The 72,089-nt window shown below is 42.3% G+C and overlaps 2 protein-coding genes and 3 long non-coding RNA genes across 5 annotated transcripts in view; 3 read left to right on the top strand and 2 right to left on the bottom strand.

Moving 5' to 3' along the window:
• The window catches only part of LOC121654671, a 3,730-nt gene extending 808 nt beyond the window's left edge, over positions 1-2,922 (bottom strand). Inside the window, exons 1-4 of the mRNA XM_042008907.1 lie at positions 2,843-2,922; positions 2,283-2,430; positions 1,824-1,895; positions 1-1,712 (exon numbers count right to left, since the gene is read on the bottom strand). The exon at positions 1-1,712 is cut by the window's left edge and continues 808 nt beyond it. Of these exons, the coding sequence (XP_041864841.1) occupies positions 1,321-1,712; positions 1,824-1,895; positions 2,283-2,430; positions 2,843-2,875 (645 nt within the window). The 5' untranslated portion in view covers positions 2,876-2,922 and the 3' untranslated portion in view covers positions 1-1,320. The remainder of the gene's footprint in view (positions 1,713-1,823; positions 1,896-2,282; positions 2,431-2,842) is intronic.
• Positions 2,923-7,458: 4,536 nt separating this feature from the next.
• Positions 7,459-8,811, top strand: LOC121655747. Its single transcript, XR_006013288.1, has 2 exons — positions 7,459-7,701; positions 8,214-8,811. It is a non-coding gene; the product is annotated as an uncharacterized LOC121655747 (long non-coding RNA).
• Positions 8,812-32,634: 23,823 nt separating this feature from the next.
• On the top strand, positions 32,635-39,622 carry LOC121648781. The gene is made up of 2 exons (XM_041999157.1): positions 32,635-34,072; positions 38,786-39,622. The coding sequence occupies exons 1-2, from the start codon at positions 33,515-33,517 to the stop codon at positions 39,620-39,622; spliced, it is 1,395 nt and encodes a 464-aa protein (XP_041855091.1). The 5' UTR covers positions 32,635-33,514.
• A 3,460-nt stretch (positions 39,623-43,082) lies between these two features.
• On the bottom strand, positions 43,083-50,454 carry LOC121655359. The gene is made up of 3 exons (XR_006013176.1): positions 50,404-50,454; positions 50,146-50,304; positions 43,083-43,521 (listed from the first exon to the last, which is right to left on the bottom strand). It is a non-coding gene; the product is annotated as an uncharacterized LOC121655359 (long non-coding RNA).
• Positions 50,455-69,664: 19,210 nt separating this feature from the next.
• Positions 69,665-70,684, top strand: LOC121655703. Its single transcript, XR_006013274.1, has 4 exons — positions 69,665-69,894; positions 70,014-70,124; positions 70,255-70,531; positions 70,641-70,684. It is a non-coding gene; the product is annotated as an uncharacterized LOC121655703 (long non-coding RNA).
• Positions 70,685-72,089: the final 1,405 nt, after the last annotated feature.

Raw genomic sequence — 72,089 nt, forward strand, 5'->3', positions numbered from 1 at the left:
AGAATGTGGGACTACTGGGATTCAGGGCTTGTATCCCATACATTAGAGCACAAGTTTCTTTAGAAAAGCGTCGGTTTACCTCAGACAGAAGAACCTCAATAACTGGAATAAATGATCCTGAACGAAATCACTCCTTATCTGTACCCTGTCCTCTCTGAGTGATTGGAGTAAATATATAATCATTCAGCTTTGTGCTTGGTGTGACTTTGCGAGCTGGAGTTGAAACACTGACTGAACACTGTTCTTTCAAGGACGTAGCCTCTTCCCACATTTCATCAAAGAGTGCACCATTTACCTTAAAGCTCTGTAATGTGTCAACAGGAGCATCTACAAATGATACTGCAGTCCCTAAATTTAGTTCAGTGGACTGCAGAGATTCTAATAAATAATAGACTTCACCAAACATGTGAGTATATGTTACAAGAAGGGTAACAAATTTCTCATCTTTTTGAGCCAGCAAACCCCTCGCATCAACACAACGGTCACCACCTCCCTCTAAAGAAAGTTCCTTGAGAAGACGAGTGATTGCTGGTAGTCTGTCTTGAACCTTACAAGCTTTATATCTGCAAGCCCACCGTGTTTCTATCAGCCTCTGTAGCTCTCTAGGGGGCCCCTGATACATCTCCTTCTGGATTTCCAGCCATCTTTGGTGTACATGTGATCCGGAGACAAATACATAAAGCCTTTGTAAAAGGGAAAAGAAACAGGATGCTTCACTGATGGACTTCACACAATCTACTAATACCAAATTTAAACAATGTGCATTACAATGAAAATAAAAAGCTAGAGGTGCCTCAGCCTTAATGCGAGCTTGCACACCTGTGTTCTTTCCACTCATAACAGAAGCACCATCATATGCTTGTCCCACCAAGTGCTTCCTGTAGTCAAGGCCATGCTTCTGTAGCATTAGAATGACTTTTTCTGTGAGTGCTCTGCTGCTTCAAAATTTAGGAAACTTTCCTGCACTACCCCGTCATAATAGTATCTGATAACAAAAGACAACTGTTCCTTTTTGCTAAGGTCTTTTGTCTGATCAACCAAAATACTGAAGGCTTCGCTTTGTTTTACTTCACTTATTATTTCGGTTCGGACTATATCAGCTAAGCAATCAAGCATTTCGTTTTGTGTACGATGGCCCAGGTATGTTGCATTTCTGGTACTAGTCATCTTTTTTTTTATTTTGGGATCATGATTTGCTAGGTGTTCCATGATAGCAAGAAAATTCCCTTTATTGTGCCCTTCAGTTTCATTGTTTCCCCTCTGTGCTATGTTCTGTGTGGCTGTGAGAAGCAATGTGTCTGCTACGCTTTTTATATATTCTCAGTTTTCTTTCACCAGCTTCTCATAACCTGTGTTCATTGAGGCTGGGAGAGAGCACTCACTTTCACGTGTCTTCTTGTACAATGCCCATGCAAACATTGCATTACAATCGGACTCAGATTTTGCATGGGTTGCAAATCCCCCATCCGTAAACATAGCTTTTTTCCAGTTATTAAGCCCCTCTGATGTGAATACAGTATCACCTGAGCTGGGAAGACTAAAATGCCGACAGGCATAGCAGTAGGAAGAGTTCGTAGCTTGTGAGTACTCCAACCACTTATGAGTGGAGAACCACTTATAGTTGAAGCCCCGTCTCCTGTCGTTATACAAGGTCTGAGGGTAAACCTTTAAATAGGCCTGTTTTGGTCCATCTGCTCGTGACTTGGATATGTCTAGAACAACAGAGAAAAGCAGTCATTATTATAAAAATATGATGACAAGGCGTTCCTCTAGAACAGATCTTCTAAATATCAATTCTAACATCAGGAAAACATCATCCTCACCTGCTGGTCCATGAGCAGGTCCACTACCTGGAGGCCTGGGCTGGTCAGGATCCAGCTGTTCTGAGCCCTCTACTGTAAAAGATATGTGTCATCAAATGACTTCAATTGATCATCATATGCAAATAAACAGAGCCTTCTGTTACTATAAGATGATTTAGTCTGAGTGTTTCTACAGCCCCCAGATTACACATCAGGATATCATTTTTACCCTGTTACTATTCATCCCCAGAGGAGAAATTCCTGTCAACACGGCACTACACTCAACATTATGCTATAGCCAAAGCTGGAGTAATAAAATAAATACCAGTTATGGAAGAAGCACAAGGACGGTGATATTATACTCCAAGAAAAGGTCTAGGATTTGATCAACTCTGTGATATTGTTCTGAGAAATAAATCTAGTACAAATGACGTCCTTAGAAGTCAGGGAAACATTTGCGGTTGACTTGACTTGAGTTACCTTCAGCTGTAGCCACAATGTCATTCTCTGTCTCTGATTCTGTTTCTTTCTCTGGCTGCCTAGCATTTGCCCTGTGCTGCTCTTCTGTAATCATCTGTCTCTTTGAAAAGAAGGAGGCAATGTCTTTTGAAGACTTTCTCTTCATTGTCTGCAAAATGGCATAACTTTAGCACACAGTGACTAATTAAATCATGACGCTATTATAGCAAATTCTGTGTAATGTTAGCTGCCTGGGCAATGGTATTCAGCCAGCTAACATTAGCTAGCATTAAAGACAAGTTCACAAGGTTGTTAGAAATTTTCTCTATCTAACGTAGATAGATTAGTAATGTTATTAACTAGCTAACCTGTGCAGACATTAACTTATGAATAGCTTGATTTGACGAACACTGGCTAACGTTAGCTTGGTAGCATTAGCCCATGTAACAGGAACCATTCATTCCAGGTCATTAACATCCACATATTGGCACTAGCCATCATCCCTATAATTATTTAAACCCCACCAACAATTGGCAGAAAACCATTAAACTGAAGTGATCGTGGTTTCATCATATACTTACTGACGAGCCTTTTGTAGAGTCGATTATGTCCATTCAGTGGAAAGTGGAAGTGTTCAGCGGCAACATCGCTTTGTTCTTCCCACTTCGGTGTCCTCGCTCTAAGGACCTTACAATAGGACCCTACATGTGAGGTGCCCTGTGTGCACCTGATTAAAATACGTATTATCTTTTTTATTCAGCTTTGAAATATTTTTCAAAACTCAACATTCAAATCTAAACAAAGCATGCTGTACCGTGGTAATAGTAAAAAAAAATATATATATATTTTCAGGGGTGGCCAGGGTTTTGTTCAGGGTGGCACTGGCCACCCCTGGCCACCACTTGGGGGCGTCCTTGGCCTAGATATTCGTGTTCTTCCACGGTGCAGGTGAGGGTTTTGTTAGGAGGAAAGGAGACAAGGGGCCATGTTCATGACGGGAGAGCGTGAGCGGCACATGCTGCCATGGACCTATACCCGCGCTGGCCACCAGGTGGCGCCATCGCTCCACCTGGATTAGTCCAGCCAGCGAGACGCTCCTTAATAGTAATGCTGACATTACGTGGGGACCAGTTAGCTGCTTGGGGTTCTTCAGGCAGGGGGATGTTTATCCTCAGATCTGCTGGTTTATATGTTACTGTTTAGTGCAGGTCTGCTTGAGGGTATTGTGTGTGTCATGCTTGTGTAACACAGCCTGTAATATTGAGTCCAGTTACTGACTGATGTCTGCTTGTTGTTGCAGGACTGGTATGACACTGCTGAGCTGAACTACTGTAAATAAACGGAGCTGGACCCACAGTTCAAGATAAAGATACTCCATCCGCCTCCTCCCTGTATTCTGACCCATACACCATCTTGTTTACCGTAAAGCACCTAAACCAACTGGTTTGCTCATCTATCTACATAACAACCCCTAAACTGAATCCCAGCACCCCTAACATTTCTAGTTTTTTTTAACAAACTAGAAATGTGTAAAAACCATACTGTGCTTGGTTGAAACATAATATTTTAACAAGAAAAATATTATTCTTGTTTTCTCTAAAATGGAGTGATCCCGCCTGCCTTCCCCACCTCGGGCTCTGAGCTCTCTGCACAGAGCGATGCTGCCTTCCTGAGTGTCTGCTGTAGTGGTGGAAGAACCTGGCTTAAACCAGGAGATGTGGCACAATTCTTAACTTCTACCACTCAATACCAACACATTCTTATCATCAGCAGTCCTCATGTTTGCTGCATTTAAGCTTAGGTTACTCTTTATGTTGGTAGGTAGGAGTTAGCCAACGTTTTTCTAGCTAAGAAACGTTAGCAGTGGTCAGTACCACTGTCCTCTGTTTGAACTGGAATGAGAGAAGCTGGCCGTTATGTAAGTGCATGTGTTCATATTAAAGCCAAGATGCTACTGACCAGCTAACTGACTGGATGCACATTAACATTATAACCCTGGTTTTGTGTGTGTGTGTGTGTGTGTGTGTGTGTAGACTTATCATGGACATAAAATGTTCCATCCATCCATCCATTATCTTGACCGCTTATTCCATTACGGGTCGCGGGTGAGCTGGAGCCTATCCCAGCATTTTAACAGGTGAGAGGCAGGGTACACCCTGTACAGGTCACCAGTCTGTCGCAGGGCCAACACAGATAGACAAACAACCATTCACACACACACTCTCTCCTAGGGAGAATTTAGAATAACCAATTAACCTATCACGCATGTCTTTGGATGGTGGGAGGAAGCCGGAGAACCCGGAGAGAACCCATGCATACACGGGGAGAACATGCAAACTCCACACAGAAAGGCCACCACCCTCAAGGTTCGAACATAAAATGTTGTTTTTGTAAAACAGAGCCAGGTTCAGGTAAGAGTGTGAGATCAAATGGTGTGTCTATCAAGAATAAGTAATAAGTTGTTGTAAGTTGGATCAGTGTATCAGTGTTTTTATCTCTTATTAGATATAAAACACATCGTTCACATGTACATCCATACTGTGTGTGCATGTTGAGGAGCTGCTGTATCAGAATGAGTCGTCTTCCTCCAGAAATTACAGTTACACCTAGAAAAAGCTGTTATTAGCACAACAGCACGTGTGAATGCGTTCATGCTGAATGATTGGACTGAAATGCTGAAAGATGGTTGAAGATGGTTAAAAATAGTTGTTGAAGAACTATTTATGAAGCTGAAGTGAAAAGTTGAAGAATTTAAAGCTCAAACTGGAGTTAAAAGGTGCTGAAAGTGTGAAAGGTTGAACTGTAATGTGTTTAAGATTGCTGAAGATGGCTGAAAAGGGCTGAAATATGGTTGCTGCAGAAGTATATATGAAACTTAAGTCGATAGTTGGAAGGATTTAAAGCTCAAACTGATGTTTAAATGTAGTTAAAATGGTGGACAATTTACCTGAAATTTGCTTAAGATTGTTAAACATGGCTGAAAATGGCTGAAATCTGCTTGTTGAAGTATCATCTGAAGTAATTATGAAGCTGAAGTGAATAGTTAAAGTATTTAAAGCTGAAACTGAATATTAAATGTACTGTACTGGTGGATTATAGAACAAATTATTGTAAAAGGCAGAAAGAGCTGAAACACAGTCCATCATGTAACTGAGCAGCAAAGAATATGATGAGAGGACAGACAGAGGAGGAGAGAGAGGAGGACATGTGGCCTGTTTTAATGAGAAGGACAAGGAGGAGACAGGAAAAAAGGATAGAGACATACCTGGACTCGTTACAAGGACAAAACCAGGTGAGAAGTCCATAATCTGGATCAATAAAACTGAATGAATTAGGTCAAAGGTCAGCTGGCTCCTAACAGCTGAGAGAGCTCAGTGAGTTGTCATGACGACGGCCCCGAACTCTGGTAACAGGCACACAGAGAGGAGACCTTTGTTTGTAAGACTGATAGCCAGCAGCTCAGCGACCATTATAACCAGCGAGGGTGAGGTGTTGCATCCTTGTCTGATCCCCTCCTGACTGGAAACCTCCAACATGTACCGGACTCCAAAGCTACACAGCTGTTGATGTCATTGTGTAGCATATCAATTAGATCAATACATTTATTTCCAAAGCCAAATTCTGTGAGCGTTTCTAAAATAAAAGGACGTTCAGCTGAATCAAAGCTTTCTAGAAGTCCAGGAATAGAAGGTAGCCACTTCCTGTAAACATGTCACTGTAGGCAGTGAAGCCCAGGACCAACCTGATGTTATTGTAAATTACTCTTCCACCAAGGAAGCCAGATTGTGTTTCACCGATGATCTGATTTATACCTGTCTGAAGTCTTGCTGCAAGTTTCCTGATAAGAGTTTCTACTCTGTGTTTAATAGTGTGATTGGTCTCAGGGTGTTGTTACAACCCAAATCCGAGGTGTGACTGGGTGCAACAAAGTTACGTCGGGACGAAGATGTAAAAGGTGAATGCAGCACATTTTATTTACACAAAACATGGAACATAGAATAAAACCTGGAACAAAGGAAAAACATGTGTTGGGGTTAGTGAAACTGCTGAAATAAATACACAAAGGAATTAACAAAACCCTATATAAAACCCACCGAGTGAAACCAAATGAAAATACAGAACTCGGTGTGAAAACCAAACCAAACAAAAGAGCAGCAGTTTCATAAACTAAGGTGACCGTCGTCACAAACAAAACCCTAACCTAGCCCAGCACAACTTAAAAACAAACAATAATGAAGGCAGAGTACACACTAGGAAGCGGCATAGCTAAAACTGAAACTGGGTGTAAAACAAAAGGGTAAGTCTAAACTACACGGTCTGTTCTACCGTCCCCCACTGGGAACACACAAACAGCCAGGACATGTCCTGCTGCACACTCGAACAGACCAACACCAAACAGACTACCAAAATAGCACAGCGGACACCCAGTAAACCATGCCACCAATTATCTGCCATACTCGGAGACGAGGCCACCTGCGCTAATCAGCCTCGCTCCTACAACACGAACACAGTGCACAAGGTGAGGGGAAGCGGCCTGCGCCATTCTAGCTTTCCCTCCCGACTGGCCTCGGCTGCAGCCTTTTTAGCCTCAGCTCTTTACAAACTGCAGCCTGATAGGTCCAGACATGGCCAATCAGAGGAGTGGACACGGAGGTGTGCCGGCTCCAGCCAATCCAGGCAGCGCTCTAAGATCAACAATCAGCGTCAAAATGAGCTGCAGCTGCCAGCAATCGGCAGTGGCCGTAACACACCCCCCCTTAAAGAGCATCTTTCAGGTTGAATTTTCCACAATATGACGTTTTGAAAAAGTCCGAGAGACACTGTGGCATAAATAAAAGCTTCTTAAAATTTCATTTTTTGTAATTGCACTTAATTCAGCTCGTCTGCGATCCAGTGCTTTAAAAAACATAACTTTTCCTGTCACGTGATACGTGACGTCATGTAAGGTAAACGAGCCCATACGCCAGCGGCTATCAGCTCAGTTTATCGTAGGCATCGGCTGTGTTTTTTACTCCAGACTTCTAATAGTAAAACTAAAGATTTCTGGAACATCACCATGGTGAATACTTGTGTTTGTGCATCCTGCACAAATTCAAGTCTCTCTGGACATCGTGTCCACAGTTTCCCTAACAAGAAGAGCCCCACCTTTCGCTCCTGGGTCAGGTTTGTCCAGGCTAGGCGCCAAGACTTCACTTCCAAGTCCGTTCATCCCAAAAACTCCGTCATTTGCAGCGCACACTTTGTGGAAACGGACTATATGCCTAGTGACCTAACTGCGTTTAAGATGGGGTACAAGACCATGAGGTCAGTGCGTTTAAGGTCTGATGCAGTTCCCACTGTTCATGCTACGGCTAGCATGCTAGCAGCAGCAGGTGCCCCATCACGTCTGCCTTCACCGGGGAAGCCGCGGGCCGCCCATCGGAAACGGGAGACGAGCAGAGTAAGTTTTTCTCTCTGTTTTTTTAACCTGTTTATAACCTTTTCTTATAAAATATGTCCCCTTTTTACTACTTATTATTGAGGACAGTTTCAACATATTTAATCCCGTTTGCAAAGGTGGATTCACTGTGCGTCCAGTAAAGAAGGAGCCATCATATGGTAAATAATTGAAGGCATCGCGCACATTTTCTTCAAATAATGGCCATCTATTTTCCCGCAGAATTATATAATCCATAAGATTCTGGACCATCTAATATGTGCCTGTGTATTTCAGAGTGTATTTTCTATCTCTATTCTCTCTTTGTAATTCCTGTATGACTGTGTAAATTAATTGAGCTTTATTTACTTCTAGCAACAAGTTTAAATAAGATGTTTTGCTTCTAATAATTAGAACTTATTAAATAAATCCAGGAAGATGATCATAACAGAAAGATGACATTGAGATGGAAGCAAAATATTTTATTTATTATTACAATTTACAGAATAGGAAGACATGTCTTGTATGTGTTACAGGTCAGGCCATCTGAAACCTTGGTAGACACCATGTTCATCAGGGAAAGCTAACCGGATTGCTGAGACAACACATGCTGGAAGAGGTTTCCTCACATGTCGTCCAAGCACTCCATGTGCCCAGCGTACCATCTGCCTGTAGGCAGTATACCTGAACTGTTCATTTTGGGTCAGATCAAGTGGACCATGTTCCTGCTTGAAAGCGCTGTAGGCCACCTGAAGCACCCAGGGGTTCAAACAGCATGCAGAGAACCCAGGATGCTGTCCCACACAAGTAATGCCTTCGGGTTGTGGATGGAGGTCTTCGACGAGGCTCCAAATTGCAGGAATCTCCCTGCAGCATATGCTCTCCTCCGCACTGCTCATGGGCTGACAGTGTCCACATAAACACCTGTAATTAGATAACATGCTGTTAAAGAATTTCTGTTGTTAAATGTAGATACAGTGTTGTAAATATATGTTCAACCATGTAAAGATTTTTATTTTTTTTACTTTTACATACAGGCTTTAAAAATTAAATGTTTATATTTCATCCGTAGTCATAGCTGCTTATAACATGCTGAAACATTTCATGTAATACATAAAGCTGAGATGCCCTTTTTTCTGTTGTCACTGGCCTTGCTGAATATAGGGGGAAGAGGGATTACCAATTGTGGGTGAGAGTTGTGGGCTCTGTTGTTTGGGGGATAAAGTGTTAAGACTGCAGTGCACATGGCATCATATGTGGAATGACCATTATTCAGAAGGGTTTACAATCCAGTTTTAAAAATAGTTTTTCTGTTTTAACAATATCTTTAAACCTCAGAATCAGGCTTTATTTATCATTGGGAAAAAAGTGCAAAATTATACACATCCTGAAAAAGCTGAGACCAAGTGTTGGATTAGAAAAAAAGGTAAGTTTAGCTAAAAAACAAAACAAAAAAAAAAACAAGCGATGGATCTGCTCAGCCAGTGCGCAGATCCATCCTTCGTCATGGAACCAGCATCCTGGCGCAACAAATTTTCTTCCAGTTTTTTTTTTTTTTTTTTTTTTTTTTTTAAAGCGTATTTAAATACCCCATTGAAATAGTCTGCTTCTAAGTTTAGAGAGTGCTGGTAAAACTAAGACATTACAGCACGTACATTCTATGAGGTATTTATGAGTTTAGAACAGCGTGGGCTTTTTTTGCGCACTACACGCACATCCAGTCTGACCAACTTCAGAAAAAAGATTATAACTCTGGTATTCCTTGATCAATCAACACAATTCAGAAAGTTGTTTATAGTCTAAAATGACTGTTTTGCACTGTTAATTAGGCTACCCGACGTGGATTAGATGATGGAGCCTTAGCGAGGCTACTTTGGGCACTAGCCTACGTATCATCAGATGATTTGATTAGAACAGCGCTTTTCTGTCTACAACTGTGTGAACGGGGTAGCCATTGCACAGCTTTTATAGGCATTATCTGCCACAGAACTATTTTATTTAACCAATGTTTTGTCACGAATCGCTAGTGACATAGTAGCAGCTTGAAGTTGTTTTTTTTTGTGGCGAAACGTGATTTTTAAAACAAACCTGTCAGGGCGGGGCAGGACAGGGATGTCTTCCTATCGGCTGCAGTAAGTAAAAGGCTTTAAAATCTATTTGCTATTGCAAACACTGTATTTTTTCACTGGTCTGCAGCATAACCAGGTATTACTTGCCCAATTCAGAAGGCTAATGTGGAAGAAAATTTACGAAACATTTGTATCACTTACCATGCTGTTTGATTAATCCTCCAGATGTTTTCAGCTGCCCATGACTGAATCTGCTGCCTGTTTCCCGTCAACAATCTCCTTTGCTGGTTGTCAGTGACTCTGTTTGTAGCTTCAGGTTCAAAACTGTATGGATCCGGTCCTTCACTTCTAAAAATAAAATTATCTTCTTCTTCCTCCATAATCTCACGCCCATTCCGTTCCGTTGTGTTAGCCATAACTGTTGTGTTAGCAATAACGTACATAACAGAGTCCCTTACGTGACGTCACTTCCGGCAAAACAGATTTTTACAGTCATTTGAGCAGTTTTTAATAGTCCATAACCGATTTCTTTATTTTCTTATTCACGGACTTCAACAAAAACTAAATAGATATTAACTATAAAATATGCATAATCCAAACCATTAATCATGCTCTTAACCTGCCAGTTGCTCTTTAAGTTTCAAACTCCTCTCAAGGATTTTGAAACAAAAAAAACACACAAAACAGCCAGCTCATTCCCCACACACAATCCAAAAGGCAGGCCATCACCCAGCCACCACCACACATAGAAAGAGAGGCCAGCTCGTTCCCACCACCAAACTAAGAGGGCATAAGACACACACGAATCCCCCTACACACAACAGAACGTGCAGAAACACAACTGCCTCACAAAATGGAAGGGAAACACAGCCACTACCACGTGAACAAAACACACAAAGCAGCCGTCCCTACACAAATAATGAACAAAACAAACCATCCGGCCACCATAAAACACCAAAAGGCCGATTGCGAGTCCACCTCCACATCTCAGAAAACGGGCACCAAGGACTAATATGCGGCTCCTCCCAGGAGGTGATCGAACGCTGCCAACCTGCAGCCACAAAGGGGAGAGGTGTCTGAACACAAGCAGCTCATTAACGGAGTCCACCACTTTCTTCACCCATTTCACGGGTGTCGACACACACAGAAAGCAGTGTGAAACGGAGGAGACCTGCAGGCACTCTTCCTGCGTCGCACTCCTGACAATCGGAAAGATTCCTTCCACATAATGGGTCGCCCCTAGGCCAGAGCACCCTTTCAAAAAGCTGCAAATCCAACGTTCAGCCAACACCATATTTTCTCCCACACACACTCTCCGTGGAGCCATATCAGCCTCCGGGCGCCAACCTCCAAATCACAGAGATTGAAACTCACCACTCGGCATGAGACCCGCCTGACGGCCTCCACAGGAGGCAGCCGGAAGGAGCCCTATCAAAATAATAGATTCTACCCACGTCCAAATCCGTGACAAAAATGTCTGACTTAGCCACAACGTAATAATAATCCCAGGAATCCTTCTAGGTGATATACAATACCTGAAAGAAGCTCCCGGACGAGCCCCCACTTGTTACGACCCAAAGTAGGGGTATGATTGGGCGTAACAAAAAAGAAAATGTTGGGACAGATGTAAAATTATAATCAGCTCATTTTATTGGCACAGCAGTGAAACGCCGAATAAAACCTGTAAAACAAATAACCAAGTGTTGGGGATAGAGAAACTGCTGAAATAAACACAAAGGAATGAACAAAACCCTGTATAAAACCCACCGAGTGAAACCAAAAGAATGTACAGAACTCGGTGTGAAAACCAAACAAAAGCAGCAGTTCCATAACTTAATGTGACCGTCGTCACAAACAAAATACTAAACTAGCCCAACACCAAACTAAACAAAAGATAACCACTGGCAGAACACAAGGGTATAGCAAAGGTTAAACTAAAACCGAGTGTAAAACAAAAGGTAAGTCCAGACTAAAACGGACTGATCTACCGTCCCCTACTGGGAACACACAAGCAGCCAGGATTTATCCTGCTGCACTCACTCGAACAGTCACACACCAAACAGACTACCACTTAGTGCAGCGGACACCCAGCAAACCATGCTACCAATTTCCTGCCAAACTCGGAGCCGAGGCCACCAGCGCTGGCCAGCCTCGCTCCTACAACCTGAACACACACAGTGAATAAAGTGAGGGGAAGCGGCCTGTGCCATTCCGGCTTCCCCTCCCGACTGAACTCTGCAGCAGCTTTTTCAATGTTTGCTTCTCCTAAGCTGCAGCCTGATTGACTGTTTGTTCAGCCAATCAGAGGGGAGGAGACTGGGGTGTGATGGAATCCAGCCAATCCAGACAGAGTTCTGACTCATGCAATCAGCGGCAGAATGAGCCGCAGCTGCCAGCAAACGGCAGTGGCCGTAACAGTGTCCAGTAGTCTTTGTCCTTACCATGTGTTGGGATTAGTGTTATAAGACCTTGTTTCATGCTTGGCAGTAATTCTTTTTTTTCTATGCATGTGTTACAGCTGCCACTCATTGCCTCCACCTGGGGCTCATCCTGCAGGTAAATGCCTGCCCTCTGTAGCCTGTTTGGAGTCGGCTGGTACTGTCACACCTTCGCCTTCACCCGCCTGATTGGATAACTGCTGGTCCAATCCCTGCTCCTGCTGCCTTCCACCAGGAAGTAAAAGACTGCTGCGACCGCTCAGTCAGTAGCAACTGTTTGCACAGACAGGCTGCCCTTGGCTTGTGAACTTGATTGTGACCGTGTGCTTAGTTGGTGGTTTTGAGAAGGAAGATTAGTATTTGTTTCCAACAGCGTTAAAACTGTTTGGCTTTTGTGTTCTTTGTTTTGCTGACTGACAGTCTTGTTTTTGTTATCTTTGTTTGGTGTTTGGTAATACGTAAAGCCCTTTTGGCTTCTCTTTCAGTTGTATTAGTTAAAGTTGTTAATTAGTTAGGTGTTAAAGTTAGAATGTGCTGGGCTAGGTTAGTTTTGTAATTGTAATTGTATGTAAAGTTTTATATCAGCATAGCTACTGAAACTGCTTCACTCTTCGTTAACTTAGATTAGTAGGCCAGTTTCCATCCTCCCGTTTGGTTATTTCTGGTTTTTGCTTTCAACTGGCTGATTTTGAGTTAGACCATAGCGGTTATTTTCTGTTTTTGCTTTGAGCAGCTTCGCTAACCCCAACACTTTTCATTTACCACCATTTGTTTGTTCTCCATTTCCACTTGTTCTAATAAGATCTGTTAGCTTACGTCATGAACATCTGTCTGCAGTTCTCTTCTTTTGTTACGCCTCTCATACCCCTGAACTGGGTCGTAACAGCATTCCTGTATTGTATGAAATATAAGGAGTCTAACGTCGTTCCAAGAGGATTTATATAAGTCTGCTGTAAGACCGTCACAACCAGGGGATTTGTTGGATGCCAGTTTCATAACAACTGCGTCTATAAAACAATGAGTTACACTTTCCGGTTCAGTTTTACAAAAGGTTTTCAGAGAAGCAGATGGAGGAGCAGGCGGAGGAGCAGGTGGAGGAGCAGACGGAGCAGGCAGAGTAGCAGACAGAGGAGCAGGCGGAGGAGCAGATTAAAAATAAGATGGAGGAGCAGACGGAGGAGTAGATGGAGGAACAGGTGAAGGAGCAGACGGAGGAGCAGGCGGAGGAGCAGATGAAAGATATGTGGAATACACGGAAAGAACACAGTTTACAAAGAGGTATGCTGTTCTGATAGACAGGTTACAATGATACTTGGTGTTTAATTTAGCTACAGTCATTTCCAAGTTTAACATTAAACGTTCAATCTCACGGTATTTTGGGAGAAGGTGCTGGATGCTAATAAGTCCATGCTACAACACGGGCTTAAACCACATTACAACTTCAGTTGTAAAAAGATTAGCAGGAAAAAACTGCATTGTAAGTATAGTTTCATACACTTTATCTTGGTTTTTAAGTTAATTTTCCCTCTAGATTTAGTCATACAAGAGTTGCATTTGAGCAGTGTGAAATGAATATGAAATATAAAACATAAACTGACTGCTAGTGGCTTCACAGTCGACTGTATGTCGAGTCGCCGACGCGATCTCTGCTCAGTCAGTGGAGCTGAACTGATGGTTCATTTGCAGTTTTATGCCAAACTGTCAGAATACCTGCCTTAATATTTTCATGGCTTTCCAGGATGGTTTTCAAACAGCTGAGAGTGATGTTAACAGAAGTTAGCATCGTCTGTGAGCAGCGTTAGTCAGTGTGAAAGCTGACTGCTGTCAGTGAAGTGTGCTTCCATGTCAATTTGCAGACAATGAAGAGAAAGTATGCCGTACCACACATTTCATCATATTTTCTAAGAAAGTAAGCTCAGAACAGAGTCAGTGGACAGCAGAGGGACTGCAGTTACAGCTTCCCAACAGCAGTGAGGAGGAGGATGACCATGCAGCTGAGGGAGGGGCAGCAAGACAGCATGACCGAGACTCAGACTCAGAACATGGCCACATCTCTACAAGGACCAAACATGAACAGGAAACAGATTATTTGCATTGCAGTGAGCTTCAGGGAGCAAGATCAGCCACAGAGAGCACTGAGCTAGAGCTAGGCCAGCCACTCTACCTGCACCTGGACCAACAGGTGAATTTATCTGTCCACAATCAAATAGAAAGTGAGAACAAAGGTAATTTCCTGTCCATTATAGAACTTTTAGCCAAACACGATAATTGTGTGAAAAGGAAAATGACAGGCCCACGAAATGCGACCTACCTTGGTCATGGAATTCAGAATGAAAAAACCGACTGCTTGGCAGAAATGATCCGCATCTCAATAAGAAGTGAGGTTTCCCAAACTGATGCTTTCAGTATTTTATTTGATGAAACTAAAGACATAAGCAAGAATGAACAGATGTCCTCTGTAACTATGTATTACTACAAAGGAAAGGTATGTGAATGTTCCCTAATATTTGAAGCTGCTGAGCGTCTTGATGCAGCAGCACTTTGCACAAAAAATAAAAAAAGTACTGCAAAAGTATGGCCTGGATTACAAAATCCACCTGGTAGGGCAAGCTTATGATGGTGCCTCAGTAATGAGTGGTAAAAACACTGGTGTGCAGACAGCATTAAAGCAGAGGCTCCATTAGCTTTCTACTTTCACTGCAATGCACATTGCTTGAACTTAGTATTAGTAGACACTGTAAAAAGCATCCCTGAAGCCGACCATTTCTTTCCTCTTCTGCATAAACTGTATGCATTTGTCTCAGGTTCATATGTGCACCAAAGGTGGCTAGAGGAACAGAGGGAGATGTTCCCAGGGATAGTCCCAAGAGAGCTGCAAAGGCTGACAGACACATGGTGGGCATGTAGGTATAAGCCTTGCAAGACAGCAGTCAGTAGTCGATTCTGTAGTTTATGTTTAGTTATGCCGAAGTTACTAGTAGACAAGTCAAAACGTTCAGTTGTTGGATCTTTCAACCCACACAATTCCTAACATCACCCCCCGGCATCAGAGCTTCTTCGAAGTGCCTGGTTGGATTTACTTTCTCAGGGAAATGTACCGACATCAGTGGGGAAAGTCCTTTTTGTTTGCAAGAAGCACTTTAAGGATAAGTGCTTATGCAGCCTCCACCAGTATTAAGATGGATTTGTAGAAAGACTGCGTCTGAATGATGGGTCAGTTCCTTCTCTCTATGGAAACGACGGACACAGCAAAGCAGTAAGCTCCAAATAACGCTAAAATTACGTCAAGCTTTTGTAACCGGGTGGTTTTACTCCAGGGTAATTATGGCGGTGTGTTTTCCGACCCTATGCGTGGTTGTGAAGGCATCATGGGCCGTACTTCTGCTTCCGTTTCTCCGCTTAGGCTCATCAGGGAGAGTATAAACAGGTTGTTTGTTGCTAGAGCCAGGTTGTCTGGTTTTATTGTTTGGGCCGTGGATTTTCTCCAAGCTTTGCTGGCGAAGACTGTGCTGCTGGTATTTCTGGAGTGGCGTTGGAGTAAAGCTACGTTGCTCGAGACGGAGATTGCCTTTGCTCCCTACTGTGCTCTCTTTAGTCTACAGTGCTCTTTAGTCTACTGTGCTCTCTTTAGTCTACAGTGCTCTCTTTAGTCTACAGTGCTCTTTAGTCCACAGTGCCCTCTTTAGTCTACAGTGCTCTCTTTAGTCTACAGTGCTCTCTTTAGTCTACAGTGCTCTCTTTAGTCTACAGTGCTCTCTCTAGTCTACAGTGCTCTTTAGTCCACAGTGCTCTCTTTAGTCTACAGTGCTCTTTAGTCTACAGTGCTCTCTTTAGTCTACAGTGCTCTCGTTAGTCTACAGTGCTCTCTTTAGTCTACAGTGCTCTTTAGTCCACAGTGCTCTCTTTAGTCTACAGTGCTCTCTCTAGTCTAGTGCTCTCTCTAGTCTACAGTGCTCTCTTTAGTCTACAGTGCTCTCTTTAGTCCACAGTGCTCTTTAGTCCACAGTGCTCTTTAGTCCACAGTGCTCTCTTTAGTCCACAGTGCTCTCTTTAGTCCACAGTGCTCTTTAGTCTACAGTGCTCTCTTTAGTCTACAGTGCTCTCTTTAGTCTACAGTGCTCTCTTTAGTCCACAGTGCTCTTTAGTCCACAGTGCTCTTTAGTCCACAGTGCTCTCTTTAGTCCACAGTGCTCTCTTTAGTCTACAGTGCTCTCTCTAGTCCAGTGCTCTCTCTAGTCTACAGTGCTCTCTTTAGTCTACAGTGCTCTCTTTAGTCTACAGTGCTCTCTTTAGTCTACAGTGCTCTCTTTAGTCCACAGTGCTCTTTAGTCCACAGTGCTCTCTTTAGTCTACAGTGCTCTCTTTAGTCCACAGTGCTCTTTAGTCCACAGTGCTCTCTTTAGTCTACAGTGCTCTCTTTAGTCTACAGTGCTCTCTTTAGTCTACAGTGCTCTCTTTAGTCCACAGTGCTCTTTAGTCCACAGTGCTCTCTTTAGTCTACAGTGCTCTTTAGTCTACAGTGCTCTCTTTAGTCTATGGTGCTCTTTAGTCTATGGTGCTCTTTAGTCTACAGTGCTCTCTTTAGGCTACAGTGCTCTCTTTAGTTCACAGTGCTCTCTTTAGTCTACAGTGTTCTCTTTAGTCTTCAGTGCTTTCTTTAGTCTTCAGTGCTCTCTTTAGTCTTCAGTGCTCTCTTTAGTCTACAGGGCTCTCTTTAGTCTACAGGGCTCTTTAGTCCACAGTGCTCTCTTTAGTCTACAGTGCTCTCTTTAGTCCACAGTGCTCTTTAGTCCACAGTGCTCTTTAGTCCACAGTGCTCTCTTTAGTCCACAGTGCTCTCTTTAGTCTACAGTGCTCTCTCTAGTCCAGTGCTCTCTCTAGTCTACAGTGCTCTCTTTAGTCTACAGTGCTCTCTTTAGTCTACAGTGCTCTCTTTAGTCCACAGTGCTCTTTAGTCCACAGTGCTCTCTTTAGTCTACAGTGCTCTCTTTAGTCCACAGTGCTCTTTAGTCCACAGTGCTCTCTTTAGTCTACAGTGCTCTCTTTAGTCTACAGTGCTCTCTTTAGTCTACAGTGCTCTCTTTAGTCCACAGTGCTCTTTAGTCCACAGTGCTCTCTTTAGTCTACAGTGCTCTTTAGTCTACAGTGCTCTCTTTAGTCTATGGTGCTCTTTAGTCTATGGTGCTCTTTAGTCTACAGTGCTCTCTTTAGGCTACAGTGCTCTCTTTAGTTCACAGTGCTCTCTTTAGTCTACAGTGTTCTCTTTAGTCTTCAGTGCTTTCTTTAGTCTTCAGTGCTCTCTTTAGTCTTCAGTGCTCTCTTTAGTCTACAGGGCTCTCTTTAGTCTACAGGGCTCTTTAGTCCACAGTGCTCTCTTTAGTCTACAGTGCTCTCTTTAGTCTACAGTGCTCTCTTTAGTCTACAGTGCTCTCTTTAGTCTTCAGTGCTTTCTTTCGTCTTCAGTGCTCTCTTTAGTCTACAGTGCTCTCTTTAGTCTTCAGTGCTCTCTTTAGTCTACAGTGCTCTCTTTAGTCTACAGTGCTCTCTTTAGTTCACAGTGCTCTCTTTATTCTACAGTGCTCTCTTTAGTCTACAGGGCTCTCTTTAGTCTACAGGGCTCTCTTTAGTCCACAGTGCTCTCTTTAGTCTATGGTGCTCTTTAGTCCACAGTGCTCTCTTTAGGCTACAGTGCTCTCTTTAGTCCACAATGCTCTCTTTAGTCTACAGTGCTCTCTTTAGTCTACAGTGCTCTCTTTAGTCTTCAGTGCTCTCTTTAGTCTATGGTGCTTCCAGTAGTTGATTTTGCGCACCTTAGTTTTGACTGTTCCATTAGCCTATGTCCTAACAGAGGGTCCACTCCCCTTTTGGTTAGTTAATAGTCTGCAAAACATGTTTTTCTTTTAAGGGTTTGGTAATTTGGGGATTTATGTTGTTTGGTTTGGTTTTTGGTTTTGGTTGCAGTGGATTTTGTGTTAACACCCAGATTACTCAACATGTTTTATTGTGTTGTGCTTTATACATTGTTTAATAAAAAGAGATTTTTTTTTTTCACTGTCTTGTTTCTATAAATTAATAGCCAGATCCGAACTGCGTACTCCTTAGTAGGGAGCCCTAGACCATTCTTTGGGAATTGGGTTGGTCTACCAGTGGGCTCCTGTGGTCCCGCCCTCAGTCACGATCCGGGCCACATCTCCCCGTGTTACACTTTTTTTCAGACATGAATTTTGTGTGTTGATATGATGTACCGGCCATTGTTTTGATAGTATTAGCATTTTGTGTTCTGCTAGTGCTGTGTGCTAACGTTTAGCTTCCTACATGAGGATATAACTGTACTGTGTGCTTTGAATAAAATAATTTGGCTTGTTTTTGTCATTATGTGTGGGGGAACATATGATTCAAATGCATTCAATGACATTCTTGACGCTCGCGTTAGCTAACTCCTTAACAATGTCGAGGCCTTGTTTATCTTATTCATATTGTGGTAGTGTGGAAAAAGTAGTGTTGGGGGTGGGGGAACAACAGCTGGTATGAAAAATACATGGAAGTGTATGGGGAACTTATCAGTGAGGGATGAACAGAAAGGGAGAGAGGAGGACTTGAACATGTAAGGCTGGACGGACACGTTTTCCATTGTTGACATCTCTAGTAAACTTGCCAATAAAAAAGTTTCTCTGCTGGTAGATAATCGTAGCTCTGCTATCAAACTGCATGGCCGAATGGGGTTGTGTGGAACTCTCTGAGACCTAGAGGGAGGCGGGGATGAAATGCCTCATTCACATTTAAAGAGACCAAAACACGCCTCAGAACAGGGGTTAACAAGGGGTGTGTGGAGCTAGAACAACCAGGATTTCAGACCAAAGCATTTCGGATCTGCTTTATATAGACCATAAATTAATGATTTACATGTGAAAAGGAAGGATTTAAAAGCATGATATGTCCACTTTAAGACAAGGAGGACCAGTGTGCCAGTCTAAAATTTTCACTGGCCCCACCTGGCCACCCCTATGAAAAGTTTCTGGTAGCACCACTGAATACAGCAAAAACAGGCAAACTTCAGGCATATAAAAAATACTGATTAATCATGATTAATTTGTAAGTTGTGATTAATCTGAAATTGAAAAATCATTTCACAGCCCTAATATACCATATATATATATATATATATATATATATAAATAATGCAGTTTAATTTTTTGCTTTTGTTCTCTTGCCATTTCAGGGCTTTTGATTTTTAAAATGAGGAAATTATTTTTAGTCTTTCCCCTGTAAAAAATGTTTTCCCTTAAAAACTAAATAAAGAGCCATAAGAAATAAATGCAACAGATTTGAACCGACTTTCTTAAATTGAATGATTATTGTTGTTTTGTAGGCAATAACTAATAGGCTCTGTTAGTTCCAGGTTCAATGTTTGCAATAAGTTCATTTTAAAAAAGTTTTAATAAACACTGAACCAGTCCGGCCCTCAAATTGTTTTATTTTTTTATTTTGGCCTGCGTTGTGTGTTTTTGAGTTTGAGTGGTGGTGGTCGGGGTATGAACACTACTCTGCTGACTCTTCTGTTTACAAGATGCTCAGTGGGATAAATATAAATATATTATTATATAAAATTTTCACTGGGCCCATCTGGTCACCCCTTTGAAAAGTTGCTGGGGTGCCACTGATGAGACTGAAGATGGGTTTAGGTTTAACTGTCATGTGACTGTTGCATGTTCTACTAGTTTAGCAGCAACCTGTGAACACATGGACTATGAAGAAAAAAGTTGTGTGTAAGAGACCTAAATCAGAGACACACAAACATCTGATATTCATACAAACAGCTTCCACAAGTTTGTTACTCATGAATAAAAACTCTTTAAACTTTTAGTTTGATGAATCCTGACCTGAGAGTTTCCAGTTTGCAGTCTGGACTCTTCAGTCCATCACACAGCTTCTTCAGTCCTGAGTCCTGCAGGTCATTATTACTCAGGTCCAGTTCTGTCAGACTGGAGGACTGGGAGCTGAGGACTGAGGACAGAGGTCCACAGCTTGTCTCTGAGAGACCACACGCACTCAGCCTGGAGAGAAAGTTACAGAGAAAATGTAAGATGTGAAAAGACTGAATCAGCACTCATGTTGAACGTCGACTCAAAGAACACCTGTAGAGAAAATCAGGTGTAACTCCACAGTGTTTTACCTGTTTCATAGTGTTCTTACTGTTTGTTGACTGTTTCATTTTACACATGTTTAAATGGTAAAAGAGGTGTTGGTAAAATAATTTCAGTTCAGAAGGACCAACCTGTGACCTCAGAGATGAGTATTAGTAGGGGTGGGCGATTAATCGAATTTTAATCGCAATTACGATCTGGGTTTTCAACGATCATAAAAATGAAAGGATCTGATTATTTTTTGTCCTTCACGGTTTCCTCTTGTGCTGTTTTCAGTTGCAAATCGAGCGCAGCTTGCATTGCAGCGCTCTGCTGCAGACTCCTCCCACAGCCCCGACTGCTTTAGTTTTATTCAGCGCGAGTTGCAAACACCTCGCCAGTTATGGGCTGGACACACGGGAGGCGACGTCGCTCCTTCTCCATCATTTTCTATGTGAACTTGCGCGATGAAGTGAAAATCGCTGCCCTCCTCCAGCCAAGCGACAGGCAACAGTCGTGCATGTAAAATGTTAAGCTCGTGCATGCAGACGTGCACACGGGGGCTTGCGATGCGACACAAGAAAATAGAAAAATGTTCTATTTTTGTAAGTCGCGACTAAATAATCCACCAGCTCCCAGAGTCACAGAGAGAAAAACGTTATAAACAAACAGAATTTTTTTCTCATTTAACACAGCAAACAATCCGGGATGTAAGAAACTCATCAACACTTTGGACAAACGGCATCACTGCCATCTCACCACGTTAGTGGACTGTCTCTTTCTTCCCTGTATGATGAGTCTAGTGAGGGTGTTGTGAAAGACGTGGTGACAGTCCAATGTTTCGCCACCACTGGCGGAACTGTGGTGAAGCAGTATAGAAATGTCTCGCTACCTTTTATTGATGCGGATTTCAAGGTGAAAACGAAATGAACCCCCCCCCCCCCCCCCCCCAACTCTCTCTTTCTCTAACCGTGTTAAATAATCGAGATCTCAATTTCAATCAAAATAATCTTGATAATCATTTTTCCCATAATCGAGCAGCCCTTAGTATTAGACACTGATTTATATATGTGCAGCCTCCAGTCAGAACAGATGAGGTATACAGCACCAGTCCAACACACTTCTTCTTATGCCACGCTTTATTGTTGCTGAGTCACATTCTACATATGGGACTGTGGGAGGAAGCCGGAGAAAACCCACACAGAGTTGGAGAACATGCAAACTCCACACAGGTTCCCCCCAGAACTTGTTAATAAATAAGAATTATAAAAATAAGAAAAATGACGTTTGTACACTAATGAATTATATCGGATTTTATTGAGTGTGTTTGTGGTCTCCTGGGAGCAGTACTGACTTCCAGTCTAACTGCTGCAGGATGATGCAGGCATCCTTTCTAGATAGAAATGACTTCCCAAAGTCATCTCCATCCTTTTAATGGAAAACTGACAAAGCAGTATTAAGAGCATAATCATCTCAATTTCCACCTACAAAAATAAATAAAGAAAAACAACAAGAAACTTAACTGGAACAGAAATTAAAACAACTAGAAACCATCATCGCTTCTAACCCAACTGAAGAGACAGCATTGTGCAAAGCAATAATGTCATTTTGAGACCATTTTCAACTAACATAATGACAATGCCATAATAATGCAAATACACCCTTTCAAAGATCAATAAACTTTAATTTCTAAAGAACATTTTACACTGGAACTGGAAGAAAATTTAAATAAAACAAAAACTATTTTTCATCAACAATAAATGAAAACCAAACACAACCAAAAACAATAAGTATGATAGAAAACAAAGTCTCTGTTCTGTAAACAAAACTGCCCTTCAAAAAATATATAAAAAATATTAAACATGGAGCTCAGACAGGGAAACCAGTAAAACTGCCAATTGGTACCATTGTATTAAAAAAAATTGAAAAAAGTAGACTGCCCATCGTTGCTGTTTGTGGAGCTGAAATATCTCCCTCATCACTGCGTGTCAGAATGATCTACGAGCAGTGGGTTAACCGCTGCTGCGACGCTGCGCTTTTTCACATACCAAAAGTAATGCTCTTGATGTGTATTTTCAGCGTGAGAAATCGGAGGATGAGCGTGAGAGCGTGAGAGGCCACTCAAACGCGCGAGTCTCACGGCCGATGCGTGATGGTTGGCAGCCCTGTAAAACAGACGCGGCGTACCACCTCGTACAGGTCTCTCCTGCAACATGCTGCTGTCGAGTGTGACAGGAGAGAGATCACTACGCAAGAAACCAGAGGTTCAGTCCAGATGCTCCATAGTGAAACTGTTGTCATACATGGTCTATGATAAAGTGAGATAGGAAAAAAAGCTAATGAAAATGATCGCAGCCAGCTAACTTGTGCTCATTTTTTCTTACCGTGCAATTAACTGACTTGTTGCTTATTGACAGGCGTAATTACATCCATGCCATATGGCACTGCACACCAGTTCAACAATTCTGGAAAGAAATCCCAGAATCTCTTTCTCACGTCATGAACTGTCGCATCTCTCTGGACCTCTCACTCTGCCAACTAAGCCCAGTTTCCACCAGTGGGTACGGGTTGGGACACATTTTTCCACATAAGAATACTGGGAAGGGTATCTAACAATCTAACAATCTAACCAACCTGACTAGAAATGTTGGCACTTGACACAGAAATCTTTTAAAATTTGGCCCCAAACAACAAACAGAACAAAGCCCAATAAGTCCATCAAAAAAGTCAAACATCCAAATTAGTCCATGTCCTCAGTCTGTCCGTGTGTGTTAGTCTTTCAATGTGTGATTGTGAAAGTGTTCATGTAACTGTTCATCTACCCGGGTAGTGTGATCTGGTTTCTTATCTGTATGATGCAATAGACGTGCTTTCTCCAGGTGTACGATGACGTCATCAACATCACACCCTCCACACATGTAAGCCGGCGTCCTGCTGCTGAGGCAAGATGGCGGCGTGACAGGGTGGTTTTTATCGATCTTTCAGCACCCAACTATTAATGTTGTTTTAATGCAGCAGATATACTTTTCCTGTGGAAAGTGACAAAGCAGTTGTTTGGTTTTCTATTTTGGTGTAATATCTGAACCAGTACCGAGCAAAATGCCTCAGTCTGTAGAAGAAACACGTCCTGCAAAGAGGCAGGAAGCTCCACTTGTTTGCTAAAGAGTAGGGCTGGGCAATTAATCGAATTTTAATCGTAATTACGATCTGGGTTTTCAACGATTATAAAAATGAAATGGTCCGATTATTTTTTGTCCATCAATTTGTGCTGTTTTCAAATCGAGCGCAGCTGTCATTGCAGAGCTTTGCTGCAGACTCCTCCCACAGCCCCGACCGCTTTAGTTTTATTCAGAACGAGTTGCAGACACCTGGACACACGGGAGGCGGCGTCGCTCCTTCTCCATCATTTTCTATGTGAACTTGCGCGAGGCAGTGAAAATCGCTGCCCTCCTCCAGCCAAGCGACAGTCGTGCATGTAAAATGTTGCGTTCGTGCACGCTGACGTGCACACGGGGGCTTGCGACACAACACAAAAAATAGAAAAATGTTCAATTTTTGTGAGTCGCAACTAAATAATCCACCAGCTCCCAGAGTCACAGAGAGACAAACGTTATAAACAAACAGAACTTTTTTCTCAATTAACACAGTGAACAATCCGGGATTTAAGAAACTCATCAACACGTTGGACAAACGGTATCTCTGCCATCTCAACACCATTTTAGTGGACTGTCTCTTTCTTCCCTGTATGATGAGTGTAGTGAGGGTGTTGTGAAAGACGTGGTGACAGTCCGATGTTTTGCCACCGCTACGGACCTGTGGTAAAGCTGCACCAGAGCCGTATAGAAATGTCGCGCTACATTTTATTGACGCAGATTTCAACGTGAAAACGAAATGTCTCCAGACTATTTTTTTCCAGATCACACCAGGCGGAACATAGCTGCTGGTCTGAGACAAACAATAGCTATGGGGACCTGGTGGAAAGAAACTAGTCTTGGCTAACTTGATAAACACCAGGAGTGATGCATTGGAGAAAATGGTGGACACCATCTGCTCTGAATCTAAACTCATAAATAAAAAGGTTGCTCACACTGAAAAACATGTGGAAAAAAGTGAGGAATCTGCTTTGAAATCCATGGCTCGTGGCAGACCTGGAAAGCTATGGTCGTTGGTGGAATTTGAGGCTATACGGCGCTCTGGAGACGGAAAAGGAAAATGTGTGTGAGGAGGTGGTTTGTATCTGCCAAAAAAACTTTCCATCCAGTAAAGAAAAGTTGTCTGATGACACTGATTTTACCCATCAGATGGTTAGAACCCGCCAGGATGACTCGAGGTCTCATGGCATTATCAGGTTCATCTCCCGACGTCTGAAGGAGGACTTCTGGAAAGCTGCTAAGAATAGCGGCTTTCTCCAATCTAAAGGCCTACGCTTCTCCCAGGACTTAACAAAGGAGGAAAGGGATAACCGACAGAAGCTGTGGCCAAAGATTAAGAAAGCTAGTGAAGAGGGAAAGGCTGCATACTTCGTGGGAGGTGGTGGTTTTATCAATGATTCAGAGATTCACCCATAATTACATCTATGAGATGGGTCCCTGTGTTCGGTCCCCTCTGCTCTCAGGTATTTTTTGAGATTTGATTCTGAACATCTGAGTCTGTTCTTTTTTGATCCACATAAAAGGCGCATTCCGACAGCGAAGTTCTAAGAACACAGTTCTAATAACTCTCCTAGTTCTAAGAACGGCTCTTCTCCAGGGCCAGCTAAAAACAAAACAACACGGCAAGCTAAAATGGAGAACGAAGAGATCGTAGTGTTGATGCTCTGCTTGATGGAGATGTTACTGATGGACAATACAACCAGGCGTCTCACGTCGAGGCTGGAAGGCTCCTGAAAGCCAGAAGATGAAGAATCCAGCGGCAGGAGATACGCCGCAGACAAAGGAGACGACGTGTAAGTTTAACTTATTAAACATGCGCCGATTGTATACGTGTCTTATGAGTAAACGTTTCAGACGGTTTTCTACTGTCTGTGTTGAGCAGATTACAATAAGTAAATATTTCAGACGGCGGGTTTATTGTAACTCATGTTCTGCGTTTCAGACGTTGCTGCAGCTCATTGAACTCCTCACCGTCCGGCTGGTCCGGAGCAAAGCTGATAACTAGTGGGAAAAGGTTGTTCTCAATTTTATCGATGAGCAGTAGATAGAGCATTTCTGTATGTCCAAGGAGACATTTCAATACATCTGTGGCCGCCTGAAGCTGCACTGGAGAGGATGGACACAACCACCTGCTGCAGATACTGAAGGAGATGGAGAACAGCCTGGATGCTTTACCTCCTGCCTTCCAGCTTATCACTACACACCTCTTCATAATAAGCATCATGTTCTGGAAGTTCGACAGACAGAACATACATTTATACATGATGTACACATTTAAAGAGAAAATGTTCCATAGAAAATGCATCATTGCATTTTTTTTTTCATATTTTTTTGTGTTATGTGTAAAATAAAGATCTCATCATCTGCTATTAAGCTTTGTGTGTTTTATGGAATCATCAGTAGAAAGGTGGAGGAGAAATCCGTCACTGAAGGGTTGGTTGTGACTGAGTTATGGTTTAGAATTATGAGGACGTAGTCACACAGATTTAGCGTATATGAAGGTAAAAATATAAAAAGGGTGGTGAAATGTTTACAGGTGTGTAATTTGTGTCAGATCTTGGTTAAACATGACAAACTTCGTTCTGTGATATGGAGCATATTATAAAGTTGATAAACTAATGTAATTTACATCCAAGGATAAGACTTAAAATGTAGCGGCCAAAGATGGATTATTTAATATTTCATAGCTGTGATAAGTTAATAACTACTCAATATTTTTATTAGCTAATACTTCATAGATGTGGCCAAAGCACATCTAACAGACACAAACAGAATACTTCAGACTCTTACTAAGTCATTTATTTTTTTTTATAGTGAATACAGCAGAGCAAAAATAACGTATACATGTGTGTGTATGCTCTGCATATCATACTGGCTTTTCCTGCCGCACGCAGGAGTCATTTGCTGCGGCGTTGACGGAGTAAACATGTCGGTGGTACAAGCTGTCCAATTTACTGTTTGTTCGGTTCGTCCCACTCCGGTTGTCGTGGTCCTTAATTTATTTGTAGTCTTGTGTGAGTTTTCTACGTGCGCTGCTTCGCATTATCCTGCGTTCTCTGACTGAGAGCTGATCGTCAGGAATATTTTTATATTTTGCTGCGAACCTTCAAAACCTCTCTGAAAATCCTCTGTGGCGTAGACGGTCAGAAGAGCTTCGACCTCCTCGTCGGTCCATTTATCGTTGTTTTTGTCCGTATGTGCAACCGTGTTTTTTAAATGTGGTGGGGACACAAAATGCGGAAATCTGGCAAAGGGCGTAGCTACCAGTCACGAAACACCTACGTCATGAGGGTTCCTATAGAACCTCGTTCAGACCCTGCCTCGGAGCAGGAGCTAAAATGGTTATAGGAACTGAGGGCTTTGGTCCCTAGTTCCTATATGTCGGAATGAGCGAAAAAACAGCCTGGTTCCTGAAAAGGTTATAGGAACTGCAAAAGGTTCCTACAGTCGGAAAGAGCCTATTATAAGAAGAAAAAAAGTTTATTTAGTTCCTCTTAGTGTTAAATAATTATATCAGGGTAACTTTACTGCTGCTGTTCTCGATGTTGCACTACTCGTTAAACTTTAAAGGTTTTATAAAACAAAACTTGGTACAGCTGGAACAGAGCGCTCATCCGGGGAAACTACTTTAAAAAACAGATTCTGTGGGGAGGCATTATTCACTGAAAATAACCTATTAGGCCACTTTATGTGTCAAACGATCCAATCTAATGAATAAATAATTAATGTCTACGGGTACAACACGGAGAAAGAAAATGGCGGTCTGTTTCTGTCCCTAGGGAAAACTTTGTTAAATTGTTTAGATAAATTTACAAATGCAACCCTGTTGTTAGGAGGTGATCTCAATGTTGGACCAGACAGTTCTTTCGACAAATAGCCTCCTCGTGCACCAAACAGAAGCAACACCAGCTTAACATTTATAGAGAGGTTCAACCTTCATGATATCTGGACAGGGCTCCAGACTGACTTTTCTTATGAGGAGCACAGTGGCCCCTAACTTAAATTTTTAAGAGTGGAAACAGAAAATTTCGGGGTGCACACTAAAGTTGACTTGCAAAGCAAACATTCACATTTCCTCTCATTTTCACTGTATTAGTGATAAATACTTGAACAACAAATTCAGAAATTACAATGTTTACAATTCACATTTTTCGTGCAGCAGTTGACATAAAAACCATCTTACACGAATACAAAACTAGTAGACATAGAACTTGTGACTATACTCCCTCCTCTCCCTTTAAAAGACACCCCTTTTGGGGGGATAACGTGCCTGTGTAGGCCAGCCTTTGTAATTTGGTCTCCTTGTACGCTGAGCTTGCCTCCTTGGCATCAAAGTCATCAGTGCCTGGTCCCTCCATACTTATTCTAATTAGGCCCCCAACTTTGTCCCCATCATCCCCCATAGGGCACGGTATGACTGCTCCATGTAGTTCCTGGAAATAAACAACTTCAGGGACTGATGCTCCTCTCCAGCCACTGTTCCAACTCCTCAGGAAGAACAGTAGCTATTGGCTGTCCTAAATGTCACTAGAAGTCGCTAATTAGCCTAATCAGCCTAGTACATATACAGTAGTTGTAATGGATGCTGCCATAAAGAGAGATGTCGTGGGAAAGAAAAAAATTAATAAAAAAAAAACCAACCTAAAAATATTTAGAACATAAAATAACAAAATAAAACTGACAATGTTTTCTTTATTTTTTAGTTCAGTTGTTTCTAAGTTTATTTTGTTTGTTAATTAGGAGTCTGGAACATGTCACAACACTTAACTTTTTAAATATTTTTGTCCACACTCTTCATTAATAGACATTACTGTGACGGTAAGCCAGCGCAGGATCCTTCAGCAGCAGTTTTGTACGTTTCATTTTCAGCCTGGCCATGAAACAGAGGTGAACGTCTGCTCTGAATACAGCTGCTGCTGCTGCGAGAAGACCAAGCCTCGTATGAGAGGGTCTGCACAGCACCGCTCCTCATTGAGAAGATAAACTACCTTCATTCACCTCAGTCTCCAAAAGTCTCCAATAATACCAGAAAAAAGTCGCTAGAGGGTCTGAAAACTCGCTAAATACAGCCACATAGTCGCTAAGTTGGCAACAATGAGGAATAATAAATTCCCCAATAACCCGCCTATTTTCACACATAAGCCAATCACAGTGGTCGTTCGTCCCCGCTCACACACACATTGGCTGTCGTCTTCTTCGTTGGTGTTCGTCTCCTTTTCTCGTATTGAAGTTAGTTTGAGTTGGCAAACCAGCAGCTGATTTGTTATTACTGTGAAATACTGGGCTGAAGAGGGGAGCAGAAGTTTGTTAGCGACTAAATAAATTCAGTTATAACTCCTACAAGAAAAAGACCGGTTAATGTACCAGTCACCATTGTAGAGTAGATGAAAAATTCACTCTCACTGTCTCACATTTTAGTCGCAAAATGCCACCATTTAGTCGCAGTCTGGAGCCCTGATGTATGTATATAATATATATATATAAACACATATATTTATATATATATACACACACATTATGTAATATATATATATATATATATATATATATATATTTATTAGGGCTGCAACTAATGACTATTCTGATGGTCGATTAGCCACCGACTATTAGAATGACTAGTCGACCAATCGGATTATGTATCTCATGATTATTATAAATGGATCTTATTTCACTTTCAGCTTTGAAATCTTGCATGAGGCTGTTAAGGATGTCCGACGTTCCTCCTCTTTAAATGTTTGAGCATTGCAGTCGTACTTCCGTGGTACACAAGGTCCGCTTTACAAATCTCACATGTATTTAATTTATTTTGTAAGTTTAACGTGAAGTTATCCCAGACTTTTAACGTTCTCCGCCACCGTTTTCCTCCCTGATCTGCCACCATATTTTTCCCCTGGCGGACTTTATTGTGCATGTGCAACTCTCAGCAGAGATAGGATTAGAAGACGATGTCTCACTCTGTAGTTTGTTTTTTTTTGTTTTTTTTGCCGACAATAGTCGACGGCTAAATTTGTTGTCGACTATTTTATTGTCGACAATGTCGATTAATCGTTGCAGCCCTAATATATATATATATATATATATATATATATATATATATATATATATATATACACACACGCACACATATATATTCTGACGTTTCTCTTCGTCCAAACACATGCAGATGGCAGAACAATGTGATTTTTGGACAGGAAACTGCTCCCAAAAGACAATGAGAAACTTGTACGTGATTAATATGACTGTAGAGATTTGTGGTGTTGCCTTGCGGTGCTGCAACCAGGGCAAAACACTCTTAAAATACTTCCACACCACTGCTGAATGTGAGCATTTTGGGTACAAGTTCAGTTCGGGTGAGGGGGGGACTCTCGCCACTGCCGCTTGGGTTTTCGTCGCTATGCACTTAAACCTCCTTCCCACCAACTTCCCTCCGCTTTCACTCTCGCTCACTCTTTCCAAAAGGCGGCTTCCTCCACTGAATCACGTGTTGTAACGGCGCTTTACCATTGGTTGAGGGAGGAGGCAACGGCAGTGCTGCGTTTGGGGGCGCTGGAAAAAATCCAGGAGGAAATTAGGAGGGTTGGTTAGTGATGCAGCTCATGATATAAAATGCTGTAGAATCTCTGTGTGTGGAAATTAGACCACATGTACGTGTGAATCGAGATCTCGACTTTTTAAATGATTTATTGTGCAGCCCTACTGTGGACATTTGCCCCACTCACCGTACAGACCACAAAGCCACAGTTATAAAGATGAACCTCTCCACCTCTAAGCCATGTACTACTCATTCAGCCTTCTGCTATATATTCTGCTATATATATATATATATATATATATATATATATATATATATATATTCTCATTCATTCATTCATTCTTTTGACCGCTTATTCCATATGGGTAGCGGGTGAGCTGGAGCCTGTCCCAGCATTTTAACAGGTAAGAGGCAGGGTACACTCTGGACAGGTCACCAGTCTGTCGCAGGGCCAACACAGATAGACAAACAATATATATATATATATATATATATATTTATGTATGTCTCTTCTATCCCTGACGACAGTTATGGATCTGATCATTTGCTGGAGGCTGCGGTTATACCGACTCAGTAGAGTTAGCAAACATAATTGTTAGCAGTTTTTAGCCAGATTTATGAACGTAGACAGCCTATAAGTGTTAGAAATGATTAATGCAATAGGTTCTGTATGTTCATTCATCAGTGATGAACATCTAGATTGTCCGTGGTGTAAACAAAACTGTCCTTGATCTGAAAACTGATTCGGAAACAACCAGCCCGTTTCCATGGTAACGCTGAGGAAGCTGCAATGGTTTACAAGATTGTACATCACTTAAAAAGAATCTGCAAAGTACCTATAAAGTTCACGTAAATAATGTTTGCTTTCATATGAACTGCCAATGTGTGTTCACTGTAGGTCACTGTGGCATCAAACCACCGAGCCAGCAGTGGCACTGAGGCATTTATTTAGCAGCACTGGCTGGGGCTAGGACGCTGCTGTGGAAGAAAAGGAGGAGACAAGAGAGAAATATTCCAATAAAAATTTTTGCTGCATCCCTGTTGTAGCTTCTTCCTTACTGCATTTCATGTTTTAAACCAGGATTTCTAGTTTAACCGGTTTCCTGTTGCCAGATGTGAACTGTACCAGTGGAAACACGATGAAAACAGATGTGTTTTAATCCAGTTGCGCAAGTGTTTTTGCACTTTATACTAACAGGCGTTGTTAAAAGTCTGTGGACTAACAGGGACTACGTTACCCAGAATTCCCCTGTCCTATTGTAGTTTAGCTCAATAATAGCGAGGTAAGTTTCGTTTTACAGTCCGACAGTCTCTACAGTACACGTGCAACATTAACCGAGCAAAGATCGCCATTCGGGCCCATCCTAAGTTACTCCTGTGTGTTTTTGAGTGCTGTGTGCGTTCCTACTCATGTGAGTACAGGTTTACAGGAGAAAAAAATGTATTTATTCTTTAGTCATAATAATCTGCATAGCCACACGTTCTTGCTACAATCCGCGGCTGCACTACATGTGTACTTATAAACCATTATTTAATGTGGTGTCAAGCATTGCCGTATGTTTGTAAAGGTATTTCAACTGTTATCTTTATTCGTTTGGTGTATTTAACCTGTGGTGGTTTTCCACGGCATTTCATTTGTGGCGTTAGAGCTCCCTCTAGGGTATTCAGTATTACTGCAGGTCAAATCCTTTGTATTGATGTGGTACTGCTTTTATTGAGGTGCCTACTTGTTTCTCTGTTCCAGATAACCACACACACACACACACCCACACACACCCCCACCTACTGAATCTTCTGCATTAAATGCAACTGAACCGTTCTACTGGAGTCCGTCTATCCTTCTGACCGAGGAAGAGTCAGCTGACGCACAATCCACAAATCAGCCAATATATATATAATAAATAACAAGTGGTCCTTCGAGCCGGATGTGTATTGGCTGAGTCAACCAGATGGCGGCTCCACAAGAACAAGCTTCTCAGGAGAAGAGTCCAAACCATAATCCCCGTCCACGCAGAAGCAGGAAGCTTCCAGGACATCTGGCGGAGTATGAGCATGACTTACCTGATCCAGAGGAGTCATCAGTCAGTAGCAGCTCAGAGGAATCAGATAAGGAGGAGAAAGGATGGGCAAAGATGAAGTCTGTCTGGGGCAAAGTACTGGAGACAATGAATGAGATGCAGATCACCATGAAGGAGACCAGTGGGGCACTAACTAAGCGTGTGGAGCAACTGGAGCGAGCATGTAAATCCTGCAGCCCTCTCCCTACACAAGGTGATGTTCTAGGTCAAGATAGAGCTGCTTCTCTCCCTGTGTTCCTCCAAAACCCTCAGCCACGCAGTTTAGGCATGAGCCGCATCCACACGACTGGTCAGCTAAATACATTAGCACCAACAGGTAGGATGAATATGATAACACCTACTAACATGTTCAGGCCAGTGGAATCTGCTGAGTCTTCATCATTACAACGTGAGACTCAAATTCTCCAGTCAGCACCACGGCCAGCTTTTCCCCCATTGAGCCCAACTATGCAGCCTGCGCCTCCACTTAGTGTGCAAGGTGGTTTGTCGTCTTCTGCGCCACAGTCGGGGTTTCAGTCACTACCTGTGTCAGAGCCTATGTTCCAGCCCACGGTGAGTGCTGCTTTACAGCCTGTAGAGCAGTCTATACCTCAGCCTGCGACTCAACCTGCTCCACAGCCACAAGCCCCTTCTGCTTACCAAGTTATCCAGCCAGCAGGGCCACCTGCTCCAGCTCCCCGAGTGAGTCATGTGATACAACCCACTCTGCAACCTGCCCAGCACGTAGCCTAATCAGTGCAGTTTGGGAGGCTTGAACCATCACAGGCTGAGCTTCTATACAGTTACAAGTACCAACCCCCACTACCTGCAAGCAGCTCTGACCAGGTACACTCTGCACCGGCAAAGTCCCATAACTCATCTGTCACCCCAGCTACATACCATCATCAGCCACCACAAGGAGCATCAGCACAGCAGACCTATATTCAACAATATTCAGATCTACCTCCTGCTGCTACCAGCTACTATCCTGTTCACTATCCAACAGCCTACGCCTGCCTACCTCAGTTTGTTGCAGGGCCCTCTGCAGCAGGAGAAGTTTCCCAGCCAAACCTGATGGAGATGATTGTAGCATCCTCATATGGCATTCCAAAGCCCAGACTGGTGACGTTCAAATCAGGGAGAGAGAGTGACTTTGCACTACTGAAGAAAGGACTAGACAGCCTACTTGGGCCACATGCTCATCTCACAGAGGAGTACAAATACCATATCTTGCTGGATCACTTAGAGCATCCCTGCGCGTTACAAGTGGCCAGGCGCTATATTCACGACCGCACCCCCTATACCAGTGCAATGCAAGATTGGAGCAGCGATATGGGCAGCCCAGGCAGTTAGTTCAAAGCGAGCTAAGCGCTATACTTAACTGCTCTTCTATTAAAGCAGGGGACCCTCAAGCCTTTGAGGATTTTTCCCTAGCAGTGTCTAGTCTGGTGGGCCTCCTCAGTACCATGGATGAAGCAGCTGTGGTTGAGCTCCAGTGTGGTTCCCACGTAGATAAGCTACTCACCAAGCTTCCTCCTGGCTACAGAGACAGTTTCATCGAGTACTGCATTACACGCGGTATAATTCGTACTGGCAGCAGTCGTACATACAACATGTTCGACTTCTCCGAATGGCTCGAGCGCAGGTCTCAGGTGATACAACTATCAAGGCAAGCTACACAGTCACTAACATCAGACCGACTACGATTAGGGAAAGACAACCCCAGATCCTCCACAGGGTCCAAGACCCAGAGCAAGTTCACATCCATTTATTATGGCTCAGACCCTGCACAAACACAGTCCAAGCTGGATACTAGGGAACAAGCTACTGGCCCTTCTTCCTCCTCTAAGAAGAAACAGAAGTTCAAGCCGTACTGCTCATACTGTGAAGGAACAGAGCACTACCTCGGTGGCTGTACAGATTTTAAGAAGTTAGACCTTAAAGCTGTAGCCACTTGGATTAAGGAGAAATCCAAATGCTGGCGCTGTGGCCGTAAACATACTCCTGAGCAGTGCACCCTAAAGGCAAGGCAAGGCAAGGCAGTTTACTTGTATAGCACATTTCATGTACAGGACAATTCAAAGTGCTTTACATAAAACAAAGACATTACAGATATTTAGAATAGTAAAAGGCATCAACACATAATCAACACATAATCACAATAAAATAATAAATTACATTAAAATGATTAAAAGCAAGATAAGTTAAAAAAAAAAAGTTACCGTGCAGATTTCATGCATAGGCGCATGAGAAAAGAAAAGTTTTTAACCTGGATTTAAAAATGTCTACATTTGGGGAAAGTTTAATCTCCACTGGCAGTTTGTTCCATTTGTTTGCAGCATAACAGCTAAATGCTGCTTCTCCATGTTTAGTCTGGACTCTGGCCTGGACTAGTTGACCAGAGTCTTTGGATCTAAGAGCTCTGCTAGGTTTATATTCTCTGAACATATCACAGATGTATTCTGGGCCTAAACCATTCTGGGATTTGTAAATGATCAGAAGGGTTTTAAAATCTATTCTGTGACTGACTGGAAGCCAGTGTAAAGATTTTAAAACTGGTGTGATGTGTTCAGATCTCTTAGTCCTGGTTAAAACTCTAGCAGCAGCGTTCTGGATGAGCTGCAGATGTTTAATGCTCTTTTTAGGAAGTCCTGTTAAAAGACCATTACAGTAATCCAGTCTACTGGAGATGAATGCATGGATGAGTTTCTCTTGGTCTTTCTGGGAGACTAAACTTTTAATTCTGTTGATGTTTCTGAGCTGGTAAAAAGCTGTCTTAGTGACAGCTTTGATATGGCTGCTGAAAGTCAGATCTGAGTCTATCAACACTCCCAGGTTACGAACTTGGTTGGTAATTTTAAGAGCCCGAGTCTCCAGGTGTTTGCCAATGCTGACCCTCTTCTCTTTGCTACCAAACAGAATAATCTCAGTTTTGTCTTCTTTTAATTGTAGGAAATTCTCCCTCATACAGGTGTTTATTTGCTCCAGACACTGACACATTAAGTCTATTGGATTGCAGTCATCTGGTGACAGAGACACATAAAGTTGTGTATCATCTGCATAACTTTGATAACTAATGCTATAGTTTTGTAATATTTTACCCAAAGGGAGCATATACAAGTTGAACAGAAGAGGTCCAAGGACTGACCCCTGGGGGACTCCACAAGTCATGGCCACTCGCTCGGATTCATAGCTGCCGATCGTAACAAAATAACTCCGGCCTTCTAAATAGGACCTGAACCAGTTAAGGACCGCTCCAGAAAGTCCAACCCAGTTTTCCAGCCTGTGCAACAGGATTCTGTGATCTACAGTATCAAACGCAGCACTGAGATCCAACAGAACCAGGACTGATACTTGACCAGAATCGGTATTCAACCTAATGTCATTTAACACTTTGACCAGAGCTGTTTCAGTGCTGTGATGAGGTCGGAAGCCGGACTGAAATTTATCAAGATTTCCACTTTCATTTAAAAAGTCATGAAGCTGGTGAAATACAACTTTTTCAATAATCTTGGAAATAAAAGAGAGGTTAGAGACAGGTCTATAGTTGTTCATTATAGAGGTGTCTAGAGTCCTTTTCTTTAGGAGTGGCTTAATAGCAGCTATCTTTAGTGACTTGGGAAAAATGCCTGATGCCAGTGAGCTGTTAACTATCAGTAGGAGATCACTTTCTATTGAGGTAAAAACTGTTTTTAAAAAGTCGGATGGTATCATGTCCAGAGTGCATGTTGTTGATTTCAAATGCCAAACTGTTTCTTGTAGGACTTTTAAATTCACCATTTTAAATTGTGACATGACATCAGAATTATTTCCGGGTTTTAGACACAGACTAATTTTCTTGTTTGACTGTGTGGAATTAATATTTTGCCTAATTGTTTTAATTTTTTGGCTAAAAAAGTTTGCAAATTGGTTGCATTTCTCAGTGGAAAGGAGCTCTGGGCTTATCTGTTTAGGAGGATTTGTAAGTTTTTCAATCATAGCAAACAGAGTGCGAGAATTGTTGACATTCCTGTTAATCATTTCAGATAAATGCAGCTCTCTGGCCTTGCACAACTCATTGTTATAGTTACGCAGGCTTTGTTTGTACAGCTCATAGTAAATTTGAAGTTTATTTTTCCGCCATTTCCGCTCAGTTTTTCTGCATTCTCTTTTTAGGCTGGTAACCACAGGGGTGTTTCTCCATGGTGTTTTCTGTTTGCTCAAGTTGCTCTTGATTCTTATCGGTGCAACAGCATCCATTACATTCAAGATTTTCAGATTGAAATTATCCAGGAGTCTATCAACTGACTCTGCACTGGTTGTTGGTAACATAGCTATGGCCTCCACAAACTTAGCACTTGTTCTTTCATTAATGTACCTCTTCCTAACGGAGAAGCAGGTTGGTTGAACATTCTGAGTGATCAGTAAATCAAACAAAATACAAAAATGGTCAGACAAGGCCAAGTCAGTGACCGCAACAGAAGAAATATCAACACCCTTTGAAATAACCAGGTCCAGAATGTGACCTCGAATGTGGGTCGGTTGTTTAACATGTTGCCACAAACCAAACATGTCCAATATGGAACAAAATTCCTTGACATTACCATCCGTCATGTTATCTATGTGAATGTTAAAATCCCCAGTTAAGATGAAATGGTTAAAATCGGTAGAGATAACCGACAATAATTCAGAAAATTCATCAATAAAATTTACACAGTGTCCTGGACGTCTGTAGATGATTAGAAATAGGATTTTAGGAATGCCACTTAAAATAAAACTAAGATATTCAAAAGAAGTAAAATCACCAAATGACATTTCTTTACACTGGAATGAATCTTTAAATAAGGCAGCTTCTCCTCCCCCTTTCCTCCCGTTTCGACATTTATTCATGAAACTAAAATGAGGGGGTGCTGTTTCATTAAGAACTGTAGCACTTGTGTCTTCTGTTAACCATGTTTCTGTCAGAAAAAGAAAATCTAAACTGTGAGAAATGATGAAGTCATTAACTAACAGTGACTTGTTGGACAGAGATCTAACATTTAGTACAGCTAGTTTTATGAAGTTTACACTGGTCTCTGTTGTATTCTGAGTTATACAAGGTACAGTTAACAGATTAGATCGATTCACCCCACAAGCTGACCGTGTTCGATTCCTTATTTTACTAACTAACACAGGAATCCTACTGGGTCCAGGCTTGATCTCAGAACAGCTGTCAGTAGTAGCAAAACTACAGCAAGGACCCTGAACGCATCATGGCATGTTATCTTTGTTGTGAATTCTGCTGCTCTGGGAACCTCCTCCCATGCCCTGCTCGGTCAGGACAGATGATCTAATAGGAGGATGAGGAGGGGGAGGGGGGGGAGCCCTGTATTTCTTGGTAGATGGTGGTCGCTGGGGTTCAGACCTGGATAGAGACATCCTTTTAAGACCTTGGGTGATGTGGAGAAGAGGGTCTGGTGAGGGGGGAGAGCTGGGAGTTGATCGCTTCTCTGCTGTGTCCTTCGCTCTTATCTGTACACTCATGTTTGGGTTTGCCGTCCCAACAGCATGACGCAAGTGTGCACCAAGTAATCTGCATCCAGTTAGATTTGGATGCACACCATCAGGTCTGAATCGCTCCTTACAGTTCCAAAAGATATTGAAGTTATCAATGAACTTTATCCCATGGGTGATACATGCGTTTGATAACCATGTGTTCAGGCCAAGAAGCCTACTGAAAAGTTCAATTCCTTTACCCGCTGTAGGAATGGGTCCTGAAATGTAAACATGGTGTGCTCCCAACTGACACAGTCTCTCCAACAGCAGAGAAAAGTCTTTTTTCAGGATCTCAGAGCCAATTTTCCTCCTCAGAATATCAAAAGACCCTGTGTGGACAATAATCTTCATACCATCTGGATGTGAAGACAGAATGGTCGGCAACATCTCTGTCAGTTCCCTGACTGATGTATCAAAAAGTGTTAAATTTTCCGTCTTTGCCATCCTGACATGCTGTGTTATGGAGTCCCCAATCAGAATTGTGTCTATTTGTTTTTGTGTGGAGGTGCCGATAGCTTCTCTAGTCCTCCTGTTTGTGGGATTTTGGCCTCTCCTCCTGGTCTGGTTAGCCCTGGGCTGAGTTTTAGGGCTATTTCTTGAATTTTGATAAATCCTTGCATTACATTCATCATCATTCATTTTAATATGACTCAACACATCATATTTATTATGCAGTGAGACTTCAGATGGTGGAGTGAGTGCTGGAGCTTTAAATTTCCTGCTGGATTTACCTCTGCGACGAACAACATCAGACCAGGTTCTGGCCGGGGTTGATGACTTTGGTCTGGCACCAACAGTGTTCCAGAAGGAGAGATCAGTCTGATGGTCCGGTTTGGGATTTTCCTCAGCTATTCCAATGTCATTTGAACACATCCAGGGAAGTGTATCAGCCAGGTCTGTAGCGGGAGGCTCCACATTCGACATGCCTTCGCGTATGAAGATGTGACTCAATCCATTTGACAACTCAGTAGCTTGTACAGAAGCTACTACAGAGTCAATAAATTCTTCATTCACACGAATGTCTTGCAGTGTTTCAATCCTCTTCTCCAGCTGTGTTATCCTCAAAGAAAGTTGCTCACACTCAGTGCAGCTCACTGATACTGCAGGGTTAGGAGACATCGTTCCACTAGTTCTCCGATGGAAATCAACTAAATTTATCAAAAAATATATTCGTTCCAGTGATTTATAAGTGACCAGGAGTCCTTGTTCCTAAACCACTAAAGAAGCCATGCAGCACCTGTGGAGAACAGCACTTATTAATCCTTCATGACCTGGCTGAAGCTAAAAGCAGGGACCCTCACATCTTAACAGTGAGCACGAGCAGAGTATTCTTGGACCCTTTCTGTCACTCAGGTCGTGTAATGCTCAAAGTCGTTCCCATACAGTTACACCACCAACGGAAGTCCTTGGACACATACGCTCTCTTCGATGATGGCTCAGAGAAAACCATTATTCTCCCAGCAGCAGTCAAGGCACTAGGCTTATCACTGGAGGAGGAAACTTTGTCTCTGCATACTATCCGCCAGGATGTTATTCAGATTAAGGGAGGCTATGTCTCATTCCAGGTGTCCCCCAAGGCCAGACCAGAAATACGCTACAAGATAATGCGTGTCTTTACTGCTCAGCCACTCAGCCTAGCTGAACAGACGTGCCCAGTAGAGCTCTTAAAGGCGAAGTATCAACACCTACAGCGAGTGCAACTTCAGGGATTCAACCACGTACAGCCGCTAGTACTAATCGGCTCTGACAATGCTCACCTCATAACTCCTGTCCGTCCAGTCCTGCGTGGTCCAGCCCAAGGACCTGTCGCTGTTTGCACCAAGCTCGGGTGGGCTATCCAGGGTCCAAGCAGCAGCATGCCCACAAAGCAGGAGGTGCACTGCCTTAACATATCATGCTCCTCTCCTGCTGAAGCCCTACACCAGGACGTACAGCGTCTGTGGCAATTAGACACCCCCCTCCACAGACCTGAGAAGGAGGTCACACGTTCAAAGGAGGATAGAGAGGCCATAGCCATGTTAGAGGCCAAGACCATCAGAGTGCCTGTGGATGGTGTATAAAGATATGCCACTCCCCTGCTCAGGAAACGAGACTTTCCACGGATGCACTTGTCCCCTGATGTAGTTAAAGGACTTCTGAGATCAACAGAGCGGAAGCTGGTAAAGAATCCTGACCTGGCACTCACATACAACAAGGAGATCAAGAGATTGGTGGATGCTGGGTATGTTGTGAAGCTAACTCCTGAGGAGATACACAGCTCTGCTGAATCCTGGTACGTACCCTATCACATCGTACATCACAATAACAAAGCTCGGGTGGTCTTTAACTGCTCTTTTGAGTTCCAGGGAACCATCCTCAACCACTACCTTCTGCCCGGACCATCCCTAGGGCCTACACTGCTAGGTGTCCTCCTCCGCTTCCGGCAGTATCCTGTGGCAGTGAGCAGGGATATAAAGGCCATGTTTCACCAGATCGGCCTACTCCCTGCTGATTGCCCCCTGCTGCGGTTCTTGTGGTGGGACGGTGAAACAGATAGGCCCCCAGATGTGTATGAGTGGAGAGTCTTGCCCTTTGGGAAGACCTGTAGCCCCTGTTGTGCTATTTTCGCCCTTCAGAGCCATGTGAAGAACCACAAAGACACCTACCAAAATGTCTACAGCTCTGTCCACACAGCCTTTTATGTGGACAACTGCTTGCAGTCCCTCTTCAACCCACAAGAGACTAGGTTACTCATTGATCGGATGAGAGAGCTCCTTATCCAAGGTGGGTTTGAAATACGGCAGTGGGCAAGCAACGTCCCTGAGGTGATCGCACATCTGCCCAGCACAGCCAGGTCAGATAGTTGTGAACTGTGGTTGAACTTTAAAGGCCTTGACCCACAGGAATCAACACTCGATCTTAAATGGCACTGCCCGACCGATGTTCTGGGATACAAGCACCGCCCTGTAGCCTACACAGCTGTCACACTGCGCAACATTTACAAAGTACTGGCCAGTCAGTATGACCCACTGGGTTATATCTGTCCCTACACTACAAGAGCCAAGCTCATTGTGCAGGCACTGTGGAGTACAGAGAGAGGATGGGACGAACCCATAGAAGGTAACCTGCGTCGGTCCTGGCTCGAATGGGAACAGGAATTATCTCACCTCCAGCACATTACCATCCCTCGCTGCTACACTCCTCCACACAACTACGACAATGCTATGTATGAGGCTCACATCTTCTGTGACGCCTCGGAGAGGGCCTACGGAGCTGTAGCCTACCTCAGAGTCATGGAGCATCAGAACGACATTTCCACCACCTTCGTCATGGCTCGCTCAAGAGTGGCACCCCGCAAGCAAGTGTCAATACCCCGACTGGAGTTGTGCGCTGCTCTTTCTGGAGCCCAACTAGCCAAAGTACTCCAAGCTGAACTCTCACTCCCCCTGCACGCTCTCTACTTGTGGACAGATTCTACTACGGTGCTACAGTGGATCCATTCCAGCTCCTGCAGGTATAAAGTCTTTGTGGGGACTCGAATCTGTGAGATACAGGAGCTGACCTCTCCAGAACAGTGGAGATACGTGAACTCAGATAGTAACCCAGCAGATAACATCACAAGGGGGATGTCACTTTCTGAGCTCACTGTTCCCAGTCGCTGGTCACATGGCCCACACTTCCTAACACAGACTCCTGAAACCTGGCCAAAGCCCCCGACAGAGTTCCCAGGCTGCAACAGTGAAGAACTCAGAAAAACCGCCCTCTGTGTTCTCACAGCTGTATGCCCAGGTCTACCAGACCCGAATCAGTACTCATCCCTAGATGACCTGATCCTGGCAACTTACAAATTCATCCATGGGGCGGCGGCTGGCCCCCTCACGGCTACTAAGCACTTAGAAGCAAAGAGTCATCTGCTTCGCGCTGCACAGAAGGACAGCTTTCCAGAGGAGGTCCAAGCCCTCCAAACTGGCCAACCTGTGCGCCCGAGCAGCCGTCTCAGTGTTCTTTCACCCGAGTACGACAGCCTTAGTGGACTGGTTAGAGTGGGAGGCCGTCTGTGCCAAGCCACAGACATAGAACCTGACAGCCTTCACCCAATCGTGTTAGCACCTGAACATCCTCTGACCCAGCTCATCATAAGCCATTACGATGCCCAGCTCCTTCACAACAGAGGACTGTGGCCGGTCGGGACCATCACCAAGGTTTTCCCAGGGACAGATGGCATCGTTCGAGCAGCAGAGGTGAAGGTTAAAGACAGTAGTTACATTCAACCTGTAACCAAACTGATAGAGCTCCCGGAAATGCCCGACCACTCAGAAGACATCTCGTCAATTTAGTGGACTTTTACATGAGTGTATTTGCCTGGCAAATACAGGGGCGGCTGTTAAAAGTCTGTGGACTAACAGGGACTACGTTACCCAGAATTCCCCTGTCCTATTGTAGTTCAGCTCAATAATAGCAGTTAAGTTTTGTTTTACAGTCCGACAGTCTCTACAGTACACGTGCAACATTAACCGAGCAAAGATCACCATTCGGGCCCATCCTAAGTTACTCCTGTGTGTTTTTGAGTTCTGTGTGCGTTCCTACTCATGTGAGTACAGGTTTACAGGAGAAAAAAATGTATTTATTCTTTAGTCATAATAATCTGCATAGCCACACGTTCTTGCTACAATCCGCGGCTGCACTACATGTGTACTTATAAACCATTATTTAATGTGGTGTCAAGCATTGTCGTATGTTTGTAAAGGTATTTCAACTGTTATCTTTATTCGTTTGGTGTATTTAACCTGTGGTGGTTTTCCACGGCATTTCATTTGTGGCGTTAGAGCTCCCTCTAGGGTATTCAGTGTTACTGCAGGTCAAATCCTTTGTATTGATGTGGTACTGCTTTTATTGAGGTGGCTACTTGTTTCTCTGTTCCAGATAACCACACACACACACACACCCACACACACCCCCACCTACTGAATCTTCTGCATTAAATGCAACTAAACCGTTCTACTGGAATCCGTCTATCCTTCTGACCGAGGAAGAGTCAGCTGACGCACAATCCACAAATCAGCCAATATATATATAATAAATAACAGGCGTAATAAAGTGAACAGGTGTAATAAAGTAGAAATAAATAAAAAGTAAGCCGGTGTCCTGCTTCTGGTGCCTCTGGTCCGGGCTCTGGCCGCCATCACAACCGCCTCATACACCAAAAAACAGCCTGCACAGAGCAGCAGTTTTTACTCATTATTAACCTCTTTATCTCTTTTTATTCATCTTTCTACATCAACTGTACACTATTCATTCTCTTTTTAGTGAACAATTATGAATTAAATCACGTTCCAATCATGTTTAAGATGATTAATTAAATGACCGTCTCTCAATAACTCCACAGCACACTCTTATATACCTCCGGTTGGTTTTAAACATTGTTTTAGAAGCATAATGACACACATAACAATAATATATCCACAAAATGAGTAATTAGCCGTGGTCGGCAGCAGCTAGCATGCTATGCTAGGCCCTAACAGTTATCACTCACTGGAGTTTTCTCTCCACAAAAACACAATAACACGGTGATGTCCCGCAACTCAGAAACCTCCTCGTGGGTGTGGATACCTTCCAGAATCAATAATTCAACATGAAATGAAGCTTTAACCACTCTTCATCCAGTTATTAGCATTAGCATGCTCTCTCTCGGCTGAAGTCTGTTCTCATTGGCATCAGTACAGAAGAACTAAAAGCGCCCTCTGCTGGTGAAAATAGAAACTACAACTACAAACTCATTCTAACAGCAGCTATAACTCAGTGGTTCTCACACTTTTTCTACCTGCCCTCCTTTTAGAGAAATAAACATTCCATCCCTTTAACATTATATATGAATTTGATGAATCCTGACCTGAGAGTTTCCAGTTTGTAGTTTGGACTCTTCAGTCCATCACACAGCTTCTTCAGTCCTGAGTCCTGCAGGAAACCACACACACTCAGCCTGGAGAGAAAGAGGGAGATAAAATGATGGAGAAAGTTTTACACACAGTTAGTGCATGCACCAACCTGTGTATAGCCTGCTGCAGTCACTCCTTAGCTTTTCCTGTTTCTTTAACTTTTAACCAGCTTTTTGTCTTAATTGTTACTTTCTATATTTTACTTTTCATTGAAACTGCACCCACTCCTACAGGTTGGTTGAGATTTTTGCTGTTCATTTAGCTGCAGGACTGTTCCTGTCATTGAGTCAAGGGACTGCAGCACTATTTCATGCTGCTCTGATTGTTTACTCCAGATGTCAGCTGATTGTCCTGCAGCCAGCTGCCTTACTGGCCAGAATAATAGAAATTCCTGCTGTCAACACAGAGGCTGCAGAGGTGGAATGAAGACGAGGAACAAGAGAGCTGGGTTGCTGTGATCCACCTCTCACCATGGAGAAAACAAAATCACAGGTCAACAAGATGGATGAGCGACGTTAAAGGGAGAAAATACACTTTTTAAAAATTTGGTGATGTCATTGTGAGGTGACCTTTCTGGTTCGTGAAGCCATTTTGATGTGAACTACCTGAAGGAGGTGATATTACAAAAATGGTTGGGAGACAAAAAAAAAAAAAAAGCTCCAGATGTCAACTTGATGAATAAAAAAGGTTTATTACAAAAAGTGACGTCTCAAACAGAGCTGCAGAATCCGTGAGGTCTCTAAGTCAATGTCAGGATCCGAGTGATACATCGAGCCCAGAATTCACTGACTCTTAGCAAATGGCTGCTACATCTGCCACCAAATACAGTCACATATTTTTTATACTCAGTTCCAGTTTTATCAGCCTGGAGGACTGGAAGCTGAGAACTGAGGACAGAGCTGAACTTCATCTGAGAGGAACATTCACTGAGTCTGAAGAGAAGGAATTTAACAACATGAATAATATTTGTATTAAACTTATGTTACATTTAATGTTCATGAACAACTAAAATACATTCCTCAAAATAACAAATCCAGAATTTGCTCTGTACAGGCAGAATATCTGCTGAACTTCTAATGGGGAGCTTTGAAAAGTGGAGATACACAATCTAGTTTCATTGTTAGTTCTCTATCCACAAGTTTTATCTGACTTTCTAACATTTATAGGAGAGATTGTACAAATATCTCCCATCAGCTACAAATATCTCACTACCCACAAACATGTTTAATCTAATTAATAACAGCGTCTACATCTTCAGTTCACCGTGAAATGAAAGTGTTAAAGGTAGAGCTGGTTTCACAGCAAAGACCTGTGTGGACTGATAATTACATGAAAGTCTGATAAACCATTTCTACATGTGAAATGTATTTCACACATCTTTAAATCTCTTCTCAGTCTGTGGATGTTATTTGTAGCAGAGCAATAAACCTGCAGAAGATCTGGGGCCTCATTTATAAACCTGAGCGTAGCAAAGCAGACTACAGGCGGCGTCCGCAGGGAAACAAGGAAATGCAGCACAAAACTTCCAGATTTATAAAAGCATGCGGACGCACGTCCCACGCCTGTTTCCGTTTATAAATCACAATCAACTCTAAAGTTGGTGCAGGTGAGGGAGCGCCTTGCTCCGCCCACATGGTGGCTATAAAAGGTCAGGTGAACGCCTGTAATACATTTTCATCACATCATTTCCATGATGGCTCAGGAGGGAAAAGATGGAAGAGGAGGATTTCTTTGGAATGTCAGACTGAGATCCTGATGCCTGTAGTCCTCCCCTGAGATGCCGCCCACCGATTCTGACACCCTGGTGGGGGTGTAGACGGTGCAGATGTGTGACGGCTGCGTGTGTTCAGGCGCTCACCTTTGTTTATGCCTTTTTAGCTGCTCTGTGGTGGTTTTGTGAGCCTGTCATTCGAAGCGTGGTGGGGGTGAACTCGCCGTCGGCCTCCTTTCGGTTGTGGTGGCCGAAAGGGTTCGCTCGTGTGTGGGGTGAAAGATGGTTTGTTTCCCTCACCTTCGGAGGAAGAGGCAAGACTGGGTGTCTTGTCTCCCTCATTTGTAGTTTGGTAGTGTTTTGATTTGTGTGCTAGCTGTGCTGATTGGTAGCCATTGGTCAGTAGGACTATTCGAGTGTAAGTAGCAGGATGAGTCCTGCCGGATTGATGTCCCTAGTCGGGGATGGTAGAATAGTCCCAGAAGGTTTGGCGTACCTCCGTGTTCTCTGTGGAGAACATTTTTGGGGCACAGGCTGGGATTGGAGCAACACTGCCAATCGTGTTCGTGTGTTTATTTTGTTTTTGTTTGTTGTGTTTTTGCATTGTGCCAAAATCCTTGAGAGGATTTTGACACTTTAGGGGGGGTGTGTTACGGCCCCTGCTGTTTTCAGACAGCTGTGGCCGTCTGTGTTTGATTAGGGGCGGCAGAGCGCTGCCCGGAGTGGCCAAGGCCAGCGCCTTTGTCCCCGCCCCTGTGTGACTGGCACCCCTCTGGACCAGTCAGGCTGCAGCCTACGGGGAAGCTCAGGCTGAAAAGGCTGCAGCCGAGGCAGGCCGGAGGGGGAGAAGCCAGAATGGCTCCGGCCGCTCTCCCCCTCATGTTGTGCACCGGGTGTGTGTGTGTCGCGACCACCTCCCTTTCACAGTGGGTGCTTAAGTGTTTAGTTGAGTTAAGTTTACTTTGTGTTTGTGTTAGAGCTGGGCTAGGTTAGCGTTTTATTGTGTTGTGAGGACGGTCACTTTAGTTTATGGGCCTGTTGCTTATGTTTGGTTTTAGTTTCCTCACCGAGTTGCGGTTGTGTCTGTGTGTGCACTCGGTGAGTGTTTGGTATAGGTTTTGGTTTGTTTCTTTCTGCAGGTCCTCTAACCCCAGCTCATCTTTATTTTGTTTTACAGGTTGTCCATCACTTTCAAGGGAATTGTAAATAAATGTGCTTTTATTTTGAAGTACCACCTGTCCACGCCGTGTTTCTTTGTTACGCCCTTCCATACCCCTGAGTCGGGTCGTAACAACCACGTTGGAAAACTAGAACAGGTTTTATTTGGTGGGGGCGGCGTGGTCATCACCAGGGTCAGAAAGGTGGAGGAGGGCAGCAGGTGGAGATGCTGTCAATGCCGTGTCAGAGGGAAGACATGCCAGAGAGGAGGATGGTGCAGTTGGATGTCACAGCTGGCAGGACATCCATCTGCCATGCGGGAGACCAAAGTTCGAATCCCACAGGGGTGAATATTAACTCCACCCCAACGCTACATCCCACGGTAAGTCGCTTTGGTGAGAAGCGTCTGCTAAATGACAGTAATGATGCCGGTAGTTTAGTCTTTAACGTATAAAATAAATATGTACAGATACATCTGAGATTGGTAGCAGTTTATTTAGTGTTAAATAATATTTCTTTCTAGTTCCTGGCGTTCAAGCTGGGTGGGCAGAGCTGCAGCTGTGGTTGGAGAGGGTGAGGCCAGAGCCTCCACCCAGCACAGCAGCAGCCGTGTCCTCAGAGGAAGTCCTGCACGTGCAGAGGGACACCATCACTGCTACTAACCAGGTGGACAAGGAGTTGTGGGAAATAAAGGAAATCCACCTCTTGTGTGTTTCCTAAGCGTTGCATCACTTCTAGACCTCCAGCCTCCAGTCTGCGTCCCGCTCTGCTCGGTCTTAGAATGAAGGACCGAAGCTACTAGAGATGGGATTTATGGCTCTTTGAAGGGAGCTGGATCTTGAGGAGCCGTTCCTTTTAAAGAGCCATTCAAAAGACTGGCTCGTTCTCACAATATCTTACAAAATTTCACAATATGTAAGAATATGTGAAAATTATAGAAAAAATATAGATAAAAAAGGATAAACCTGAGCAGTCAGTGGAAATTCTAGTAAATGTTTTGGATAGAACTCACAGTTTTTGTTTCCAAACAAAACTCTCTGCCCATAGATGCTTCACATGAATGGAGCGTGTTGGACATCAGACTTCTATATCACACATGTTATTTATTTTATTTTCATTTTACTCAACTTTACTACTTCTTACTTAATTATTTGTTCATTTATTCATTAAGTCTTTTTTAGCTGGAAAGGTGTGTGTGTAAACGTGTGTGCGTGTGACTGTGTGAAAGATTTCATTGAGTGTTTTTATTCTTATTCTTATTCTACTTTGATGTATGTAAAGGCTTGTTTTATTGAACAATGAGATATGAACTGAGATATGCATAAATGTTTTTAATCATGTAAAGAACTTTGTGTTGCCTATGGCATGAAAAGCACTTTATGAATAAAGTTTGATTTGATTTGATTTGATGAAGGCAGTGTCAAAAATTTGTATATAAAAAGAATGGGTCACAAATAAACGGCTCACAACTGTGAATCGGTTTCCATCGTTCATTTAAAAGAGTCGTTCAAAAGAATCGATTCGTTCATGAACGTCACATCTCTAGAAGCTACTTCTCACATTTTCTTTTACTGACTGGTTCATGCTGGCAGCAGACTGTCCACCTTATTTAGCTGGATGGATTTTAAAACATCTAAGTTTTGTTTCACAACAACAGAACATATTTTAGTGGTTGAGGTTCTTATTAATACCATCTCCCTTTTTCTTGGAAATCCTGTTTTTATTTCTGAGCGTGAACTCTTAGGAGAATTAATATGGAATTATTCATTTCTGCAAACAGCTTTAATATCTAACACGTGGTGTGAAAGGTAATAGTGGATTGTGTACAAATGTCTCACATTTCACATCATTTCCTTGATTTTATTCTGGAACGTTGGTGTCGCCGTTTCCCGTTTTCCCAGATTTTGTGCGTACGCCTGGGTCAGAGTTGCCGTGGAGGTAGGATCATTTTCCCACAAAGTTTGGTTTTTATAAATCCCAAAAGTTGACTATGAGCAGCGTACGTCGGTTTTTGTTGCTACAGCTTGATAAATGAGGCCCCTGGTGTAGCTGCAAACTGCACCAACATGAGGTGCAGTTAGTAGCTGCAGCAGCAGATGGCAGCATTTCCCACATGAGCTGACAGAACTACAGTCTCCACTGAGAGAAGAACAAGAGTCTTTACAACACCTGGTCTAGTCTAGTCCGTCTAGTCTAGGGACGGCGGTACCAAAATCTTCCCCGTCAATACGATACCATTAGTTTATGGAACTTTTCATCGATACTGATACTGATATTGATGCTTCTTGGCCCTTAAAGGAGAATCATGATTGCACAGTGTGTATTATTATCTTTATTACAACGGCAGCATGAAACATAAATAAAACTCACAAATGTAAATACCTGAGAGGCTTTTAAAGCGATAATAAATTACACTGATTTACATTTAAAAATATAAAATCTTTTTAAAATAATAATAAAAATAGTTAAACTACAGATTAATAAGACTATTCTAATTAAATGGGAAGTTAATAAACTATAAGTAATATTAATATATTAAATATAATAAAAGATAATGTGTAATAACCTGCATTAAACCAGTAAAATATCTAAACCTCATCATCACTTACAGAAGCAGCATCATCATGACATCCTGACATCTGAAACCACGATCAGCTGCCATGATCATGTGACACAGAAGGAATAACTGTTGCTGGACTTCACACACAATTTTAGTATAAAACTCTCAGAAGTGAAAACAAATGGCTTTTTTGTCTCAGCAGAGCAGTATCTCCATATTCACACAGTATCAGATCTGATATCTGACTGGTTGAAATCAAAGTATGGACTCCAGAGTATGGATACACCATCCCTGGTCTGGTCTAAGTGTCCAGTCTGCTCCAGAACCTTCCTTACAGAGTGAAGAACCTGGAAGTGTGTGAGCAGCAGCCATGGTAAGAGCTGTCTGAAACCATCAGATGCTAATGAAAGCTGCTCCAATGCTTTCTTTATGACCTCTTTGAGGAACAGCGTAGCTTCCTTTATGAAAGGAGATAATTCCATAACACACTTCATTCTGGCTGCAGCCTTGGAAGCAATGCTGGTGTTTATCCAGTTGTACTAACTGGTAAATGTGTGGACATATATGAGGACAGTGGGGTGTGTGTGAGCAGCTGTGACAACATGTTTTACTTTTCCTTCCCTTTAATCACCAAGCTTGATTATAAAGTCATATTTTATATCTGAACACGTTCACATGACATATAGTTTCCATGTCAGTGTGATCAGACTGCATTAGATGAAATATCTGAATCCCTTTCTGTAGAATATTTATTGAACATCTGTAGTTTCAGAGCTGCAGAATAAAACCACAGGTGAGGCTCATTGTGGTCGGATTCTCAATGCAACGCTGTCATCTTTTCTTGAATCCCTCTGAATTTATCCCACCACCTTTCCTAAACTCCATGATGTTTTCCATCAGGGTAAAGGAGTTTAGGCAGGAAAAAGCATTGGGGGTGATTCTGTTTACTATGTGACTGAACCACTGGATGGAAACAACGTGATAAACAAGCAGGACGAGCAACGTTTCAACCAAAGCTGAGAGACAAAGTAGAGCATCTTTATTTAACCAGAGGCTCATTTATACCTTTAAGTCCTAAATAAAACACATGTTCCTTCATTTTAAAAGATGCGTTACTCTGGACATATTTCATTCACAATATTTCAAAGTAGTTTAGAAAACATTGCAGATTATTCCATCACAGAGATGTCTGAAGCTGAAACAGAGGAAAAACATGGGAGAGCAGCAGAGAAACCTGACCTGAGAGTTTCCAGTTTCCAGTTTTCCAGTCCATCACACAGCTCCTTCAGTCCTGAGTCCTGGATTCTCAGGTCCAGTTCCTTCAGTCTGGAGGACGGAGAGCTGAGAGCTGAGGACAGAGCTGAACATCCTTCATCTGAGAGGGAACAGCTGCTCAGTCTGAAGAGGAAATAATAAGACAAGTAATAATCTGTCCCATGATGTACCCTTATACCAGCAGCAGTATATTTCTCCACATCCTGCTATATATGTACTTACAGAGCTTTGCTGGAGGCTTTGACCACTGGCAGCAGCCTCAGAAGAACCTCCTCTGAAGGAGAGTATTTCTGCAGGTCGAACACCTCCAGATCTTCTTCTGATGACAGTAAGATGAAGGCCAGAGCTGACCACTGAGCAGGAGACAGTTTATCTGTGGAGAGACGTCCTGATCTCAGGAACTGATGGATCTCCTCCTCTAGAGAACGATCATTCAGTTCATTCAGACAGTGGAACAGATTGATGCTTCTCTCTGCAGACACATTCTCACTGATCTTCTTCTTGATGTACTGGACTGTTTCCTGATTGGTCTGTGAGCTACTTCCTGTCTGTGTCATCAGGCCTCGTAGGAGACTCTGATTGGTCTGCAGTGAAAGACCCAGGAGGAAGTGGAGGAACAAGTCCAGGTGTCCATTTAGACTCTGTAAGGCCTTGTCCACAGCTCTCTGATGGAGACGTATTTGTGGTTTATTTAATAACTTAGACCAAAAAGAAACTGTTTGTTTATCTTCCATCAGGTTGATTCCAGACTTGATGAAGGTCAGACGGACATGAAGAGCAGCCAGAAACTCCTGAATACTCAGATGGACGAAGCTGAACACCTTCTCCTGGTACAGTCCTCTCTCCTCTTTAAAGATCTGTGTGAACACTCCTGAGTAAACTGAGGCTGCTGTGATATCGATGCCACACTCTGTCAGGTCTGATTCATAGAAGATCAGGTTTCCTTTCTGCAGCTGATCAAAAGCCAGTTTTCCCAGAGACTCAATCATCTTCCTGCTCTCTGGACTCCAGTGTGGATCTGTCTCAGCTCCTCCATCATACTTGACCTTCTTGACTTTGGTCTGGACCACCAGGAAGTGGATGTACATCTCAGTCAGGGTCTTGGGCAGCGCTCCTCCCTCTCTGGTTTCCAGCACATCCTCCAGAACTGTAGCAGTGATCCAGCAGAAGACTGGGATGTGGCACATGATGTGGAGGCTTCGTGATGTTTTCATGTGGGAGATGATCCTGCTGGCCTGCTTCTCATCTCTGAACCTCTTCCTGAAGTACTCCTCCTTCTGTGGGTCAGTGAACCCTCTGACCTCTGTCACCATGCCAACACAGTCAGGAGGGATCTGATTGGCTGCTGCAGGTCGTGTGGTTATCCAGAGGCGAGCAGAGGGAAGCAGTTTCCCCCTGATGAGGTTAGTCAGCAGCACATCCACTGAGGTGGACTCTGTAACATCAGTCAGGGTCTCATTGTTGTGGAAGTCCAGAGGAAGTCGACTCTCATCCAGACCGTCCAAGATGAAGACAACCTGGAACTCTTCAAAGCTGCAGATTCCTGCTTCTTTGGTTTCAGTAAAGAAGTGATGAACAAGTTCCACCAAGCTGAACTTTTTCTCTTTCAGCACATTCAGCTCTCTGAAAGTCAGTGGAAATGTCAACTGGATGTCCTGGTGGGCTTTGTCTTCAGCCCAGTCCAGAGTGAACTTCTGTGTTAAGACAGTTTTCCCAATGCCAGCCACTCCCTTTGTCATCACTGTTCTGATTGGTTCATCTCTTCCAGGTGGGAGTTTAAAGATGTCTTCTTGTCTGATGGTTGTTTCTGGTCTGTCTGGTTTCCTGGATGCTGTTTCAATCTGTCTGACCTCATGTTCATCATTGACCTCTGCAGTCCCTCCCTCTGTGATGTAGAGCTCTGTGTAGATCTGGTTCAGAAGGGTTGGGTTTCCTGCTTTAGCAATCCCCTCAAACACACACTGGAACTTCTTCTTCAGACCACATTTTAGTTTACGTTGACAAACTGCAGCCAGAAGTTCTGAAAGAAAAGAAGAAATAAGAAGAGTCAGTAAAGATTTGAAGCCTCTGAGGAATGAGGATGTGAATATGTGATGTTCATGTGTTGAGACATCAGTAAATGTGTCATTTATCCAGCAGCTTCAATCTTTAGAGAAATCCTCTTACTGCTCTGCAGACGCTCAGCCAGCTCCTCCTGCTTCATCCTCCTCAGGAAGTCCACTGTGATCTTCACTAACGCCTCTCTGCTGCTCTTCCTCTGCTCCTCATCCTCACCCTCCAACACTGAGCATTCTGGGTAATCTGGACTCAGAAGCTTCTGGATCTTCTTCAGCTCCTTCTTCATGAAAGTGATCATGTTGTCCTCCAGCAGCTGGAAGAGAAACGATATGAAGGACACAATCAGACTAAAATCATGGAGCCAAACATCAGATCCATGTTGGACACACTGACAATCCACTGGTCTACAAAGGTCAGCATGGAGATGATGTGGACAGAAGAGATGGAAAAGTAGTTGTTGTACATGTACAGACCATAAATATGGAGTCCAGCTGTGTTTGATGCTGCTGGGCAGACTGACCACTGGGAAGCTCTGAGCTCTGCTGGTCCACTCTGTGGAGGAATCAGGAAGAATCACATCACATTCTGTCACATGGAGAAGCTGCTTTCAGCTTTTAGGAAGCTCTCACCAACACCTTCATGAAGCTCTGTGCTGAGGTGCCCTGGAGCAAGGCAGCCACAGCCAGTGTGTGCTTGGATGAGACTGGTTAGACTGGGCAGCTCCCAGTATAAATGTGTTTGATGTTGGAGTTTTCCACTAAGAAAAAGTTTGGTGTGTTTGTGAGGAGCCAAACTGACTGCAGGTCACTTAGTAACTGAGGTTCAGAGAATCTCCTGAACTTCTGGAAAACGTCCAGAATCTGTTTCCTTTTTCCAGAGGAGGAAAAACTCTCGTCTGCTTCTACGTTCCACAGATGAGAAAGTTGAATTATGGAGATTCTATGTTTCCTGCACTGAGACAGAATCCTCCTGATTATTCTCAGCTCACAAGAAATATTTAATAAAACTCACATGTTTATTATTAGAGCTTCATCTGGATATTTCACCTTAAATACTGAAGATATCCTTTATTATTATTATTATTATTGTTATTGTTATTGTTATTATTATTATTATTGTTATTGTTATTGTTATTGTTATTATTATTATTATTATTATTATTATTATTATTGAGTTGAAACACAAGTTAGAATAAAACTAAACTGATGCAACAATTTCACACAGCTCACCTCTGTGGCTCTGATTTAAAATCAAAGAAAAAGTTAATCGACTCGTCGCTCTTAAAGGACAAACAGCTGGGTTCTGGTCCGGGTCCAGGTCCAGGTCCAGGTCCAGGTCCAGGTTGGTTCCTGTGAATCCAGATGTTTGGTGATGTGAGTTGTGATCTCTGACATGGAGAAGAGTCATGGACAGTTAGAGATGGACATCTCACCTCTGAGTGGTTTTAGAGGGAGGGACTCCCTCCTCTCTGTCCTGATCCATGATGCTGGATTCACATCAGCTCACACACACTTTCTACCTTCACCTGCAGAGGAAACACACATCATTCATCTGAACATCAACTGAAATCCTCCTTTCCATCATCTGCTGCTCCTCCTCTGATTGGCTCTGAGTTTCTGCTTCATATCAGAGTCAGATGGATGCAGTCAGACAGCAGTGAGGAAGAGGAAGCTGCCTTCAGCTGCTGGACGTCTATCAGTTTTACTCCCCAGTTACAACCACTCGTCTGTTCTTACTCAGCAGATTCAACATGGATTTAAATTAAAGCTCCACCAAACATCTCTTTTCATTTCTGACCAACATGTTGATCATTTTTTAGAAAACTGACGTTTTGTTTGTAAAATGTTGGAATAAATTCCAGAGATGAAGCTGATGTTTTGTGATGAACAGCATTTAGGTAAAAAGCCTTTCAGATATTTAGTTTACCCACATGTGTGAGTAGTCAGTAGATTTTCTGCTGATCAGCAGATAAATGGACTGATTCTGGCAGCTCTAAATGAGCTGCAGAGTAAAGAGGAGAGGGTGCATCCAGCTTGTTATCAGTGGACAGCGTGCTGAACATCACCCTGGAACTACTTTTTACACAATGCCAAACGTCACCCTGGAACTACTTTTTACACAATGCCGAACGTCACCCTGGAACTACTTTTTACACAATGCCGAACATCACCCTAGAACTACTTTTTATACCATGCTGAACATCACCCTGGAACTACTTTTTACACAATGCCGAACATCACCCTGGAACTACTTTTTACACCATGCCGAACATCACCCTAGAACTACTTTTTACACCATGCCGAACATCACCCTAGAACTACTTTTTACACCATGCCGAACATCACCCTAGAACTACTTTTTACACCATGCTGAACATCACCCTGGAACTACTTTTTACACAATGCCGAACATCACCCTGGAACTACTTTTTACACCATGCTGAACATCACCCTGGAACTACTTTTTACACCATGCTGAACATCACCCTGGAACTACTTTTTACACCGTGCTGAACATCACCCTGGAACTACTTTTTACACCATGCTGAACATCACCCTAGAACTACTTTTTATACCATGCTGAACATCACCCTGGAACTACTTTTTACACAATGCCGAACGTCACCCTGGAACTACTTTTTACACAATGCCGAACATCACCCTAGAACTACTTTTTATACCATGCTGAACATCACCCTGGAACTACTTTTTACACAATGCCGAACATCACCCTGGAACTACTTTTTACACCATGCCGAACATCACCCTAGAACTACTTTTTACACCATGCCGAACATCACCCTAGAACTACTTTTTATACCATGCTGAACATCACCCTGGAACTACTTTTTACACAATGCCGAACATCACCCTGGAACTACTTTTTACACCATGCTGAACATCACCCTGGAACTACTTTTTACACCATGCTGAACATCACCCTGGAACTACTTTTTACTCCGTGCTGAACATCACCCTGGAACTACTTTTTACACCATGCTGAACATCACCCTAGAACTACTTTTTATACCATGCTGAACATCACCCTGGAACTACTTTTTACACAATGCCGAACATCACCCTGGAACTACTTTTTACACCATGCTGAATATAACCCTGGAACTACTATTTACACCGTGCTGAACATCACCCTGGAACTACTTTTTATACCATGCTGAACATCACCCTGGAACTACTTTTTACACCATGCTGAACATCACCCTGAAACTACTTTTTACACCGTGCTGAACATCACCCTGGAACTACTTTTTCCAGACGTGTTGCTGCATCAGGTTCACTATCAGCTTATATTTTCCATCACATGGTAAAATGTCTCAGGTTCATCATCTGACATGTTGTTTATTTTCTACTGCAAATAAAATATGACCTGATGAGGTTTATAAATCAGTGAATTCTGGTTTTCCACACTTTTACACAGAGTCCCAACGTTGTTGTAACTGGAGCTGTTTATGTGAAACAAAGTGGAGGTGGATAATGATCCAGGAAATAATGTTGCAACACAGAACTTAAAACCTGAAAAACCTGCCTGACTGTTTTTACTGTGAACACGAAGAGAAAGTCAGAGTTCAAGTTGTTCTGTAGAGCCACATTCCCGCCTCATTACACATCAACAAAACCACAGTTTGATCCTCAGAGAAATAATGATCTGATCATCATGTAGATTTGTCTTCAAACAGCAGAGATCAAAGTTGGAGCTGAAATCAGAAGTGAACACGTTCTCCAAACATTCCAGAAACAAAGAGGAAAGTTCACACTTACAGTTTGTTCAGAGAAGAAGAAGAAGAAGAATCTCCACTGATACACAGGTGAGCTGCTTCCTGGAATGACTCACATTTCTACCTGTGATGGAGGGAGGACAGGTAGGAGGACAGGTAGGAGGAGGACAAGTAGGAGGGAGGACAGGTAGGAGGAGGACAGGTAGGAGGAGGACAGGTAGGAGGAGTTACAGGTAGGAAGGAGGGCAGGTAGGAGGAGTAACATCAGATCTTCCTCCTCCTCTTTACAGTTTCCAGTCTTACAGAAACATTTTAGTCATTTTAATCCTAAAGTGTCAGATTTTTCTCATCAGTCTTGTTTTTATCTGGAAATCTACACATCACCTGTCTGGTTCTTACTCCTGTCAGTCCCAGCTGTTTTTAATTTCCATCATCATTTAACTCGTCTCATATGAAAATAGTGTGGGGAGGAGGGATCACAGTTTGATCCAGACACCTGTACAGCCACATTGGCTCTACTCCACCACTTCTTCCTTCTGGATCAGTTCCAGCAGGAAGTGATGTAATCAGCAGATTGGGGCCACATCTGGTGGATGTGTGGTTCGGTTCAGGCAGCCATGTTCTCCTGCCTCTTCTTCTGGATGATGGATCAGCTGACTGGGAAATGTGGAAAACATCCTTCTATGTGAGTGTGTTCAGAGGATGAAGAGGGAAACTGAGTTACAGTTTTTACCAACATTCCCTGAAACTCCACCCTTTTCTCACAAACACAAACCCAACAAATTCAAACTACGTTCACAAAAGCCCGACTTTACCATGAAAACCACACAATCACCTGTAAACCAGTTCAGAGCCAAACAATGATGATGGAGATGTTCCACCTGTACGCTCTGAACCAACAGGTGGTCTGATCACATCATCACATACGTGTGTGTTCAGGTGGGAGTTGTGTGTAGAAAAAATAATCCCATTTTATTTCTAAAGCACTTTTCATGCATCAAGTAACACAAAGTGTTTCCACAACAAAACACAAAGCATCACATACTCAAGTTAGAACTATTTAGTTAACACACACACACACACACACACACATACACACACACACACACAATCATACTTTCTCTTTCTCACACACACTAAGCACATAGTGTTATAGTGCTGAATACTCATCCAGTACCCTCGCTGTATGGTTTTAATGTTTTGTTGAAAGCACTTTGAATTGTGTTGTACATGAAATGTGCTGCACAAACAAACTTTCCTAAATGGAGGAATTGCAGAGGTCGTCTCAAACTGGACGGATGCTTCGGCTCCACAAGTACCTTCAAACTAGACTTGATGAGGCTGATGTTCTAACTTGCTCTTTAAATGCAGTCAGACATAACTTGAATAGAAATTGTGGACAGTGACATATCTGGGGACCCACAGACATGTTGGGCATATTGAGACGAGTGGTGGACTGTGAACATTTAGCATTCACTTCCCCCTCTTGGTTCTAAAAATGTGTTTTTGTTAAATTGTTCATCTTCAGGGTGTGTTAAATTTTATTTTTTATTTTATTTATTTAGATCTAGTAGACAATATGTACACTCAAAGTAATAGCAGTAGTTTTCTGGGAGGTAAATTAAAAGAGTGAATAAATTCACACAGGCACCTTGGGGAGCTTAGGGGTCCTTCAGGCTGAAAAATGTGGGAGTGTCATTCAATAAGCCCCAGTAGTCTGCAGTGTGCAGCCACATGTTCATGTGCTTGTGTTTGTGTGTTGCAGGTAAGCTAAACAAGGACGCCCCCAAGGGGTGGCCAGGGGTGGCCAGTGCCCCCTGAACAAAAAGCTGGCCACCCCACTGGCCACCCCAGAAAATATTGTATTTTTATTAAAATTTTTTTTTTTTTTTTACTATTAACACGGCCCAGCACACTTTGTTTATATTTGAATGTCAAACTATTTCAAAAGTTAATAAAAAAAGTAAATAAAAAGTATTTTAATCAGGCACACAGAGGGCACCTCACATGTAGGGTCCTACTGAAAGGGCCTTAGAGAGAGGACACCGAAGCGGGAAGATCAAAGAGCGATGTTGCCACTGGTAATAGAATGGACACAATCAGCTCTACAAAAGACTTGTCAGGAAGTATATGATAAAACCACAAGCACTTCAGTTTCATGGTTTTCTGCCAACTGTCGGTGGGGTTTAAATAATTACAGGGATGATGGCTAGCGCTAACATGTGGATGTAGATAACCTGGAATGAATCAGATCAGATCAGAAAGACTTTATTAATCCCTTGCAGGGAAATTCATGTTTTCAGTACAACCCATCCAAGACTAGACAAAACAACATATAACACAAACAAGAACAGGCAGACTGACAGAGCAGCCGTTTCTACAGAGCTCCTCAATGGCAATATAGTTACCTTTACATGCGCTAATGCTACGAAGCTAACGTTAGCCAATGTTCAGCAAATCAAGCCATTCATAAGTTAACGTTTGCACACGTTAGGTAGTTAATAACATTATTAACCTTATCTTCGTTAGATGGAGAACATTTCTAACAACCTTGTTAGCTCTCTGAATGCCACTGCCCAGGCAGCTAACATTATACAGAATTTGCTATAATAGCGTCATGATTTAATTAGTCACTGTGTGCTAACGTTATGTCATTTTGCAGACAGTCAAGAGAAAGTCTTCCAAAGATATTGCCTCCTTCTTCTCTAAGAGACAGACAGTTAGAGGATAGCAGCACAGAGCAAATGCTAGTCAGCCAGAGAAAGAATCAGAGAGAAAGACTCTGTGGCTACACCTGAAGGCAACTTAAGCCAACCGCAAATGTTTCCCTGACTTCTACGGACATCAGTTATACTAGATTTATTTCTCAGAACAATATCACAGAGTTGATCGAATCCTAGACCTTTTCTTGGAGTATAATATTACTGTCCTTGTGCTTCTTCCATAACTGTTATTTGTCTATTACTCCAGCTTTAGCTATAGTGTAATGTTGAGAGTGTAGTGCTGTGTTGACAAGAATTTCTCCTCTGGGGATGAATAATAATAGTTAAAATGATATCCTGATGTTGTAATCTGGGGGCTGTAGTAACACTCTAAAACTAAATCATCTCATAGAAACAGCAGGCTCTGTTTATTTGCATATGATGATCAATATCTTTTACAGTAGAGGGCTCAGAACAGCTGGATCCCAACCAGCCCAGGCCTCCAGGTAGTGGACCTGCTCATGGACCAGCAGGTGAGGATGATGTTTTCCTGGTGGTAGAATTGATGTTTAGCAGTTCTGAAAGAAGGTCTTGTCATTATATTTTTTTTATAATAATGACGGCTTTTCTCTGTTGTTCTAGACATGTCCCAGTCACGAGCAGATGGACCAAAACAGCCAAATCTAAAGGTTTACCCTTGGACCGTGTACAACGACAGGAGACGGGGCTTCAACTATGTGATTCTCCATTCATAAGTGGTTGGAGTATAATAATTTCTATGTTTACTGCTTATTGGTCACACAGGTTCCTGAGTGAGTGAGTGAGTGTCCTCTCTTTGCCATTTTGCCCCTGTAATTTTGTCTTTGGTCACAAATATTGATAAAATAAACACATGAGAATGTAAATAAATGCAAATTGATAATAAATGTGCAATCTAATGGAGAGAAGAGTCAGTGTGCTGATGTTCATTAAGGTTGTTTGAGTAGGTCAACACTGTAGTTGCCATATACATTGAGAGGAACAAGTCTGTTCAGATATGCCCAAAATGTCCCTCCCAATATGCCACTATGGGATAATATAATATTATTATATTACCCTGTATGGGATGCCCCCAGACCCCCTAGCTGAATTTGGTCCCCCACCCACACAACCAAGGCTGTAATAAATGAAAACAGCCTTCCCTATGTAATGGCAGATAATTTAATTTAGTCTTTTTCTAGGAACACTTCTGATCAGACGTTGTTATGTGCCATAAGCTCAAACTGACCCACTTCATGTTTTTGTTCAGCAGACTACATGGACTTGTGTAGTTACACATCACAGACTTAACAACCTTTGGCCACCCCACTATTTTCTCTGGCCACCATATGGCCACCCCTAAATAAAATCTCTGTGGGCATCCCTGAAGCTAAAGCAATGGGAAAATGTGAAAAGGGCGGCATTACAGGTGTTTAATAGGTTTGCTAAAGAGTCAGACTTAAAAAAACACATTTATGACGTTTATGTGAAAGTTTGCAAGTTAAAATGCCGAATATTGAACTTGACAGAGCTTTACCTGGCTAGTAGCTCGCCAGAAAATCATGGTTGTAATCACCGTGGCCTGCCAGAATACTGTAGTTGTGTGAGTGTATATAATGTTGTTGTGTGAGTGTGATGATTAGGTTAAAATGGGGATGTGTTGTTCAGTAAGCCCCAGTATTCTGCAGTGTGCAGCCACATGTTCATGTGCTTGTGTTTGTGTGTTGCAGAAATAAAAGAGTAATAATGTTTTTCACACCCACGCACGCTTGGGAGAAACTTTGTTTGTCCAAGTGTGCAACACATAATCTGACCGAGTTCACCTTCACATCCTTTATTTACAAATGTTCAGTTCAACACTCAAAGAGAAATGAATGTGTTCATTTGAGCTGATTCATGTACAACTCTGCACTTCAGCAGGATGAAAATCTGAACCAACACATCCTTGTTGTTTTGGGACTTTTTGAAAGCCGCACCTGAAGAACAGCTTCCTGGAATTTTACTGTAACACCTGTCAGATGATCAGATTCCTGTCACACTCCACACTTACCAAGAATGACAAACACACCTCTGCAATGTGTCACCAGCCCTAAAACATTCCTGCCATCTCTCGCCCCATAAATATGTTTCTAGCTCCGCCCCTGCTTCACAGTAAAAGGATCCAGGCAGGTTTTTCAAGATGGCAGAACCTCAGAAAATGAATCATCAGTCATTGTAAAGCAAAGAGCCAGAACTGTCCATCCTAAGACGTATCTGCTTCTAAAAGCTGGTAAACAGGTCATTTCATTCATAATGTCGTCTCGGTGATTCTCCTCCTACAGTGGAGGAGCTACATGAAGCCCTTAAACATGTGTCCTGTAACAAAGTTTTGGACACTGGCACCTACATTTTTCAACATGGTGACACAAATAAAGGAAAATGGCTGTACCCCCAAAACATGATGCCTGCTACCATTATTGTACTTTTAAAACCAAGCAAAGACCCCACACTACCATCTAGTTACCAACACATAGCACTGATACATGCTGACATTAAAATAATCTGTAAAGCAACAGCTGGAAGGCTGGAAGGCTGGAGAAAGGAACAGACGGACGTCCATGTCCTTCCCTGCCTGCTTGGTATCTGGCATCTCAGAGAGACAACCGGTGATTGCAATCAAATGCAATTAGGCTCAGGTGCGTCCATCTGCAGTGTGTGTTTAGAGTTCATGATCAGGCAACCATCCAAGTCCAATACACATAAAACACCAGCAATAAAATCATTAAAATGCCTTTAAAATAAAAAATTAAAATACCAAAATTACCCAATGATACTGTAAAAACTAGACAATGTTTTGCATCCTGTGACATTTTAAATTCTTTTTTTTCTTTTAAAGTTTGTTTTTAATAAACTTGTTATTGCTTCCTTCACCCTGCTGTAATTTTACCCAGTGGAATAACGAAGGAATAAAACATTCAGCAGCAACAGATTTTTAGAATATCAACAACTCAAATCTGTAATAAGAACAAAATTCCTCTTTAACCAAACAGATCTGGAATTTCCTCCCATGGCAGCAGAATTTATTGATCTCTGAACTCCAACGCTACTATCAAAGATATACAGATTAATATAATAAATAGAGGACTCCCTTACCAACTTCAAACTGGGAGACTAATTATCCATGAAATTCCTTCAGTATGACAGACAGCCCAACTCCACAACTTATACAAAATCCTTCATAAAACCCTGGGGTTAAGGACTGCTTCCCTCTGGACTGGGGGAGACCTGTCTGGGCTGGGGGGGTTCTTGGTCGCCCTCGGCATCCCATCGAGGTTGTGCTGCCCTGGTGGCTGACTGGGGATCTGGGTATTTCCATGTTTCCATACAAGGACAGGGACGGGGCTCTGCCGGGAGATATAGGTGGCTCTTGGGACAGCGGGGTGCTGGTACCCGGTGCCTGCCGGCATGCTTGTCGTTGTCCTGGTCTGCTTGGCCCCCCTGCCCAGGGGCCCAGGGGGGCTTCCTTTGCTCTGAGCTGGGTTGGTGTGCAGCCATCTCTGCTTTGGCTGACCTTCGCTCAGTGGACCAGACTTGGATCTCAGACTCCTCCCTGCCTTTTCCTGATCTTTCGGGGTTGGGTGTGGTCGTGGTGCCCTGGCAAGCACATGGTTCATCCCTATCGCTTGGTCGCACTTACATGTTCACACGTGCATGCACTCTGAGGTGTTCTTTTCTCCACCTGCTTTTGGCAAGTTGCTACTGGAGGTTTTGTGTCTGTTCAACTCTATGCTGGAAATTTTGATGATAGCTTGTTGCTCTTTATGATGGACAATATTATTTTTATTATTAACCTGTTGAGGTGTATAATCTACATTTCATAGAAGCTGCACTCAGACGCTCATGAAGATGTTCATGTAAGAGGAAATGGATTGCACATCACATTAAATCACATCCATGAACTTCTTCTAATTGTTATCCAGAAATCAGTTATTATACAGATCATTTAGAAGCACACAAGTTTCATGTAAATGTGAGTTTCATCAGACTGAAAGTTCTGCTTCGTCATTGCCGGGCTGTCAAGCTCCAGTCCTCCAAGGCTGAACTTGTGCAGGTTTGAAGAGATTTCCTTCACCAGCACACCTAATTCACTTTAAATGGCTTTTCTCAGCAGCTTGTTTTTAAAGTTGTGCCAAAGCATGTTGAGCCATTAACCTGATTCAGGTGTGCTGCAGCGGAAACATTCAAAACCTGCAGGATAGTGGCCCCTGATGAGCAGCCTGGGAGACCCCGTCTTATTGTAAACTTCATTCCAGTTTCTTGCAAAGCCAGAAGATTCTTTCACTTAGTGGCTCATGTGGATTTTACATCATTGTACAGTAAAAATAAAGGCAGTAAGACTTAATGAACCCTAAAACTTTTCCCAAAACATAAAAGCTGCAAACAAACAAAAGAAGAAGTATTTCAAAGTGATTGTTGGTTGATCCGTTTGAAAAGCAGGCGATAAAATCAAGAGGAAAATAGTGAGCTGTAGACAAATTTAAAAGTGGAATAGTGTCTGACTAAAAAGCTGCACTGAAGTTCGATTTCAACATTACTTGCAGAAAGCAGCTGAAAATGTGAACCGTTCTTCACATCTATTAACTTCAGTTTGACAAATATGCAGCAGGTTTGTATTTATTGTACAAAACCACATAAAAACAAGAGAAAAGAAGAAAAGTTTCACGTTGCTTTGTGTCATTAACTGAACATGAACTTGACCTTAACACAGAATACTTTGATCCAGACCTGTACACATATTACGCTGGGCTAAAACCAAGGGTCCCGCCCACCGCAGAGCCCCTGTTTTCCTGAAGGTCTCCGTATGAGGTCTGCAGCGTAGCTTCAAGCAGTTAGTGCAGCTGTTTGCAGCAGCAGCTTTGCAGCTTCCTGAATCCTCCTCTTTGTGGAGGAAAGAACCCAGTCGGTGAAGGAGTGTTGGCTCCTGTGGAAAAGGCGAGGATCGTTCTCAGTTTCTGTTCCTTCCTCATCTGGTGGAAAAGGAAGAAAGAAACAGGACAATAAACAGAAAGCAGAACATCTCTTACTATTCTAAACTGACACACAATGACCAGATGCAGCTAAATATTTCACTTAGAAGAAGAAATGGTCAAATTCCATGGATTTACTTCTGCGTGTGTCTCCAGAAAGGAAGAACTTCCTCAGCAGCTTCTGTTGCTGCCAGCTGGAGATGGCGGATAATGAAAAGACTGTCAGCCACATCAGGGGTGGCGTGGCTCAGCAAGGTAGTGTTTTCAAGTGTTTTCAGTCCATCTCTGAATCTAAGACAGAGACAGACAGATTAAAGAGGTTTTTATTGGTTTAAAAAGAAAAAAACTCAAATAAAATTCAGTAAAAATGCACAAAAAGACGACATTTACACGTTAAACTGAAAAGTATGTGAAAAGTCAGCAGTTGGTTTCTTTAAAAGCTGTGTTGTCCAGACTTTGGTGATCGGCATCTCTGTAGAGCACCAGATTCCCTCATTATTAGATCTCAGTCAAATTCCAGAGCAAAGCCCCACATTTACTCCTCGCTAGAAATTTAACACGTCTTCAGTTTGTTCATAGACACAAAGTTTAAAGAAAGTTCATGAAGAGCTGACGTTACAAAGATTAGTGCTGACTGACAATGTTTAGCTTGTTTCACCAAGAGAGCAGAACATCCCAGAATCCGCTGCGTTGGTCTGATGGACAGAACTTTCCATTTCTAGACTTTGTGTATCAGATCTGCATCCAGCTGCTGTCCAGCTGCAGTTTGGCTGAAATCAGTCTGTTGCCACATGTCGTCAGAAACTCTAGGCTGGAAAACATCAAGTACAATGTAGAAAAGTTTCAAGTAAACAGTCCTTAAAAAACACAACAACAACAAACTTATTATTGCACAACACGCAGCCCCAATAAAGCAGCGACACATCTGCTTGTTTTCCATCCTTCATGAGGACATGACTCAGCAGGTCTACCGTCAATAACATGAGTCAGCAAGAATTTACAGGAATTTACCACATGTACTTTATTAATTACTACATGAATCATGAAGGTAAATCCATGTCAGTAGTCAGTACAGCACGTTTACACATTGATAGAAAGAACAATGACATATAAGTGCAGACCTGACATCAGCTGACAGCTTCCCTCCAAAGGCGTCTCTTATTGGTTCAGGAACTCCGTTGGTCCCAGATTTCTGGAATTCAGATCCGTTCAGTTCATGCCCTCGTTCAGCAGCTTCTGCTTTGTGCCACGTTTGATGACAGAACAGCTGGATGTCCCGGAAGAAGGACGACGTCCTTGTTTCCAGTATCATGATCCTGATTTTAGCCTGAAAATAGAACACATTCATTTTATAGTTAATATTTGATGTTTGTAGAAAGTTCCCACAGTTGTTAAATGTTAAATGAATCATGCAAACCTTCACTAACTAAATCAAACTCTAGCCAGTGTAAATACTTTGAGACGTCCTCATGTTGCCGTGGTTACGGACGGAGCAAACGGCCGCTAGTTGTGTTAAACACACACTAAGCTCCAACAGTGATGTGACTGGACTGATGGAAGCAGTTTCCAGAACTCTTTATCTGAACTGACAGAAACATGTTTGATAAAACTCAGCCTAAAAGAAAAGTCACTTTTCTTTGTGTTTTACTAAAAGACTAAAAATAAAAGAGCAGCTTCATTTTACCAGCTTTATTTTTATCCCATCAGCTTGTGAATAAACTAATTATGTAATGTGTGATCCAGATAAGCGGTGGAAAGACGACTGTAACAGCTGCTCTGGTGAGGAGAGTGTGTTATTAAAATAGTCCCATTAACTGGGGCAGGAAGAATGGAGCAGACCCCCAACTGGACCGGGTCTAGAGTCTGCAGGTTATTAGGTGTGAACGCAGCCTCCAGCAAAGAAAGACTTTCTGTCCTCTGACAACATGTCATACAACACGTTATTCCCCAGCTGCCACTGCTGATGCTTCTATGACTCTCAGAAGTGTGTTCCTCTTTAATGGGAGCAGCAGCACAGCCTGCAGCTACATGAGCAAACACACACTACAGGACGGACTTAGTCCACTGGAACTAACACTTGGAGATTCTATTCACATTTTATTTTCACCTTTTCCTCGGTCGGGACGTCCAGCTGCCAAAGTGTTTGTGAGTCTTGTGTCTTAAAGACCGTGGCGACCCTCCGGTCCAGGTCTTGAGTACATGCCTGGACTGCTGAGGCTTTAGGTCTGAAGAGTTCTCTCATCTGATGCTGGACCCGGTCTGAGTTTTATTAGGGACGGATAAATAGTCCTCTGCTGCTCAAGAGACCAACACAACCATGTCATGATGAAAGATTTCTGAAACCACTGCGTCTCATTTCTTCCATCCATGTCAGGCGGGAACTAGAGACGACCTGCACCTGCTTCTCAGCCAATCACAGCGCAGCATAAACTGCCTGCCTTTTCCACCAAACTCCTTCTGTTTCCACCATATCTTTCCTCACACACACACACACTCTTCTTCTACATACATGTTCTATTCTTACATGCAGATATTACCGTATTAACTACGTCCACTGAATTAGAGAAAATAAATGAAAGAGGGAAAGAAAATGTGAGCATGTGAGAGTAAGAATATATGTACAGTATGTGAGAGAGAAAATGTGTGTATGTGTGAATAAAACTGTGTGTGTGTGTGAGGATGAATTATGGCCTATACATATCGTATAAGATAGCTGTCAAAAAGACGTATGCATGATTCTAAGATTTGTAGTCGTATTTTTGTGTTAATAAAAGTTTTGTGCACAAATCAAGGCTGTCATATATGTGCGTCTGGTCAATTTTGTGGATTAGGAGTTGTTTTATGTGAGTATGAATCTTAAAGCTGTGAGTGCAAAATCTTGTGAATACAACTCCAATTTCTACGAAGACAAAGTCTCCTATTCTGTGTGGACACGAATTCACGTTTTTGGGTACGAGTAGAAAAGTATTCAGATGACGTCACAAGGGAGGAGTAATCGATCTGCCGATTGTACAAAACACAACAAGCTCCAATTTCAAAGATGGCTGAAGAAATTGCAGCGGGAGGAGCTACCGGCTCAAGTGAAGCATCACAGGTAAGATGTTCAAGCGGTCTTTATTTATATATTAAAGAAAAACATACTATTTTCAATAATATTCTTTGATTTAAAGACGTACTGCTATAGTTTGCCATGTCGGGTAGTGCTAGCATTAGAAGCTGGCTTGTGCTATTAGCATTGATGTAGCGTGGAAACTATAAAATGTTTATTCTTAGACAATGTCGATTGAAATGCGACTTTTATGGATTTATTAATTACGCTATTTAGTCGATCAGTCTGTCCTCGCCAATCCTCTTTTCCATTTACCCCACTCCCTTCGCCCACCTTTTTTTTTTATTCCACTCCTGCGTTGTTCAGAAGCTGAGGATAAATCAATCCATGTACCGGTGAATAACCGTATTTATTATATATGTCATGATATGCATATTTATGTAATCTTCTCTGCCATAAACACGATATTGCGGGGGTTGCGGGGGCGTTTGAGTGACGTGACCTGGGACGCCGATGGAGTGAAGAGACTTAATTCCTCCCAGTAGAAAGTTGCAATGGATTTCTTTAACCATCACTATTACTCTGAAGTTGGTTAAGTACCGCGTAAAACCTCATAGGGCAAATATCTGGCATATTTCCTCCCTGAGCATCATCTTTGTCATCTGATCAACCAGCGGAGCCCCGTTGCTAGGGGCATTGGCGTCCCTAGCAACGGTGCTCCACAAGTCGTGTTATACTGTTTACAAAAATGACAAACCATAGAGTGCAGTGATTGGCAGCACTTTATAATGATAACAGGTTATTGTTTTATATTTAAAACTAATCATTGGCTACGTTGCTAAAAACACTATGTTTTGCAAAAAAAAAAAAATATTTTGAATCTCTACCGAGCATGGCGTTGCATTATGTAGAATGGACAGGTTTGTATGTTGTTGAGCGCCTATAAGTTAACAGTGATGTCTAATGCATCACAATTGTTGGAGAATTTCAATTATCATCCATTTTCATTTAAGTATATACTCATATTTCTTTGACAACCACAAGTGCTGTGACCTTATACACATTCCCCTTTGCAAAGTCTCAAAACTAAGTAATGTTGTTGATGCCAGTTTAGATCTGACAACAATATTACTTTATTTTGTTTTTTCACAGGGACCTGTGGCTACTCAATTACTGGAACGTCTAAAATCAAGAATTCTCAACATGTTAAGTCAACCACACTTGAATTTGGATTACTTCCAGTATGTTGTCAACCAAGAGGCATTTATTATGACAGCTGCCTCTAATACCTTAAACATCCCAAATGAAATTGTGGAGTGTCTTTTATGCCTGCAAAGTAAGATCGACTCAGCTGTTTTCCAAGAGAGTCCCTGTGCCTTTGTTAGAGCTGGAGGACGAGGAAGACCAAAGTTCATTTTTTCTGAGGAGCTTCTTTCTCGGGTCATCAACATCCCCTTACCAGTGTCTTGCATTGCCAATATGTTGGGTGTCAGCCAAAGCACAATCTTCCGGCGTATGCGTGAATGTGGGTTGTCCACAAGATCTACCTACAGCAACTTATCGGACAGTGAACTAGATGATGCTGTACTGTCCATAAAAAGCAGGATCCCAAATGCAGGCTACAGAATGGTTAAAGGTTGTCTGCTAGCTGATGGCCATAGAGTTCAGTGGGATCGCATCAAGGAGTCCATGCACAGAGTTGATGCTCCAGGAATTTTGGAAAGGATGACACAGCTGGGGTGCATAGTGAGAAGGTCCTACTTTGTACAGGAGCCTCTGTCATTAGTCCATGTGGACACAAACCACAAGCTGATACGGTATGGCATTTATTATGTATTTATCCATTTCTTTGGGATGACTACTCATTGTCATTTTGTCTTTTGTATCCAAGGTACAACATCATCATATTTGGTGGAATAGATGGATACTCGAGAAAGGTTTTTGTGCTCAATTAATTACTGTATCTCTGTTTGTATTCACTGAAAATTAACTGCATTGGTCTTCCAACATCTGTCCACACACTTGTTAACAGTGAATTTGAATTTATCAATGAAGGAATAGTTTATTTTATAAGAAAAGAGAGGATTAAAAAAAGGATAAAAACAAGGGGGATGGAAATGATCTGTTTGAAAAGAAGCAGGAGGAAGTAAAACTTATTAGTTCCTGCCCCTGTGTCACATCATGTTTTTCACAAATCAATGATGCAAATGTGATACATTTTTTTCAGTAAAATATTCAGATAATCTATAATACTATACTATTCATTTTACCCAATTACTTATACATAATCTCCATCACAAAAAAAGATAAAATGCCAGTAAAGGATTCTAAGAATTATCTACAATTGTTTAGATATATATACACACTATTGCATATACATGTACAGTATACACACACACACAGAAATATATATATTTTTTACACACATATGTAAGCTATCTACGTACAGATGTGCATGCTCATTAATGCACAATAATGTTACATAATATAACAAATATTCAAGATATATTTGGAAAAACTTTCAGAATATTTGTCATATTTTAATCCCTTACCTCAAGTAGATGACAGATGGCAATGATGGGGAGCAATACTATAATCCAATACAATAATCACTTTACTCTGCCACCTCTGCTCATTGGTGTTCTGGTGTGGTTTTCTGATCACCAAAAAGGAAAAAGGTTTGCACTCATAATAACTTAAAAACTCCTAGATCCATAGAATTTTAAGGGTTTATTTGGACAACCATATGGAGAGAAAATATGAGGAAGGGGAGGAAAAAATAATGACAAGGAATGGAGGACAAAATCAGGTGGGAGGGGGAAAAGTAGGATGTACAGGAGCAGGAAATCAACCATTTAAAATGTATATTCACAAATTTACAAAACATTTGTGTTCATGATGGTAGAAACCCTTTGCCAAAAAATACATGCATTAACTGCTTTTTTTTTAAGGTTTTCTGATTCTTTTGAATTTTCTAAAGGTTCAGTGAAGATTTTTAATCTCATGTGTTGCAGACTCTGCAGATTCAAATGTTGTTTGTCTTTTTATATAGATTTTCTATCTGGAACCAGCAACGAACAACCGCTCAAGCACTGCTCATTCATTTTTTCTGAAGGCAGTAGAGAACTACGGCTGGCCTTCCAGGTAAAGAGATATCACGTTTGCCTCTTGTTTCTATGACCTCATTACCCAATTCAGTAATGTTTTATGGAATATTTTGTTTTCATGAATTTGACTGAACATTTCTTTCATGTACTTTCCAGGGTCAGGGCTGATCAAGGCGTTGAGAATATCTTAATTGCTGAAACCATGTTCACTGTTAAAGGAACTGGAAGAGGAAGTTTTATAGCCGGGCGGAGTGTACATAATCAAAGGTTACAATATTTCATATAGTTTACAGTTAAGCAATTCCAAGATATGAAATGGAAAATTATTACTGCACTGTATTTTTAGTCACACATCAAAATTAACTTTCCAGCTAAATAAGTTATGTTTCTGATCTAGAATCGAACGTCTGTGGCGAGATGTCTGGACTTGCGTGACACACCTTTTCTATGAAGTACTTCACAGTCTCGAGGAGGATGGCCTTTTGGATTTGGCAGATTCTGTTCATCTGTTTTGTGCCCACTATGTCTTCCTTCCGCGTCTGGCAGAGGCCCTGCACAGCTTCACAGAAGGCTGGGACAACCATCCCTTAAGGTCAGAAGGTGGGCTCTCTCCAAACCAGCTCTGGGTTTTGGGTCACATGAATAAGCCTTGTGACCCAAATAATGATGTGCAGGTTAGTTGAATCTTTTTTTCATCTCTTGTTGAATGTTTTCTGTTGGCGCTGCAGCTGTGTAGGCCAGAGTGTGATCTTATATGTTTATAAAATTAAATGTTTTTTTCAGAACATGGAGCTATTTGGAACAGACTGGGAGATGTTTGATGCTGTGCAAGAGGAACCACATGGAGTTGAAGTCCCAGAAATTGACTGTCCTCTGGATCCACATACCATGGAAACTGTACAGACCATGATAGATCCATTGGCATCATCAGAATCATTTGGCAGAGACATTTACATAACAATGGTTCAGTGGTATGAAAGTCTGAGGGCAACACAAGAAATGACTGAGCTGTAACAAGACCTGAAAAAAAAAGATGAAGTGGTGTATAGAAACTTTTAGAGCAAAAAAGGCCTTGTTTAACACGAGACAGATGTCCTAAACATTTTTATTGAAAAACATTTCTAAATTTCCCTAGGAAATTTCCATTGGAGATATTCCATTTTCAGAATGAACTTTGTGAAAAACTTAAACAACTGCAGGTACTCTGAGTAACATGAAGGTAAACACTAACTTTGGCATAAATCTTCATTCTCAGACAAACAATAGTTTGCTAGTGATAAACAAAAAAGTTGATTTTAAACATTCAGTGTGCTCCTGCAAATAGCAAAAGAATAAAACCTTATTTGAACAGTCACAGTAACTTTGTTGTCTTTCTTTAGACTGAGTGGTTACACCCTGTCAAAACTTTGCCCATGGCAAATGGCTTGTGTCATGATGGTTCTGAATTCACTGTATGTTTTTAGGTGAGCTGATGGGAATGTGACATAGTTACAGTAAAGTCCTTTTTTTCACTTGGCAGAACAGGCTTGTGTCGTTGTCCAGTCATCCACTGCATGATGTGGCCTACAGTCCAACCTCCTGGAATGCCACCGTCGTTGCTGGAGCCCTCTTGTTCTTGATTAGGAGAATAATGCACTCTTAGTTTTATTTTAGTCATCAAATTATAAACAAAATATACACAAATTATTCTTAATTTGAGTGTAAGAATAATTGGTCACTTAAAACATGAAGTACATAAAGATAAAAACAAAAGCAACGTTTTTCTGAAGAAGACAGGGATTATGATGAGGCAATTGTTTAGACACCTACAGAACTCTGCAAGTCATTCATCATCATCATATATATATATATATATATATATATATATATATATATATATATACACACACACGCACATGCCTGCAAAATTACTCATACCCTTCCAATAAAGAAGGAAAAAATGTGCTGCGACTGAAATGAGCTGAAACTCACAAAAGTAATACATTGAAATTTGATGAAAATCATGACATTATTTGTGGTTTAATAGATATATTTTAAAAATACAAGCAAAAAATCTGAGAAATTAATCTATGTTCCATCCCTTATCAGCTAATATTTTGTTGAACAATCCTTTGAGTCCATCACTGCAATCAGGTGTTTTCTGGAACTCTCCATCAGACGTCTTCACCTGTCCACAGGTATCCTGGACCCCTGCTCATCAGCAAAGTGCTCTCATTGCTCCAGGACCCGATT

The sequence above is a fragment of the Melanotaenia boesemani genome, chromosome 2, assembly GCF_017639745.1.
Source record: "Melanotaenia boesemani isolate fMelBoe1 chromosome 2, fMelBoe1.pri, whole genome shotgun sequence".
In the NCBI taxonomy this organism is placed as follows: domain Eukaryota; kingdom Metazoa; phylum Chordata; class Actinopteri; order Atheriniformes; family Melanotaeniidae; genus Melanotaenia; species Melanotaenia boesemani.

Excerpts from the sequence above, each read along its gene's own strand:
- LOC121648781 (XM_041999157.1), top strand. The coding sequence starts at position 33,515 with ATGGATGAAGCAGCTGTGGTTGAGCTCCAGTGTGGTTCCCACGTAGAT. Across the intron at positions 34,073-38,785 it reads CTGAGCAGTGCACCCTAAAG|AAGCCATGCAGCACCTGTGG; the intron begins GCAAGGCAAGGC and ends AAACCACTAAAG.